The sequence below is a fragment of the Ascaphus truei genome, chromosome 4, assembly GCF_040206685.1.
Source record: "Ascaphus truei isolate aAscTru1 chromosome 4, aAscTru1.hap1, whole genome shotgun sequence".
Taxonomy (NCBI): Eukaryota; Metazoa; Chordata; class Amphibia; order Anura; family Ascaphidae; genus Ascaphus; species Ascaphus truei.
Genome location: NC_134486.1, coordinates 310,021,343 through 310,093,431, shown reverse-complemented (window position 1 = coordinate 310,093,431; position 72,089 = coordinate 310,021,343). Strand labels below are relative to the sequence as shown.

The window sequence follows — 72,089 nt, the reverse complement described above, 5'->3', positions numbered from 1 at the left end:
GTAACACAGTATGCACTCACAGAATAGTCACACAGGCTGCACTCACAGAACAGTCAACCAGTCTGCACTCACAGAACAGTGACACAGTCTGCACTCACAGAACAGTGACACAGTCTGCACTCACAGAACTGTCACACAGTCTGCACTCACAGAACAGTCAACCAGTCTGCACTCACAGAACAGTCAACCAGTCTGCACTCACAGAACAGTGACACAGTCTGCACTCACAGAACAGTGACACAGTCTGCACTCACAGAACAGTGACACAGTCTGCACTCACAGAACAGTGACACAGTCTGCACTCACAGAACAGTGACACAGTCTGCACTCACAGAACAGTCACACAGTCTGCACTCACAGAACAGTGACACAGTCTGCACTAACAGAACAGTGACACAGTCTGCACTCACAGAACAGTCACACAGTCTGCACTCACAGAACAGTCACACAGTCTGCACTCACAGAACAGTCACACAGTCTGCACTCACAGAACAGTGACACAGTTTGCAGTCACAGAACAGTCACACAGTCTGCAGTCACAGAACAGTGACACAGTCTGCACTCACAGAACTGTCACACAGTCTGCACTCACAGAACTGTCACACAGTCTGCACTCACAGAACAGTCAACCAGTCTGCACTCACAGAACAGTCAACCAGTCTGCACTCACAGAACAGTCAACCAGTCTGCACTCACAGAACAGTGACACAGTCTGCACTCACAGAACAGTGACACAGTCTGCACTCACAGAACAGTGACACAGTCTGCACTCACAGAACAGTGACACAGTCTGCACTCACAGAACAGTGACACAGTCTGCACTCACAGAACAGTGACACAATCTACACTCACAGAACAGTCACGCAGTCTGCACTCACAGAACAGTCACGCAGTCTGCACTCACAGAACAGTGACACAGTCTGCACTCACAGAACAGTGACACAGGCTGCACTCACAGAACAGTGACACAGGCTGCACTCACAGAACAGTGACACAGTCTGCATTCACAGAACAGTGACACAGTCTGCACTCACAGAACAGTGACACAGGCTGCACTCACAGAACAGTTACACAGTCTGCACTAACAGAACAGTTACACAGTCTGCACTCACAGAACAGTGACACGGGCTGCACTCACAGAACAGTTACACAGTCTGCACTAACAGAACAGTCACACAGTCTGCACTCACAGAACATTGACACTGTCTGCACTCACAGAACAGTAACACAGTCTGCACTCACAGAACAGTTACACAGGCTGCACTCACAGAACAGTCTGCATTCACAGAACAGTCTGCATTCAGGTTCGCAGCAACATCACCGTTTTCATCAACTTATTGGTGCAAGCCTGATGCATCGTTTCATCCAGCATATTGTCAGGATACTTATCTGTATGTGCAGGTTATTCTGTTCTGTAACTAAATATGACATTTTAAAGATGCAGTTACTATTCTCAGTTTTAAATACATATTTTGTTGAGACTTTTCAACAATAATACTTTATCTTGATGTTGCCCCTTTCCCTATGCCTAAGGGAAACCTTTGGCGACTACGTGTGCTGCTAACACCTGTACGCTCAAAGGAGGCCTGAGCCTCCGCTTCTGTGAGCCATGGGTGAGCTCTCTCTCTCTCTCTTAGTGCAGCGCCTCCACCTATGAGGGATCCCAGCGTTGGCGGGATAACCCCTAACAGGAACCAATACAACATTAGTAAGCAATAACACCACACAATGTATATACTGTAACTGATCTTCACTGTACAAAATACAAAATACATATACCACACTCTACTAGGTAAACACAGTACAGTGCAGTGACCCCAAACACTGAGTGGTTCACCCAAAGTACTGAGGGTGCCGTGGCACCAATAACCCCTGGTGTCCGTCCCAGCAATCCCACCCAAATGTGAGGTAGCGCTACCCCCTGTGAATGTTGGTGCACGTTGGGTACTTGCCTGGCTACTCCAGTACCCAGGTGCAGCTTGCACAGGTGTGTTGGAGAGGGTCCCATGCAGCGGGGCCTCCGACAACAATTCCCTGCTCTCATAATGGTCCAACTCCTCCTCGTGGTGGGAGCTCCAGCCAGAGGGTTGCACACAATGTCCCAGAATACTGCGGCCTGGTCCCATGTCGCAGATGGCCGTGTGGCCATACGCTCACCGGCGCAGCAATAATAGTAAGGGGGAAAAGTCCCTATCTGGGGCCTTCTCTGCAACACTGAACTCAAGTGGCTCAGGGCCTGAATTGGGCCTAAGGGGTAAGGACTATGCCAAGTTCAGGAAGCACTGCTCCCTGGACACTACCTTCTTCCTTTAATCCTCCGTCAGGACTGCCTCGCGTGCTCCCAGCACACAAAGGATATCCTGTCCTCACCGCCAGAATCCCATTGGCTGGGACAGTCGATGTGGTAGTCCCTCCCCCTGAGGATTCTGGGACATGTAATACCGCTGCTGTATATGCGGAGCCATTCCAAGATGGCCGCCACACTTCCGATACTGCACATGCACGCCTCGCCGCCTTGCAAACATGGCCGCCCCCACACTCCCGATCGCGCGGAGCTCCGACCGGACCACCCAACAGTTTCCCCCTCACCGGAGGTAAGGAAGGGGACTCTGCTACATTGAGAACTGATATACCTGATTGTAAAAGTGTATGGCAATAAGAAGTTCACTCACACAGAAGTTATAAGAATGAGACATGTGTGGTTAAACATTTGTTTATATTATTTTTAGGCCGCAGAAATGTACATATTTTTAGCAACACTTCAATATTCTTCCCAAAAATGTTGGGAGGGACTGCAACAAAGAGTCATTATGAAATCCCTTTTAGATTCTATTCTAGTGAACCTTTTATTCCATATATTTCGATTTATTTAGTAATCTAAGCGAACTCTTATTAAACCATGGGTCTCCGTTGCTTATTTAGACATTTATATTGCAAATAGATTTGAGCAAGATCTGAAAGGACATGCCTACTTACTTTAGCTTCTGAGAATTTTTTTGAGCACAGAAAATACATTTTAGTTTTTGGACATTTTGACATACAATAGACCCTTACTTAAACCTTTACAAGCAGCAAACACACTGTTCGCCAATGCAGTAAATGGTGTGTAAAAATATCCATCCAGGGTGCGTGTGTCAGGCACATTATGTGACGTCAAGTAGCATACACTAGCAACCAATTTGTGAATCAAAGATATGTTTATTGCATGGTAACCAGATGCTCTACTCTTCTGTGTTTGCGCTCCTCGCCCGGCACATACTATGACATCATATAACTTAGCAACCTTATACCAGTGTAGTCATAATGTACACACCATCCTCTTAGTAGTAATATGGCACTCTAAATACATTTAATAATCACGAGATAATTGTTGAAGCCGAGTCCTTACATAGAGAAAACATGGCTGACCATCAGCAACCCAGCAGAGCAAATACCAGTAAAGGGCTGCACATCAAAAATGATAAACACAGTAATCCTGGATATATACTGTAAGTGCCAGGTCAGTGTCTAAAAAGCATGGTTGTGGGTGACCAAAAGATATATTTTTACATTAATTTCACTGGAAGTCTGTATTGGGACCTTCATCTCAAATCCTTATCTGTCACTGAAGTCTTTAGATAAGTGGAATTGAGTCATAAATTCAATTCAGCCTATGGCAGGTGGAGGGGGCCATATTGTCCATTTGTTGGATCCAGTACGCCTCCCTATATTTGAGGCATTTAATTTGTTACCTCACCCCACGACGTTCTTTTGAACGGAGTCGATCACCTGGGACCTCAATGAAGTTATCACATGCTCAGTTTGAGTATAACGTGCAGCCACAGGAACCTCTGTAGATTTATGTTTATCACTATTATTACAGTATGCTGGCTTATTTTTTTAAAAATCTTTCTGGTTGACTCCCCGACATATGCTAAGCTACAAGGGCACTTAATTAGATATACTACATAATTACATGTCTAATAATTTCTAATTTGGAAAGTGTCTCCTATCTGGACTTTGTACCCTGGGCGCTGTTTAGGCATGGAAATGTCCCCATCTTGGCAGCGCTTATAGTTCCGGCTACGGCTACAGCTACAGCTACGGATGACGTCTCCCATCTCCGTAGCCAAGTGAAAGTTGTTATTTGAGTTTGGGAGACGTCTCTTGTTACAGGGGGAGTGACGGAAGGCAGAGGGGCGGGGACAAGAGCAAGGGGGAAGGCTGAAATGGAGAGGAGTTGTAATTTCTGTTTGTATGCTGAATTTACTTTACTTTTACTTTAAACTAGCTGATATACCCGGCGTTGCCCGGGATTTAATTTTCCCGCTCCCACTCTGTCTCCGCTCCCCTCCCCTGCTCACAGCTCCATTCCTTCCCCCCCATTCCCAGCTCCGTTCTCCGCCTCTCTGGCAACCCTGCATGCACTTTCTTTCATTGGGGAGTACATGCTGGCAATCCCAATCTTTGGGGTTCTATCATTTCAAGATGCCTCCCTGGTGATTCCACATGTATTCTGCTGATACCATGATTGTTAGATTACATCTCTGCAATTAGCAACAGTCTTTCGGTGGCGAGTAAACGCTGGTAGTTCCTTCTTGGGGTTTCTATCATTTGAAGACGCCTCCCTGGCAACTCAACATGTACTCTGCTGATACCATGATTGTCGCATCACATCTCAGCATATAACAACAGTTCAATATATTATGGCTCTGATACCATGATTGTCACATCACATCTCAGATATACTGTAGCAACATTCATTTGTAAAGTGGCTCTGATACCATGACTGGCAGGTCACATCTCAGATATAGCAATGTTCATTTTACTTGAGTAGGTTTTTGCAATCTTGAGCTTGATACTGCAACTGTACCACTCCAGTGTGCATCTCAATTGCGTTGCAAATGTTCTGTGGGTATACTGGCTCTGATACAGTGAATGTACAGTACATATCCAGTTACTTTTCAGTTTAGCAATAATCCCTTTGGTTGGCACTTCAAATGCAAAGTAGCTCATTCACTGTCCCTATTGCAAATCCTAACACAATCCTGTTTTACTGGCACTCCAAATGTAAGATTTTATTGTATTGTATGTCTTTATTTGTATAGCGCCATTAATGTACATAGCGCTTCACCATAGTAATACACGTGGTAATCATATAAATAACAAATAATATAAATAACAGGTCATGGAAATAAGTGCTTCAGACATAAATGTAACATTTAGGAAGAGGAGTCCCTGCTCCGAGGAGCTTACAATCTAATTGGTATGTATGTAGGAGGAACGTACGGAGACAGTAGGAGGGCATTTTTGTAAGTGCATTTTTATTCCATGTTTGACCATCTACACGTTGAGTACTCTATTGGATCTGCCAGTACCATCGATTCTGGTTGTATATATCCTTTATATATGTTTTGATATATGTGCCGAGTGCCAGGGATATAACACTCTTTCTACTGGGTGAATGATGGTACTTCCAACAGTAACGTGGAAGGAGGAAGTAAGGCCAGGTTTGGGAGGAAGTATGAGGAGCTCTGTTTTTGTCATGTTAAGTTTCAGTCGGCGGAGGGCCATCCACGATGATATCGCAGAGAGGCATTCTGAAACTTTGGTCTGTACAGCAGGTGTAAGGTCAGGGGTTGAAAGGTAAATTTGTGTGTCGTCAGCATAGAGGTGATATTTAAACCCAAGGGATGTGATTAGGTCACCTAGAGAAAGTGTGTACAGAGAAATGAGAAGAGGTCCCAGGACAGAACCCTGCGACACCCCCACAGAGAGATCTATAGAGGAGGAAAAGGTGTTAGCAGAAAAGACACTGAAAGAACGATGAGAGAGGTAAGAGGATATCCAGGATAAAGCTTTGTTACGAATACCAAGAGTATGGAGAATGTGAAGGAGAAGAGGGTGGTCCACTGTGTCAAATGCTGCAGAGAGGTTGAGTAATATGAGCAGAGTGTAATTACCTCTGTCTTTGGCAGCATGGAGGTCATTAGTTATTTTAGTTAGGGCTGTTTCAGTAGAGTGAGCAGTGCAGAAGCCAGATTGTAGAGGGTCTAGGAGAGAATGGGTGTTGAGAAAGTGGAGCAAGCGAGAGAATACAAGACGTTCAAGGAGTTTGGAGGCAAAAGGCAGGAGGGAGATAGGTCGATAGTTAGAAAGACAGGTAGGATCAAGCTTGCTGTTTTTGAGTAATGGTATAACGGTTGCATGTTTGAAGGAGGATGGAAAGGTACCAGATAGAGGGAGGTGTTAAATATGTGTGTGAGCATAGGGATCCACCTTTTCCTTGAAATAGTCAGCAAAGTCCTGAGGTGAGATGGAGGAAGAAGAGGCAGCTGGGGGTGATTTGCGTAGACAGTCAAAGAGAGAGAAGAGTCGGCATGGGTTCGATTTGTGTGTGTTGATTAGTGAAGAAAAGTAGGTTTGTTTAGCTTTAGAGAGGGCAGAGTTGAAACAGGATAGCATAAATTTGTAATGATTGAAGTCTGCGAGAGTGTGAGATTTCCTTAAGAGGCGTTCAGAGGAACGAGTGGGAATGCGTGTGTGGGAATTTAGCCAGGGTCTGGGGTTAGAACGGCGAGGACGGCAGAGAGAAAGCATGGGGGGCATGTAGATCAAGAGAGGAGGATAAGGCAGAGTTGTCGTTCCTGACCAGGTTGTCAGGGTCTGTAGCAGAACTGAGAGAGGAGAGGGAGGAGCGTAAAGCGGAATCAAAGGCTGGTAGGTTAATAGAGCGCAGGTTTCTGCAGAAGCGAGGGGTAGATGGAGATGGAGAAGGGGAGAAACGAGAGAGAGAAAATGACATGAGGTGATGGTCAGAGAGAGGAAAGGGGGAAATGGAGAAATCGGAAAGAGAAAAGTTTTTTGTGAAAACTAGGTTTAGGTAGTGGCCATCCTTGTGGGTGCTGGCTGCAGTCCACTGTTGAAGGCCAAAGGAAGATGTTAGAGAGAGAAAGCGAGAAGCCCAATGGAGAGAGGGGTCATCAATGTGGCAATTGAAGTCCCCAAGGAGAAGAACAGGGGTGTCTGAGGAGAGAAAGAAAGAGAGCCAGGATTCAAAGTGAGAGAGAAAGGCAGAAGGGAGATGAGTATAGGTAGGTGGGCGATAGATGACCGCCATATGGACAGGAAGAAGAGTGAAGATCTGGACAGTGTGAGCCTCAAACGAGGGAAAAGCAAGAGAAGGAGGAATAGGAAGGGTTCGGTAACGGCAGAGAGAGGAGAGCAGGAGCCCCACACCTCCACCCCTGCCATCAGGGCGTGGAGTGTGGGAGAAGGAAAGGCCACCATAAGAGAGGGCAGCTTCCAGAGCAGAGTCAGACTGAGTAAGCCATGTCTCAGTTATAGCAAAAAGAAGCCGGGAGTGAGAGAGAAAGAAGTCATGCGCACAGAGAGGCACTTGTTGTAAAGGGAGCGAGCATTCCAAAGAGCACAGGAGAAAGGGAGAGAGGAGGGAGGGTGGCAGGGGATGGGTATGAGGTTGGAGGGTTGACACCAGAGGGAGTAGAATTTGCATTTGGCAGGTGAGGGCGAGAGCAAGTAGAAATAAGGTAGGGACCGGGATTGGGAGAGATATCCCCAGAAGCAAGGAGGAGAAGCATGGAAAGAAAGAGAATGAGTGAGGAGGATTTGTAGGGGTGTGTTTTAGTGCAGGGGATATAGCTGTGTAGTGTCAGAAGGTGCAGGTAAGAAAGGAGTTCATGTGAACTGAGAAGCGGTGAAGAAGGAGAGATGGCGATATATGAATAGAATTGGAGACATGGGGCTGGTAGAAAGAAATGTGTATTTTGAAAAGAAGCGAGGTCAGAGCAAATATAAATAGTAGCAGCGGCATGGCAGCAATAGTTTAGTACTGAGATGTGTGGTCTGGGATAGAAAATGTCCACCTTTCCAGCGTAGTTCAAATCCAGGATTGAGGGCTAGTAGGTGTTCTGTAGTCCTCTTGTTTCCCTCCTGTTGAACTCCCTGTTAAACTCCACACTGCTTGCCACTTAGAAAGGACCACTTTGAATCTTGGGCTGCTTTCACAGCTAAGGCTGCGGTCCCAGTACAGTCTGTGCGCACAGCGCGGCGTGCACTGTGCGTGTAAGCACCGCCCCTCAATGGGGCTGGGCCCACTACGCACCGTCACGCAGAAGGTGCAGCCGCACCGTGCGGCAGGGTTTTTCACAACTCAATAAAATTGAATTTACTCCTAGCGACGGAGGCGTGGCCACGCCCCCACCGGCGGTTCACCCAATGAGGGCGAACCAGCCGCGTGATGTAATGGCCACGCCCCTGCAAATCCCCGACCACGCCCCCTCCCGTCGCAAGATTCTCCTCTCCTCACAGACCGCAGATCGCGGTTAGCGCTGTGACACGCGCCGCCCCCCCCCCGCCGGGCGCGCGTGTCACAGACATTACTGGGACCGCAGCCTAAGGCTGCTCTGCCTGCCCTTATAATGGCCTAATATGTCACCTGACAGAATTTAATTCAGCCCATCCACCTTAATTAGCACGTGAGGCATATTAACACAGATGGTTTTTTCACAGGATGTTGTCATGCTTAAGTATCAGAGCTGAATTTAATTAAGACTAAACTAAAGACTAAAGAGAGGGGCTGGTTTACAGACAGACAATTGAAATATTGTAATAAAGTCCCAGTACCTTCTTCTGTAATCCATGTGGCAGCCCAAATCTGATATTATAATGTCCAGATGTAATGTGGGGCTAAGGCTATAGCTGTCCCCAAATCGCCGTCTCGGCAGCGACTCCATATGTAACATCCCCACCCCCCCTAAGGGAGATTTGCAGGTATATAGGTGTTATGGTGTTGTGATGCTTACCTGGGTTCCCAGGAGGCTGAATCTCCACGATGTAGTAGAGAGCTTGGGGTACAGTATTCCTTAATGGTGCAGCACCCCCACCTGTAGGGCTCCTGCCATAGACAGGGGTTCATCCCCACAGAAACACTTTTAGTGTAAAGATTCTGGACTGCCATCCGTAGCACAACAGGTTAATTTGGGGTAACAGAATACATAGCACAGTTCCATCTCTGCATTGCTCCCAGCCCAGGGGTATTATGCCTTCCCTGGGCAGGACAGGACTAGTCATCCCAGGGGCTTGAGGCCCCAGGCTAGTCTAAGCATATTCCTCACCCCCTAAAGGCAAGGCAGGACTTACCTACCCCCTAAGGGGTAGGGCTGGAACAGCACTTACCCTCTCCCCTAAGGGATCAGGCAGAACACACCCTAGCCCATGGACTCTCTGAGGAGCAGAACTTGAATAGAACTAATTTGACGGACCCCACATCTTTATAGAGGGGAGGGACCATGCTACTCTGCACCATTGATTGAACAGAGCCAAAACTACAGCTAGGCTCTCATCCTTTCATGTGGTCCCAGGAGCTTACAAGCCTAGAAATGAGCCTGTAAGTTGCTACAATCATGTTGCACAGGCGGGATATGACTCCAACTGTTTTCAAGTAGGTGCCTGGAAACTGCAACAATATAACTTATGGGGGATGAAGCTCACATACTAGGCCGTGTGAGAGGGGATTAAGACTAGCACTGCCTGCCATTACCAGGACTTACAATACTGGGTAAGAGAAATATAACAAGGGGCTACAATTGTTACATGCTCATGGGCCCTGCATTAGGGACACAATAATACATAATGCGTCTCTAACTGCCGTGCGCTTGTAACACTCTCTCCCAATGCGCATGTGCAGTATATTTCTATACGTGTCTAAACTCTACGATAAGACCCATTCATCCAGGTAACGTTACGATGGTCGCTTTGTTATGACGTTATTTTCGTATTCCATTAGCTTTGAGGATACCCGTTGATAAGAAGAAAATTTACGTTCGTTCCCAATTTCAGGAACGAAGGTTATTAGGTACAAATTAACGGCCTTCTGAGGATCTGCCCTCATGGCTCCTATTTCGTATGTTGTGAAGGCATCTACCCTTTCCTTTCATAGTTGCCTACATTTTCTTGAGCAAGTGTAAGACAGCTTCATAGTACTGTACACTGGATAAGGGGCTAAAGTGTTTGGAAACCTTAAATATAATTTAAGGAGAGTCTTAAAAAAATTATGAGAGGGAGTCATATATACTGTAGATAGAAATAGTAAATATGACTACATACGGCAGCATATTCCTTTTTGTGGACTTTTCCATCCCTCATTTGCAAAAAGGATCCTGATATAGTGTAGCTAAATCTGAAGCATTATTCAATTGGTGGATAACCTTAGCTCTAGAACTTATTTTTTTCCTTTCCTGGGCTTATGTTTATTCATCCAGTCTTGATTTTTCTTTTCTGCTTTTGGTATTGAGCTCTCACAAATGCAGAACAGGCTATCAGCTGTTCATAAATTACCGTATATGTTCATGCTTGACAAGTTGGCCGCAAGATATTTGGAAAGCTGTTCAATTAAAACACACTAATTTCTGCAATTGCCTGAAATGTATGCCATCGTTATATCATTTGTGCATCTTAAGAGATGCACTTTGAAAACTGTAGATTCTACATCTGGGAAATAAGTTTATCTTGGTAAATACTGCAATTTACTTTTGCTTGATAAGAGGAAAATTAATTACGGATTTCAGTACCATTTTCAAGTAGTATTGTTTTTTGACTTCAAGGTCAAAATCATCTGTAATGATTCTATTTACTATTTAGTCTACAATTAGAGAAAAACTTAAAGTGTAAGTTTACAGAAACATGTCGCTGTGTTGGCGTGAGCGTAAATTGTGCTAAAGTTGGAGTACAGTACATTGCCTTTTTATGAGACATAAACAAATGTTGCTGAACATGACCTTTCTTGCTGATCGTATAAATGATTACACCCAGTACTTACAGATGCGGCTAACGTTATTGCAACCCGTGGCATTGCTGCAGTGGGACATGCATAACGCACCAGTAGGAGAAGCTGCCATGGTTTTAAATCAGCTGCACTGAAGAAGGGGGCAGAGCTATCACACTATTTTAGCCACGGGGCGTGTGCCACGGCATGCAATAACCTTGGCTACATCTGTAATTCAATTCCATCTGAAGAGCTGGGGCAAAATAAAAAGGGGCTACAGTATGTATACCCTGCATTTCAAATTATATGGCATTTGAAAGGAGTTGTTAATTTTGATTAAGTGTGAGCACTTTTACGGATATTTGGTTTTGGCAATAAAAAAAATTGTGTTTTTATTTTGCTGTAACTTTGTTATTTTTTTGATGTGGGTCTGAGGAAAATGATTGCTTTTATTGAGGTGTGTATTACTATTGGTTATCACCGGATAAGGTAAATCCCTAGTGGTGAAATCATAAACCTTTCAGAGGATGACCTTCTAAGTAACTTATAAGACTGTAAATAAATCCCTAATAAATTGAACTATTATGGGAATACATCCGAAAGAATGTTCTCTTGTTGAGCCACAAAGCGTCCGAAAACCAGTCCTGTTCGGTGTTAGAATACTGTCCATTTGGTGAAAGAGGAGGAGAGATATAAAGGGAAACTACAGAGACGCCTGTGAGGAAATGTATTTATTTATTTATAAAATATTTTACCAGGAAGTAATACATTGAGAGTTACCTCTCGTTTTCAAGTATGTCCTGGGCACAGTTAAGACAAATAATACATGGTTACAAATACAGTTACATAAATGAACAGGGTATACATTATATACAATACATTGCATGCACAGTACAAGTCAGTCAATCTGCGCTCATGCTTCCTAAAATGAAGATCTTGAAGTAGATCTACTCTCCCCTTTTGCTGCTGTTGTAACGTGAAGGCAACCCTCCTTCACCAAAATCCGCTGCGGAAGGACTCCATTGGCGGATGATCATGCAAGAAAAAAAGGCACAGAAGCGCACCAAGGGTAAAGATTTATGTATTAAACATAACAAAACAATTGTAAGTAGTAATTTACATGTAAGGTAAAATTAATCCAGTAGTTGGAGGTACAGGGATATCTGACACAGGTTGATGCGGAACCCAGGGGTAGACGCCGAGGCTCACAGATCAGTCCCGCGCGCTGGGACCAACTGGCTCTGCAATACTCAGATGTTACTTCCGGGTTGCGTCCTCTCGCGATGCCCGCAAGGAGTAGTCCACCGCAATCGCCGTATCTCTACAGCTACAACACTACCCCCGTTTGAAGTTAGCCAGATGAAGGCAGCTCAAAACTCCGTGGGAAGACTAGTGTCAGCTGAGCAACTGAGTGTCTGTCCTGTACAAGATTGACTCCGCAACGCGTTTCACACACTCTGGTGCTTCATCAGGCTGTCCATTCTGGTACTTCATCAAGCGCTTGATGAAGCACCAGAATGTGTGAAATGCGTTGCGGAGTCAATCTTGTACAGGACAGACACTCAGTAGCTGTAGAGATACGGCGATTGCGGTGGACTACTCCTTGCGGGCATCGCGAGAAGACGCAACCCGGAAGTAACATCTGAGTATTGCAGAGCCAGTTGGTCCCAGCGCACGGGACTGATCTGTGAGCCTCGGCGTCTACCCCTGGGTCCCGCATCAACCTGTGTCAGATGTCCCTGTACCTCTAACTACTGGATTAATTTTACCTTACATGTAAGTTACTACTTACAATTGTTTTATTATGTTTAATACATAAATCTTTACCCTTGGTGCGCTTCTGTGCCTTTTTTTCTTACATTGCATGCACAGTTAAAGAAAATATATGTTATGGGCGTATGAAACAGTTACAGACCAGATTAAAATGTGAGACATCCTAATTTGAAAGAACTTAAACTGCTGGTGGATGTGAGAGTCTCTGGTAGGTTGTTCCAGTTTTGGGGTGCACGGTAAGAGAAGGAGGAGCGGCCGGATACTATGTTGAGCCTTGGGACCATGAACAGTCTTTTGGAGTCTGATCTCAGATGATAAGTGCTGCATGTGGTAGGGGTGAGGAGCTTGTTCAGATAGCTGGGCAGCTTGCCCATAAAGAATTTGAAGACAAGACAGGAAAGGTGAACTTTGCACCAAGACTCGAGTGATGAGCAATCTAGTTCTTTGAGCATTTCACAGTGATGTGTGTTGTAGTTGCATTCGAGAACAAAACGACAAATTGAATTGTAGAGGGTGTCAAGTTTGCTAAGGTGGGTTTGAGGTGCTGAGCCATATACTATGTCTCCATAGTCAATAATTGGGATTAGCATCTGCTGTGCGATACGCTTTCTGACCAGGAGACTTAGGGAGGATTTGTTCCTGTAAAGTACCCCTAGTTTGGCATAGGTCTTGGTTGTCAGGGTATCAATGTGCATCCCAAATGTTAAGTGGGAGTCAAACCATACTGTATGCCCAGGTATTTTAAACTAGTGACAGGGGTTAGGGTGGTGTTAACGTTGGTTCTAATATGGAGCTCAGTCGCTGGAAGCTTACATTTTTAAAAAAAAATCCCCAGAGTCTCCCTATTCTGGTTAATCCATACACTTCATGCTAATGTATATATACATGTAGCCAGGTCACCTGATGGCTACTATTCTGCCCTTGTACAATCAGGTTGCCAGTCATTGGAATGGGGGTTTTCTCCTCCCATTTGGTACTGCACTTGAGTGACAGCAGGGGGTGGTACATCCTGTTGTTGCTGGGACAACAGGGTGCCCTCTTCCTGGCTGTACTTAAGGACAGGACTGCCCTAAATATAGTAGTGTTCTTCCCCTCTGAGGAAGGCAGGTCACACAACTGGGAGCTTGAGATTGGGGCCTTCCCATGGGCTTTTCCCTCTGGGGGAGAGTGAGTGTGGACATACCTCTGCCTCTACTAGGGAGGTGGGGAAGAGCTAAGATGGCTGCGAGTGCCCTTGGCCTGTAGTGACGTCCAGGGACCAACATTCAGTGAGAGCTGAGAGTACTGCATCAGGCAGAAGCCTGTCGTGTAACTATGCTGTACAGAGACAATAAACCGTTGCTGTTGTTATATACCTCCTGCCTGGTGCATGACCTTACTGGGGCGAGAGGTAATAAGTTCTGCCATGGGAGATCACCTTCAGTTCCTGGAACGGCAGATGGAGGCGCTGCACTGCTAAAGGGATATGTGGGGGTATGAACCCCAGAAGCCTAGTCCTGTGTCCCCACTACCATCGGCGGATGACTCAGTCCTCCTGTTGCCAGCCGGTATATGCACCCTGCACCGTAGTAATAGACAAATCTCCCACCGGGTGGGGGAATCACCGTTACATACATATAAATTCACAAGACACTATGGCCCTTGGGCAGCTGTAGAGAACGAGATAAGGGAATGTTCTAGGCTATAGCAAGCCTTCTCACGGTACCAGCAGTTCGGATCTCGGCGTGCTTCTGCCTGCACAGCAAACAAAAATAATAGGAAGGACGTAGGAGCACAGTGACAATGAAAAAAAGGGCTGGGTGCAAACGATAAAAATATTTTATTGGCACCGATGGCAATACACAAAGCTTTTTACCTTTGTGTATTGTCATTGGTGCCTATTAAATATGTGTATCATTTGCATCCAGTCCTTTATTCATTGTCACTGTGCTCCTCCATCCTTTCTATTTTTATCAGTGGATAAGTTGTAAAGGGGAATAGTAGCAGCTCATCGACGTTTAATTATAATTAATTATACTGTTGATAACAAATTACAAAGTTATTACTGTGTATCCTCTTTAGAGAGAGAGAGAGAGAGAGATTGTTACCGTGTCCGTGTTAACCGAGCTTTAATAATCAAAAATGAATAGACGATACCGTTCTGTGGCTAACAAAATGCTTTTATTTGTGCGAGCTTTCGAGATACAATGATCTTTTCTTCCGGCGATGGAATATTGAATGAAGCAGGCACGGCATTGTTGGAATGTTATCTGTGACTGAAACCATCACCGGAAGAAGAGATCAGTTTATCAGTTATATATATATATATATATATATATATATATATATATATATATATATATATATATATATATATATATATATAACTGATAAACTGATCTCTTCTTCCGGTGATGGTTTCAGTAATATATATATATTAACAGGAATAGATGGAATCAGATCTCCATTTACTGTATATCTGGTGATGCAATGCCAAAAAAACAAGACACATTGAATGGGAACTTAAATTATATGAGATCTGCAAAGTGTTTTATGGGTTCAGGTCAACTATTTTAGCAGTGTGGATATTAAAATCACTGTTTAAAAGCATTTGGCTACATTTAAAGAAAAGCTTTGGCCATTTTGTGGGATTAAAAGTAGAACCACAGAAAATTAGTGCTATTGAAAAGAGGTGACAGTGAATGAGTCAAAAAACAAGTTATAAACATATCATGTCTAAAGTCTATCTAGGCTGAGAATAGTCTATCAAATATTTAGGAAGGCAGTGTGGTAATGAATATGAATGAGGGAGTATGGTTATCCCATCACCTAACTCTTACTTACTGTATACCTGCATATATTGGTTCTGGATGAGGGAATGAGCACGAGAAGCTATCCCACAGAGAGGCAGGTGTCAGAACCCAAGAACAAGAGACAAACTAATAATAGGAATGCAGAATTAAACTTTATTAAAAGGGTGGAAAATACCTGGATGGGTGTCCAATGGAAAAGGGGAAGAGCAATAAAATGAAAATAATGAATGAAAGGCCCTAAAATAAAACAACTATACTAGGATTTCCATATACCTTCCGTGTAAATAAATATCCATGCATAAATACACTGGCGACACACTTTATTCGAGCTTGGCTAGTCCCACGAATTCGGGTATACCCGGGTGTATTGAGGTTTGTGACTGTTTTCTGCCCGAGTGCATTGAGTTATTTTCCAAGCAGGGATTGAAGCATTTTATTCCCTCTGGCTGCAATACTGCACAGTATATATATATAAACGGCATTACAATTCATGAATTTATGCCATCTGGTAGACACGCGAAGCATTGCAGCCTATTAAATCCTAATCATTATCATTTAACAGATCAGCCGCCCATCAGCCAGGCATGAACCCAGGCTGGGAAGGCAAATGCAACGGGGCTTGTCAGAGGTCAGGAGTGGCGCATTCCAGGTATCTGCCAGGTACATACCGGGTATTTGCTCGAATAAAGTGTGTCGGTGCAGTACTTAATGGTAAACCTCTAACTTCCTTAAAATACCTCTAATCTTGCTGTCCCCATCCCTCCTTCCCAAAACTCCACCCCCTACTGTGATATTACCAAAGTATATGTATCAATGTACCCCCCCCCCCTATTTCTTTTTTTATGTACTCTTTTCTTTCATTTTGGAAAAAAAGATCAATAAAAAATGCAAGTAATAATAAAAAAAATGGCCTCTAATCTAATTTGTTAATAAATTAGAACACAAATATTGCATGGAGTTTAACATTCTAATAACTATACCTATACTTTTTAAGGGGTTGCTGTCCCTCCCAGGATAATTCTTGAATTAGTGTGCACTGTATAAGAGATATTATGGTATTATGCTAGTATTAAAATTAGGGCCCTGCAAGGGGTGGGGGGAGAAGGTATGGGTGAGAGGGGAGGAAAAATAATGGGGGAGAGCTTGGAGGGGGTATAAGGAGGTATGGGTATGGAGGAGAGGTGGTAGGGGATATAAGAATGTATGGGCATGGTGGGAGGATGAGGCATGGGAGGGAGTATAATGATGTATGGGCATGGGAGCGAGGCAGGAGGTGGGAGGGGGAATAAGGAGGTATGGGCCTGGGAGGGGAGAGTATAAACCAGGGGGGGAGAGTATAAAAGGGTATGGGCCTCGAGGGGAGAATAAGGGTGCATGGGCCTTGGGAGGGAGTATAAGGGGGTAATGAACCTGGGGATTATTAAGGGGTAATGGGCCTGGGGAGTATAAGGGGGCAATAGGCTTACCTGGGGCCCTCAGATGAGTCTGCTGGAGGTTCGTGAAAGGTATACCCAGGCTGGAGGAAAAATGGCCGGTAAACGTAAGGGCCCTACAAGCTCGTGAATGAGGGGGGGTGGATGGGCAGCGGCCAGCGAAGCCGAAAGCCCTACAGGCCCAAGGAGTGCTGGGCCTAAAGGGGCCCCATTGGAGAAGAGGTGCAGGCCATACACTGAAGGGTCATCACTTACAACTGACCAGGCCCGGACAGAAGTCCTGGCTTTAACCCCATTGGTGGCCCGCCGATGTTTAAAAGGGAGGATCCACCAAAGGTTTAATTTTTCCTCTAGGTATAAAGCAGGGGTTCTCTGGAGCTGAATCACATTCATTTCAGTTTCAGGGACTCCCTGTTTCCTGAGATACTTATCTCAGAAAGTGCTGCCGGTAGCATCCCAAACTGGATGAACAAAATGGTGGTTCAAATTTCCCAATTTACCGTGGGAGAAACAAAACAAAGGAATCCCTCTGCGCAAGTCAGCTCTTAGTAAATTCCATTTTAAGATGTCAGAAAAAGGCTGTACTTCCTCTTCCTGCCCATTTCAGGTGAAGCGATCCACTCCACACGCTTGGAAACAAAAAATGGAAAAAGAAAGCAGGCGCACTGAGGTAAGTAAAATATCAAATTTTTATGTAGATGAAAAAAGTATATCCAAAATTACAATTTGGATAACATTGATGCATTCATAACAGCAGAGCCAGGTGTTGGCATCAGAACAGATGGAGAAGATTCCGGTTTGCAGAGACACCACACAGCTGAACTAAGTCCACTATGCTTGGCCCACAAACAGGAAATTATGTCATGGAAGGCTTGATCAATCCCTACACATTTTGCACGATGGTGCTTTGTCAGGGTTTGAGCCAAAGTGACGTCTCTCATACAATATACATTATACCCTGCCTCTCATATTCACTGGCTACTGGGCCAATCAATCAAGAAAATATATAGAAAATAATAAACATAAAACAAAAAACTCTCAGGACTCCCTGCTTCCTGATATACTTACTTTAGAAGATGCTGCCAGTAGCATCCCAGCTGGGTGAACAAAATGGTGATTTAAACCTCCCAATTTATCTTGGGAGATTTAAGAATCATGGAGCACCGACAGTATCTCAGAAAACAGGGGGTCCACGGAGTTGAAATTTATGCGGTTCAGCACCAGAGATTCCCTGCTTCATTCCTATATATTTTTTTCAATCTTGGAATGGTTACGTACAGCTCTATCCTCTTTATTTTTATGTGCACCTGCCTTCCTGCAACCTTATGGCTGCATGCAGCTTTTCCTCTTTATCAAAGCATTGGGTTGCCATAGCAATGCTCCATCAGCCTGGAACTACTAACTGCAGCTCCTTTCCCTGCCATATCAAAAGGGGATGGAGCAATACAATACCCTCATGGGCATTATAGATTTGCCATCAGAGACACAATGAGAATAAAACCTGTTCTACCAACTAGACAGTATCTTTCATATTAAACTGTTCGAGTAGTGACAGATTTATATTATATATTACATCTACATAGTATGTATATAGCAGTATATAATACTGTATGTGTCAAGGTCTTATAAGCAAAATGACAGTGACTTGCCACAGTTAATTTGAGAAAACAAACTCCAGAACCGTGATCAGGAAGAAGTTGTAGAACAATGACTTAGGGGCCTATGCAGAAAGGGCCGAAAAATGGCATTCGCTAGGGTTTCAATTCGCCAGGTTTTTGGCGTGTTAACCTCGCTGTATGCAGGAAGGGCCGAATTCCTGGCGAATGAATGCGCCACCACCATTTGATAAAATGGCTAGTAACTGGTGGCGAGACGGCTGTCTGGCAAGAAACTGCCGAGAAGCCGTCCCCTGGCGAGATGTGTTTGCAGCAGAGAGAGATCCGCTGCTCTCTCGGCGCAAACATCGGCACATTAAAAATTATTTAAAAACCATTTTTATTCATAGTGTACATGTGCAGGGGGTCTCCGGAGCTGAACCGCATTGGTTTCAGGTCTGGGGACCCCCTGCTTCCCGAGATACAGGCCCCTTTATGAGGTGCCGGTATCCCTCTGCATTTCAAGGTCCCGATCACGTGACCGCAGAATGTAAAGAAAGCAGAGGGATATGAGCAGGGGGTTTCTGAGCCACAAATCAATGCGGTTCAGCTCAGAGGGCCCCCGGCTCCCGCACAATATTATTAAAATACAGAAATGCTGCTTCATTACCATAGTGTATAGCCGCTAAGGCAATGAAGTGTTAAGGCAGAATAGCATGTTTATTGGGGACAATTGCCCCCAATAAATATTGCAATAAACAACATACACCCCCTGTGTATTTAAAATACATAAACAAGAATAAATACATAAAATACATATAGCACTTACCCATTACCGGTTGCCACGATGAAGGCCATCCTCATCTTCATCACCGTCCATACCCCCCTCCGCTGCTGCAAAACAGACACAAGAATGAAAACATCCAAAGTAATGTCCCCTAACCCCTTAATCACCATAACGGTTATTAACCGCTACAGTCATTAAGGGGTTAACCCACCCTCACCCACCACTCGGGATGCCTAAATACCCTCCCACACTAACCCCCCACCCCGTGAGGCCTAACCACCCTCACCCACTACCCACAAGGGAGGCCTACCTACACACTGTTGGGGAACCCTCCCCACACCCCCAGTACCCACAATAAAAACAATACAGTGACCCACAATAAACATCATTATATTTAATAAATACATTACCCACCCCCTGTGCCCCCCCATAAATACAAGATTTATCCTTTTACAAACAAGGTTCATAACACAGCCCCCCGTGCGAGTCCCCGGTGGGCTGGCGGGGCACCTGACAGACCTACAGGGTACCAGCAGCCCTTTTCAAACAGGTTCTGGAGGCCTGCTGGTGGGTCCCGCCAAGCACCATGGCCCCCAGGTGGTCTCCTTGGGTCACCGTGGGCCACAATTGGGTACCCACAGTAGGCCCAAGGATGTCTGGGAGCCCCGGGTCAGACCCACAGGTGTCTGCGGGACCTCGAGTGGTTCCCACGGGGGTCTGGGGAACTCACGAGTGCTCACTATGGGTCCGCGGTGCCCCCACAGATGTGGGACCACCACTTCATCCCCGCACCTATGGGTCGGCGGTGCCCCCACGGATATCAGACCACCGCTTCATCCCCGCAGACTACGGGTCCGCGGTGCCCCCACAGATGTGAGGCCACCGCTTCATCCCCGCATGTGTCACCCGTGGAACCACAAGCCTGATACCCGTGAGATACCCGAGGAGACCCGCAGGTGGTCTCCAGAGGTCTCACGCGGAACCACGGAACAAACCCTGAATGTAAAAAAAATAAACCTGGCCTATACATTCAATACATACACCCCCCCCCAACACCTACAGTACAATAATGTGCAAAATAACTATTATCCAGATAGGGATAATAGATTATTTGCCCATTATTAAAAACATTAACTAGCATATTCAAATAAATGAAGTACTACTGACCTTATCAATAAGAAGTCTCAGTCGCCAGCAACATCCTTATCTTGCCCACAAAAAACATAGCCAATACAAAGCCAATACATTGCAATTACATTCAGATATCAATTAACCCCTTAAATACCATATCGGATAATAACCGCAAAGGTAATTAAGGGGTTAAGCCACACTGGCCCGATACTCACCCTTCACCCATGAATTTGTACATTGGCTTCATCATGCAAATATATATATATATATATATATATATATATATATATATATATATATATATATATATATAAATATATATATGCAAATACATATATACATATATTTGCATATTTGCTTTCCTGTGGAGGGTTTTTGTCACTTTTTTTACTCACCATAACTTAACTATATATATATATATATATATATATATATATATATATATATATACAGTGTTCGACAAACCTATACATTTGCTCGCCCCGGGCGAGTGGATTTAACCCCCGGGCGAGTAAATATTGGCCCAAGCAGCACACATTTGGTACTAGGTGGCGAGTAGATTTTTTTGTGTGGCGAGTAGATTTTTTGGTGATTTGTCAACCACTGTATATATATATATATATATATATATATATATATATATATATACACACATGATGAACCAATATACAAATAAATGTAGAAGGGTTATGAAAAACATTCTGTACTCAAAATAACTGTTCTCCATAAATACACACTACAATACAATTAATTTCCTTTCATAATCCTAACTGATATTACAATCAAAAAGATCAAATGCCAATCAAAAACCTCAAATCACAAACATTGCATTTACATTGTATATATGATGCATACAATCTAAGCACCATATACATTCTGCAAATGAATGTTAACAATAACATTGTAAGCAAAATACAGATAACTCCAAACAAATATACTATTGTAACCAATCCGGTAAACATAAATCAATTACCATTCATTAATGACATCCCTAAACAATTTACATTCCATCCCTAAACAATTTACATTCCATCCCTAACAATTAAACAATTAACTAATTCAAACCTGCAACTGAACAATGTAGCCTGTGAAAATATATAAGTACCAACAAGCATAAAAAATTGACAACCAAGGCTAACCCTGACCTCTAGTACAACATACAATAGCAACGATTACATCTATCTAATTTTAAAATACTTTAAACACACATTTAAGCATAAATGCATAGTCAAATTAATTAAAAACACATCAAATCAAGCTTTTAAAACACTATAATTTCTTACCCTGTATGTATATATCTCTCTAGACATACATACAGTGGCAAGAAATGATATACCACATAAAATTAAATAAACATGTAAAGAAAACAATTAAAAAAAATTAACAAGTTCAATTAAATACATTTCTTTAGTTCACTTACCATTACTTGACCCCACCGACTCCCGTTGAACTGCTTACTCACGATCAAAACCACCACGCACAGGAACCCATAAAATAAAAAACCATAAAAAAATAAACATTAAACTAAAAATCCAAATCAATCCACGGGTCTTCTAATTGTAATCCATCTTCATCTGTATTCTTCTTTCTTCTATCTTCTTCCGGGGTCTTCTTCCCGCCTTCGGCCACGCCCTGGCCTTCTTCTTCTGTAGGAGTTCCTTCCTCCTCAGCGGCTGGCTTCAAAATGAGACGACATAGGCTTTTAAAGGCCTATGATGTCACATTTTCGTCATATGGTTCCCACGGCCCTGATTGGGCCGTGAAAACCATGTGTTTTGGCCGATAAAAAAAAATGATGACTTCACTTAAAGGCAATGAAAGCACAGCCAATCACAATGGCTTTGCTTCAATTGCCTTTAAGATGAGGTCATTAAAAGAAACATGGCCGTCCACACATGGTACGGTAGCCAATCAGAGCGTGGGAACCCAAAGGTGCGGGGATGAAGATGTGTGGTCCCACTTCTGTGGGGGCACCGCGGACCCATAGTGAGCACTCGTGGGAAACACCTGAGGCCCCGTAGACACCTGTGGGTCTGACCCGGGGCTCCCAGACATCCTTGGGCCTACCGTGGGGACCCAATTGTGGCCCACGGTGACCCAAGGAGACCACCTGGGGGCCATGGTGCTGGCGGGACCCACCAGCAGGCCTCCAGAACCTGTTTGAAAAGGGCTGCTGGTACCCTGTAGGTCTGTCAGGTGCCCCGCCAGCCCACCGGGGACTTGCGTGGGGCTGCATTATGAACCCTGTTTGTAAAAGGATAAATCTTGTATTTATGGGGGGGCACAGGGGGTGGGTAATGTATTTAATAAATATAATGATGCTTATTGTGGGTCACTGTATTGTTTTTATTGTGGGTACTGGGGGTGAGGGGGGGGGAGGTTCCCCAACGGTATGTGGGTAGGCCTCCCTTGTGGGTAGTGGGTGAGGGTGGTTAGGCCTCACGGGGTGGGGGGTTTGTGTGGGAGGGTATGTAGGCGTCCCGAGTGGTGGGTGAGGGTGGGTTAACCCCTTAATGACTGTAGCGGTTAATAACCGCTATGGTGATTAAGGGGTTAGGGGACATTACTTTGGATGTTTTAATTTTTGTCTCTGTTTTGCAGCAGCGGAGGGGCCATGGGCAGGATGGGGGGCGTGGAGGGGGGGCAATGGTATGTGGGTAGGCCTCCCTTGTGGGTAGTGGGTGAGGGTGGTTAGGCCTCACGGGGTGGGGGGTTTATGTGGGAGGGTATGTAGGCATCCCGAGGGTGGTTAGGCCTCACGGGGTGGGCCATTGGCAGTGAGGCGCTGCATTATACTGTATGGACATCGGGATCCCCCTCCCCCTCCCCACATTTACATAAACTGCACTCACAGGAACACAGGCAGGGAGATTTAACAGACACATTAGGGGGAGGAGGCCTTACACAGATTACAGTCAAGGCAGGGAAGTTTAACAGACACATTAGGGGGAGGGGGCCTTACACAGATTACAGTCAAGGCAGGGAAGTATAACAGACACATTAGGGGGAGGGGGCCTTACACAGATTACAGTCAAGGCAGGGAAGTATAAAAGACACATTAGGGGGAGGGGGCCTTACACAGATTACAGTCAAGGCAGGGAAGTTTAACAGACACATTAAAAATATGTATTTAATGTATTTATTGTTGTTTATGTATTTTAAATACACAGGGGGTGTACTGTATGTTGTTTATTGCAATGTTTATTGGGGGCAAATGTCCCCAATAAACATGCTATTCTGCCGTAACCCTTCATTGCCTTAGTGGCTATCAGCTATGGTAATGAAGCAGCATTTCTGTATTTTAATAATATTGTGCAGGAGCAGGGGGTCCCTTGAGCTTTGATTTGTGGCTCAGGGAACCCCCTGCTCACTGTACAATATTATTAAAAATACATTCATGCCTATAGTATCATTGATGTGCATATACAGTAGTGTATTATGTTAGGGGTTACAGGGGTTGTTGTTATATATATATATATATATATATATATATATACAGTGTTCGACAAACCTATACATTTGCTCGCCCCGGGCGAGTGGATTTAACCCCCGGGCGAGTAAATATTGGCCCAAGCAGCACACGTTTGGTACTAGGTGGCGAGTAGATTTTTTTTGTGTGGCGAGTAGATTTTTTGGTGATTTGTCAACCACTGTATATATATATATATATATATATATATATATATATATATATAGACCATACGATACCGGTTGCAACACGACATCAAGGGACAGCACGCAGGTAAGTAAATCAAAAATGTTCTATATTTGATAGAAGACACAAAAACCGATGTTTCGGTCCCCCAGTGGGACCTTTCTCCACTGGGGGACCGAAACGTCGGTTTTTGTGTCTTCTATCAAATATAGAACATTTTTGATTTACTTACCTGCGTGCTGTCCCTTGATGTCGTGTTGCAACCGGTATCGTATGGTCTGTTATTGCTTTATGGGATAAGCACCAAAACTTATTTACTTGCATATGGTGTGCCGGCTGTGCATTGGATTCTCTCTATATATATATATATATATAAATATATATATATATATATATAAATATATATATATATTTATATTCATGTATTTATTTATTTACATTTATTTATTTATTGTGGGGCTGCTGTGTGTGAATTTTTTTTATTGTGGGTAGCGGGGGTGAGTGAAGGGGGTATTAGCCCCAACGGTGGTTGTTTAGGGCTTGCGGGGGGGGGGTAGCGGGAGGGATTAACCCCTTCATGACCGTAGCGGTATTAACTGCTACGGTCGTGAAGGGGTTAAGTGCACCCGCAACCCCCCTGCAAGTCCTAAACTCACACCAAGGGCCAAATACCCCCTTCACCCACCCCCGCTACCCACAATAAAGCGGGCACAGTGGGTTAACCCCTTCATTGCCTTAGCGGCTATCAGCTATGGTAATTAAGCAGCATTTCTGTATTTTAATAATATTGTGCAGGAGCAGGGGGTCCCCTGAGCTTTGATTTGTGGCTCAGGGAACCCCCTGCTCACTGTACAATATTATTAAAAATACATTCATGCCTATAGTATCATTGATGTGCATATACAGTAGTGTATTATGTTAGAGGTTACAGGGGTTGTTGTTATATATATATAAATATATATATATATATAAATATATATATATATATATATATTTATATTCATGTATTTATTTATTTAGATTTATTTATTTATTGTGGGGCTGCTGTGTGTGAATTTTTTTTATTGTGGGTAGCGGGGGTGAGTGAAGGGGGTATTAGCCCCAACGGTGGTTGTTTAGGGCTTGCGGGGGGGGGGGTAGCGGGAGGGATTAACCCCTTCATGACCGTAGCGGTATTAACTGCTACGGTCATGAAGGGGTTAAGTGCACCCGCAACCCCCCTGCAAGTCCTAAACTCACACCAAGGGCCAAATACCCCCTTCACCCACCCCCGCTACCCACAATAAAGCGGGCACAGTGGGTTAACCCCTTCATTGCCTTAGCGGCTATCAGCTATGGTAATGAAGCAGCATTTCTGTATTTTAATAATATTGTGCAGGAGCAGGGGGTCCCCTGAGCTTTGATTTGTGGCTCAGGGAACCCCCTGCTCACTGTACAATATTATTAAAAATACATTCATGCTGCTTCGTTACCATAGCACATAGCCGCAAAGGTAATGAATGAGTGTTTATTGATATGGGTGTTTTATTCATACTGTAGATGTGCAGAGGTTCTCCGTTTTAGGTCCGGGGACCCCCTGTTTCCCGAGATACAGGCCCCTTTATGGGGTTCCAGTATCCCTCTGCTTTGTTTACATTCCGTGGTCACGTGATCGGGACCTTTAAATGCAGAGAGATACCGGCACCTCATAAAGGAGTCTGTATCTCGGGAAGCAGGGGGTCCCCGGACCTGAAACCAATGCGGTTCAGCTCCGGAGACCCCCTGCACATCTACACTATGAATAAAAATTTATTTGAAATAATTTTTAATGTGCCGATGTTTGCGCAGAGAGAGCAACGGATCTCTCTCTGCTGCAAACACATCTCGCCCCCGCCGGCCTATAGTATCATTGATGTGCATATACTGTACTGTATGTGTACAGTATGTTAGGGGTTATAGGGGTTGTTGTTATACAGTATATATATATATATTTATATATATATATATATATATATATATATATATATATACTGCATTACAATTCATGAATTTATGCCATCTGGCAGACACGCGAAACATTGCAGCCTATTAAATCCTGAACCATTATCAATTAACACATGAACCGCGCGTCAGCCGGGCATGACCCGTGGCTGGGAACGCGGCATGCTCCGGGTGAACAGCGTCGCATTCCAGGAACAAGCCAGGGAAAAAACGGTGATTTGTTAGAATAAAGTCTGCCGCAGCAGTATGTATTCGTAGGGCTTGTTTTTATTACATTTTAAGATTTTTTAGGCATTTAATTTATTTAATAGTTCTGTTGGTTAGGGGTTACATTTCTTTTACTGTTCTGTTGGTTAGGGGCTAGATTTATTTTATTGTTCTGTTGGTTAGGTGTTTGATTTATTTAATTATTCTGGTGTTTAGGTGTGAGATTAATTTTATTCTTCTGGTGTTGTGGCGTTTGATGTTTTGGCTTTTATTGATGTTTTGTTTAGGCTTTTTAGTTCTTTTATTCTTCTGGTGTTTAGGTGCTTGGGCATTTCTTTTATTATTGTGTATTTTGGTGATGTTGTTTTTTTTTTAGGTTGCCCATTTACTGCTATAATGTCATATCATGCCCATATTATATGGGCATGATGGACCTCTGTGCCACTCAATGGGTGGGGGGTGGGTTTAGTTGCCCTGGTCTGGGTGTTAGGCCGCCCAGGTGGGTAGCTGGGGAGGGGGGTTAACCCCTTAATTACTATAGCGGTTACTAATCGCTACGGTGATTAATGGGTTAGATTGTATTTTGTATTGTTGTGTTTCTGCAAACGGAGGACAACGACATGGAGATCGCTGATGAGGACGACCTTCATCCTGGCAGGGGTAAGTAGAAGTTTTATTTACTTTATGCTTGCTGGATAATGTTTTATTTTGACTGGGCAAATGCACTATTATCCATATGTAGATAATAGTAATTTTGCCCATTACTGTACTGTATGTGTTGAGGAGGGTTGTTGGGGGTAGAGGGGTTGCGCATTCCTTGCCATTGTAGTTATCTTTGCTCCCATTTAGGACATAGGTAATCACACTGGCAATGAATGGGTGTATTGTTTAGTATTGTATTTGTATTGTGTTGTAATGTTTATTGTGGGTAGCGGGGGGGGGGGGTGAAGGTGGCCTTTGGCTCTCAGTGGGTGTTTATGCCTACTGGGTAGGTAGCGGGAGGGGGTAACCCCTTCATTACCGTAGCGGTTTTAACTGCCAAGGCAATGAAGGGGTTAACTCCTCCTGCAACTCCCCGCAAGGCCTAAGCACCCACCACAGGCAAAATGCCACCTTGGCCCACCCCCGCTACCCACAATAAAGTGGGCACTGGCAGTTAACTCCTTATTGCCTTAGCGGTTAGCTGCTTTGGTAATGAAGTTGCCTGTAAATATATTTTTATAGCATCGAATTTATGCTGGGGGTCTCCGGAGCTGATATTTATATGTATCAGCTCCGGAGACTCCTCGCATCAATTTGATGCAGGAAAATTGCATTTTTTTTGTCTAAGTCCTGCTTTCAGATCCCTTCTCGCCAGCATGTCTAGAGCTCTGATTATCTCATCGTACAGTAGCTACTAGAATACAAGATGTTTATCAAAATGGCGCTATTTGGATTTTTGCAGCTCCCGCTCAATGTGTTTGAGCAGGAACCAGATATTGCCAAAAAATGCTTTCACCGCACAATTTAACAAACTCATCGAGGCTTTCTGAATAGCTACCTAGCAAAAGTTAGCGATAGCTGCTCAAAATCCTCGATGATTTGGTTATAGAAGCAACTAGAATGAGGCCCTAAAAGTGTAGCCTGAATGTTTTCATCTCTCCTGTTATGATGACTTTGAGTACAAGTTGTAGCTAAATCAACACCAGTACCAACAGCACCACTTTTAACTGATTTAACTTTATGTAATTCATCACAACCAATGCCACCACCACAACGACCTCCACCGAAAATATATCCACCTCTTCTTTTTCCCCAACCTCTACGTCTACTTTCCAAATATTTATTCACAAGACTATAACTGGTATTTCTACTATTAGACATGTTGTTGATGTAATTATTTTACTTCACTTTGTTATACAGTATATAGAGCTTTATTAATATGCAATGACAGCTAGTGATGGCTGCTGTTGTTGTTTTTCTTGCTGCCGGTGTGCATTGGACGGCACCCTATGTGCACGGCAGAGAGAGAATGATATAAAAACTCAATTTGGGACCAGTTTAGTTTATCACATTGATTATCCAAAAATGTACTGTACAAACTGCTCTGGAAGCTTAATAATTATTCTTGGTGTTATTTTTCCAAGTAATATCAATACTACTACTTCTACTAATAATAATAACTACTCTGCTGTATATATCAAGATAATATGCTACCATCACAAAAAAATGTGCAGCATGAGGGCCAGAGGCAGAGCACACTTTGCTGAAAGTCCAGTCAATCACAGCAGGTTAATTTATCGATGCCTGTCTGCCCAGTTGTTTAATGGTTGTTTACTCTTGAATGATTTTTATTTGTGTAAATAAGCATGACAGCCAATAGTTTACAAGTAGAGAATTATGATAGAAAGTCAAGCTGTAGTACAGTACTTGATATATTATCACTGACTGTTCTTTGCAAAGATTATCAGTGTTAGATGAATGAAACTGTTCTGGAAGTTTCATATTTATTCTTGGAATCCATTTTCCCAGTAATATCCATACTAATAATAACTGCTTTTATATATATAATACTACAATTAGAGAAAAATGTGCAGCATAAAGGCCAGAGGCAGAGTCCACTTTACTGAAAGACTAGTCAATCACAGCAGGTTAATGACTGTTTGTTGTTTAATGGTTCAGCTACGTCCCACTTTTCTTACATAAATAAGGTATACTTTTTTACACTAGAGTGATTTTTTTATTAGCATAACTTTGCATTAAAGAAGCACCCTTCATCACTCGCCAATAGTGTACTATTAAAGAATTGATACAAAATCAATCTGGAGTACAGCATTGGATATAATATCCCTGTCTGTCATTGCCAAACATTGTCAGAGTTACAATTAAACTGTTCTGGAAGCTTAATAATTGTTGTTGGGGTAATTTTTCCTAGTAATATCAATAATAATAATAACTGCTGCTGCATTATATATAGCAAGATAATATACTACAATCACAGTAACATGTGCAGCATGAGGGCCAGAGCCCACTTCACTGAAAGTCCATTAAATCACAGCAGGTTAATGTAAAAACTATTATTAAATAAATGCTTTTTAATTATAATAGTACAGCAGCAACGCACAGCTAAACACTGTAACAAACGGCTTCAGCTTGAAGTTGCATCTCTACTTACACGCCTCCTCAGCTTCTCCTCCTCCTCATCTACAGATCACGGATTATGCAGATTACGGATTTTGGTTCAAATTATTAAAACATCATGTGGATTGCTAGTGATAGAACAAAACCATCAAACTGGCATTTTTTTAGACTGATCTGCGTAAATCTCCAAGCCCAAGGAAACAGCCGATCCGAGGCGAATCAAAATCCGCAAATTCTTTTGCCCATCTCTACTTTTAATATAGAATATCTGTAAGTATTTACAGAAGCCATGCTTCTGGTTTATTATTTGTGTACTTTTTTCTAGTGAACTGGTTGGTACCTTACCCAGCATGGTTTGAGCACCAGCGTTTGTATATAATTTTCTTAAAATATTGTACATGTATTCTGAAACTTGGTAGCCTAACTGAGAATCTGGTATCAAAGATTTGGGCTTAATTTAGAAGAAAGATGTTTGGAAAAACTAACAACAAAATGTATTTAAGAAAGACTCTCTGGCAAAGGCTTTCTTATAAATTGGCTGGAATATTTCTTACTTAGATTAACAAAGTGATGCAATGTGCACATTTCTGGCCTGTACCAATTTTACGACGTGTACTGTAAACTGAACCACTCTGGGCTGAGAATCAATTGCAAAATAATGACAATGTTCACATCCATTAACTATTTTAAAGCAAGTTTTCTTACAGTACTTTGTCTAGGAATTATGGGCCTCATGCAGAGAGCATAGAATTTTAAAATTGGCGAATTTCATAAAAAGTAGCTTTTTTGGAGAGTTTTATTCTCCATATGCAGAAAAGTGCGAATTCTGCTATGTTTAACATGGATGCGTGTGGCGAGTTTAAATTGGCGAGATGCGCGCTTCAGAAACGTGTAAAAACAAATTCGCGCCTTTTTTTCCCCTTTACTATAGGCGGCGAGCGCCATCTTGCCATCTTTTCCTGGCGCGGCAAAAATGCGAGAATCGCGCCATTTTTTGGCGCGAACAGCCGCTATATGCCATTCGCACCTCTCTGCATTCGGAGAGTTTTAAAAATGGCGAGATGGAGGTTCTCGCCAGCCGCGAGGCGAGTTTTAGCAATTGAAAAAACAAAATGGCGCGTTTTTCGGAACTCGCCATTTTCTGCCGTTTTCTGCGCGAAATTGAACAAAAAATGGCGAGTTTTGAAATAACGATGCTCTCTGCATGAGGCCCTAATTTTCATTGAGTAAACATGCACACAGGTATAATTCATGTATTCATATTTGTGGTGTTATGATCAATTTTAACATACATTCAAAGACATAATATCATAACAAAAATATTAGTATGACTGTAAAATGCCACCTACTAACCTTTTTGTGTGCAGAAACTGTATACTGTACATGTATTTTAACTTTTGCTTAATTAATTTATCTTGAGACATCCAGCCTGGTTGAAGGAACCATAAATATATTACATGAAACAAGTTCAATAGTCATCATATTAATATCTGCTGCTTGGTTGCAAAATTCCTTAAAAAAAATTAAATTCTATATTTTACAGTTCAGCCTTATGAAAGTGAAATATTATGTTATAAAAGGCAGGTAGCCAGCTGAGTCGGATGATATATTGGCACAGTATGCAAAACAGTAGATCTAATTTAGGTAAGTGCACTGTTATAGTCTTGGCAAATATACCATCTGTATGGTCAGTTGCCAAAACATTCATTATTCGATCAAATCTAAATACTCAAGAGACAATTTGTACTTTTAGCAAGTACCCAGACATAGACAACTAAACAGTGTTCTTTAACATGCAGTACAGTAGCCAGAAGACCAAAACAATTACATAATAAACAGAGGTCATTGTAAAGGAATTAAACAAATGTACTATTCTCCCTAAGCCCACCTCTGGCAGTGAAGTGGTTAAAACCATGTAGTATTTTGGTGTTTCATTGGACTGTAACCAACCTGGATTTTTTTTTTATGGCTCGGCATCAAAATAGCAGCATTTTTTTTATTGCAATTGAAAACTTCCACTACAGTACAGGCATACCCCGCTTTAAGTACACTCACTTTAAGTACACTCGCGAGTAAGTACATATCGCCCAATAGGCAAACGGCAGCTCACGCATGCGCCTGTCAGCACGTCCTGAACAGCAATACTGGCTCCCTACCTGTTCCAAAGTTGTGCGCAAGCGGGGAGACTATAGAGCCTGTTACAAATGCGTTATTTATATCAGTTATGCACATATATGATGATTACAGTACAGTACATGCATCGATAAGTGGAAAAAGGTAGTGCTTCACTTTAAGTACATTTTCGCTTTACATACATGCTCCGGTCCCATTGCGTACGTTAATGCGGGGTATGCCTGTATATATTTGCAATTGTGTGCTTACATGTGCTATCCCATAGCTGAGCTAGAAACAACTTTTTGTAAATAATTATCTTCTCTAAACAAATGCAACCATGTTTAAAGCAAAAACAAAAACGGCAACCTTGGTTTCTTTGGAAATTAGCCATGGTATGGTTTTCTTCATGGCCTCTGAGTGGGGAACAGTTCGTCAATCAGGTATATCCTCTGACCCTACTGTATACCACACTGTTAATCCGAAAGCCAATAAAAATAAGGGAATGGTGTGAGAGGGAACATCAGACACACCCTTTTCAAATCTTTGCTCAACATGTTTACATGTTCAAAAATACTAATAGGTGTGAGATATTTATAAAAGGCATCAATCACCAAGATGTAACCTCTTAAACATGCCCCTGCTATCAATACACTTTTGGTCCTTACAGGGCTGCTTGTATAACAGTTGTGCAAATGAGGTGGTTCAAGTTAAAGCCACTTGTAAACCTATAACAGACACTCAATTCCTATTGGTTCTGGAAGTGAAGTTAAGACATTATATTTATTTACAGATAATCTATTCTAAAAGCAACAAATCAGTTTAAATATATTGGGCTTTGGAACTCCCATAACATAGACTGAGTATAACCAGGTGTGTAACTGGTATGTTGCATTCCTGCAGAAAAAGAGATACAGTTCAGAATGAGACTAGAACATAAGGCTGTAGAAAAACAACACAATTGAAGTAAGTCTCCAGAGATGCAAAACTTCTCTCAACGGTCCCTACTTAGACATTAAATACATGTTTTAAGTACTAGCTTACTAGCTGCAGACACTGGATACAAAGGACAGAAGAATTCAATTTCTACATGTTAACCAAATACCCCCACACACACACACTCACACACTGAGGCAAGGCTATACTATTAACCCTAATTGTGTGCTGTGCTTAAAGAAAACAATTTGTTCTTTGACAAACGTCTCCATGTCAGACTCGCTTTCCTTCAACATATACATAGCTGGTTAAGATACAATGATTATGCTCTACAACCAATCATTCCAGTAAGCAATAAAGTTCTAAAATGGCTAATAAGAATGATATTATATAAATATTTTGTTGGGGAAATAAATTAAATAAAGGCTTCATTTTATTTGACATTCAGTTTGTGTCTTTTCATTATATTATGATTTGAAATTTTACATATTTTCGTATGCCATTCTAATACCATTTTGTAGTTCCACGTTTTAGTAGCCATATTGATCCTGTGGAATTGTAGATTAATTGTAGTTAGTGATACTGTACAGTACCTTACAGAGGACCAACACGAGAGATCTTCACAGGTGAAATTATAATGTATAGAGCTTTGGTAATCTCACGTGGCTATTGTTTTTTGTAACTTATTATTTTCTTTAGATGCAAAAACAGAGAAGGTAGCGCTAACTATATATAGTAATATACCCTAATAGGAGGATTAACCTCACATAGGGGGCTGCCTAAATACTAAAACTGACCCCCTGGTCAGATCAAAAAACAGAAAAGGAATATAGTATTAAAATGGCGCCGACGTGAAAAGGATATATTCACCAAGGAGAAACCGATATGGATTCCAGACAGTAGAGTTGTGCTTAAAGAAAATACAAAAAAACACAAAACATAGTGTAATACTGCAGATACAGAACAACATACAATGTAACACAAATATTCAAGAAATATATATCAGCTGAGATCAAGGGTGATGGGATAGGAAAACATTTAATAAAATGGATTTAAAACACTGGACATAAAAACATATACAAATAATATAAACACAATAAGAATAAAACTATTGATTGGACAATAAGTATGGGACAAAAAATCAGCTACACCAGGTGGAATGCCCACTCACCGGACGAAGAATATAAACAGGCGGTGGATAAATCTGAGAGTATCCCCTCTCTTTCAGGTCACACAGCTACTGCACCGAGATCTGCAACGGGAAGGTAGCTGCACACATCAGACCGCATACGTTCGCGGCTACCCGTTGCAGATCTCGGTGCAGTAGCTGTGTGACCTGAAAGAGAGGGGATACTCTCAGATTTATCCACCGCCTGTTTATATTCTTCGTCCGGTGAGTGGGCATTCCACCTGGTGTAGCTGATTTTTTGTCCCATACTTATTGTCCAATCAATAGTTTTATTCTTATTGTGTTTATATTATTTGTATATGTTTTTATGTCCAGTGTTTTAAATCCATTTTATTAAATGTTTTCCTATCCCATCACCCTTGATCTCAGCTGATATATATTTCTTGAATATTTGTGTTACATTGTATGTTGTTCTGTATCTGCAGTATTACACTATGTTTTGTGTTTTTTTGTATTTTCTTTAAGCACAACTCTACTGTCTGGAATCCATATCGGTTTCTCCTTGGTGAATATATCCTTTTCACGTCGGCGCCATTTTAATACTATATTCCTTTTCTTATTATTTTCTTTAGATTTTGATAAACAGGGAAAGGGATACAGAAAGAGAAAAAAAAAAGGTTGGGGGGAGTGGGTACCACCACTTTAACACCTGGATACAAAATTACAAAACAGCAATGGCGCCATACATCTTAACTCCACAAATTACACAGAAATACCAGCTGTCAGAGAGAGAATACAATCCACATTCCGCAGTGAGCTCATGGGTCTATTGTTAAAGTGCATTGTTACAGCACAGTGAGAATAAAATATATATACCGAATGGCAATAAAAAGGGTTGCAGATGAAGTGGACTGGTGAGAGTATTAACATAAAAAAGTAGGCACGAAAAAGAGCTCCCCATTTGGTGCACCAAAGTCAAAAAAGTTGTGTAATGTAGTTGATTTAAAATATAAAATGTAGTCCATATAAATTAAAAGGAATTGGCGCTTAGAATAAAGCAAGTGAAATAAAATAACTCAGTGATCGGTGTAGTTACCAATAGATCTGACTGGTCATAAATTCAAAGTATGGGGTACAATACCTAATAAGTCAGCATTTTGACACTAATAGGTTGATGGTGATATATAATCAGCGCAATATATCATTCATAATCATGATTTTATATAGTGTGTGTAAACTGTTGAAATGTATTGGGATACAAGATCTGTCAGATATTGACTCTATGGAGCACCTCACTTCAAAAAGGGTTTGAACAACTGTAACTATTTTCATGGTGGTAACAATAAGATGTTTCAATTATTGTAGCAAGGACAGTGCCTCATTTAAGGCATATCACATTTATGTATGTGAGCTATAGCAAGCAAAATAATATGATGTATCAATGTGGCAATACTGTAGTGGTTGATCTAATAATTTGTTAAACCCACAGAACAAACCCCTAGAGGGAAATTCAGTGATAGATCTCTGAATATTCAGCACATATACACGTAGCACACTGGGAGACAAGGAACATATATTATTAAACCTGTTCCACTAGTTAATGTGTACAAATCCTGTTTTGCAATCAGTATGCTGAATTAATACACTTTAGTACATGAAACTGGTAAGTCTAGCTGAATAGTATGGTACATATAACCACAGTGGACACTCCTCTATGGTAGTTTGTGATAGCTAACACTCCAAATAATCGGTAAACTGCCTAACTTCAATGCCACGTTTAAGGCATATCATAATGAAAACCTCATTAGGCTGCCAGAGCACCTGATGTTGTAATGATATATTACATGGTAGTTGGACATACTGTAAAGGTTGATCCTGCAGTCTATTAGGTCCACAGATAGAACCCTAGAGAATAATATAGTAATGAACTCCTGGATTTTCAACATATATCTAAGTAGCACACTGGGAGACAAGGAATGTATGTGCTTAAACCTTTTCCCCATTTGATACCTTCTCCTGCCTCATTGGTCGCCTTTTCCTTTATATGCTCAGCTGTGCCACTGGCACATTGGCTGAGCATAATCCTATCTTCCCTTGTGTTCATTGTTTCCTAGCCTTCGCAGTCTTATCTCTCTGTTCGCAGCTCTCTGTTATTGACCCGGCTTGAATTGGACTACACTTTTCTGTACTCCTGACCCCAGCTATCTACGACAAACTGCACCTCTCCAACCCTGACCTCAGCACCCGTACAATGACTATTCTCCCCTCTCCAAACCTGACCCCGGCTAATAGTACCTGCAACAATCCGTACCTCTCTAATCTCAGACCAAGGCAAGTATATCGACTATCTGTACCTCTCCAACCCAGACCCGGCTACCTCGACCAACCTATACTCCAGGCGCACCCACGCGGCTGTGGGTGGTGTTTATATCCTTCCCCACGTCAGCCCCATGGTCACACCTTTTTTGGGGTGAGCACATCGTGACAAACAGCGTATTAACTGCTCGAGGGATTGATTGGTCCGTTCGGTTTGACCATAGATTTGAGGGTGGTATCCGGAAGAAAAGTGGAGAGCAGTGCCCAGTTGTTGACAGAATGCCCCCCAGAATTTAGAAATTAACCATGAACCTTGATCCGAGACAATGACAAGGGGGTTCTATGAAAACGAAAAATCTCCCTGATGAAAACTTCCGATAATCTGAGAGCATTGGCTTGTGCTTTTGTGATGTCCCTTAAAGCGTCGAAGGTGTTGACTGAGAGTATACAAGATGAGGGAAGTATAGTCTCCTGATGATCCTCCATCTTGTCCTCTACCAAGAATTGTCAGGAGAGAGCGTCTGCTTTCCCATTCTTAGAACCGGGAAGATTAGAAATGATAAAGTTGAATCTAGAGAAAAAAAAAGACCAACGTGCCTGTCGTGACCCCAGGTGACGCGCACCTTCAATATACAATAGGTTTTTATGATCAGTCAGAATGGTGACAGGGTTCTCTGTACCTTCAAGTAGATGTCTCCACTCTTCTAAGGCCATATTAATGGCCAGGATTTCACAGTTTCCCACGTCATAATTCTGTTCCGCGGAAGAATAAAAAAAATAAAAAAAGCACAAGGGTGAAGTCTGGCCTGAGAGGTTTTTCTCTGGGACAACACTGCTCCGGCTCCAACATCAGTGGCATCTACCTCGAGCGTGAAGGGCAGTCCATGGTCCGGATGCACAAGCACAGGCGCTGAGACAAATGCTTTCTTCAATTTTTGGAAATCCATAGTAGCTTCGGGAGACCAAATCGCTGGATCAGCTCCTTTAGGAGTCAAGGCTGTATTTGGCGCTATGTTACGCCGGTGCTGCCCGCAGACCAGACCCGTTCCTTTCACTGAGATGAGGAACGTATAGAAGCACGCACCCGCAGCAAAGGGAGCGTGTCCGGAGTGTGGTGATTTTGGCGTTGCCAGGCCAGGTGTATTTCGCTAGCAATACTTGCCGGTACCGGTGTAGAAATGCCGTTGTCGTTGCCGTTAGCCAAGGTCTGGGATTGGAGAATACTGGAAGGTCGTTTGTCCAAGCAGGGGTCTAGAGCCAGAGAGAGACGTCCGCCAAGCCAAGTCGTAACCTGAGTGAATGAGAGAGAAAACGCCAGAGTAGTAATCCAAGTGAAAACTATGTCGAGCAATGAATGATAGGAAGGACTGGCATTATAAAGTGTGGCTGACCAATCAGAAGTGAAGGCAGACCTGGAGGACTGCGTGGAGCCATCCTGGATAGGTTCCCTTGATTGGCAGACAGGTGAGGACTCTTGTCTTGACAGGAGATCATATTCCTGTATTGGGGGCGGGTCTTCACTGCCAGAGCAGTGAATAAATTAACTTCGCCCGGCGCGCGCTGTTCAGGCGCGCGCCCGAGCAACATGGCGGCCGCGTGAGGTACTGCTGGAAACCGGGGACGCCGAGGACGCCGGGGAACCCCCAGAACCGACGGAGGTGAGTGGCGCTGGCGAGGTGTGCGCGCCACGGCAGCAGGAGGGAATATATCAGCAGAGGAACCAGGGCGCGGGCGCCATGATCCCTGATTCCTCACAGTACCCCCCCCTTCAGGATCGGCCTCAGGACGATCCTTCCATGGTTTTGATGGAAACTTCTTACGAAAGCGTTTGAGGAGTCCTGGAGCATGAATATCTTTCAGGGGTACCCATGACCTCTCTTCAGGTCCAAAACCTCTCCAGTGGACCAAGAAGTGGACTTTACCTCTTGAAAGACGGGAATCCAGTAGAGCCTGTATTTCATACTCTTCGTTACCCTGTACCATCACAGGATCTGGTTTCGAAGTGTGATCCGGAAAGAGGCTACTGGAGATAAAAGGTTTGAGAAGTGAGGTGTGAAAGACATTCGGAATTCTCATGCTTTGAGGAAGTTGGAGTCGAAAAGAAACCGGATTAACCTGCTCCAAAATGGAAAAGGGACCCAGGAACCTAGGAGCCAATTTGAGGGAAGGCGTTTTGAGACGGATGTTCTTGGATGATAGCCAAACCTTGTCCCCGGGTTTGTATTCGGGTGCCGGACGACGGTGACGATCAGCCTGATTTTTAGATGTCAAGGATGCTTTTTGTAATGCAGATTGTATTCTGGACCAAGAGTCTTGTAGGAGAGCAATATGTTCGTCCACGGCTGGTACCCCAGAGGATTCTTTAGTAATAGGTAGGCGAGCCGGATGGAATCCGTAGTTGATAAAGAAGGGAGTCTCGTGGGTAGACTCATTCCTGGAAGAATTGAATGCGTACTCAGCCCAGATAAGTAATTCTGCCCAGTCATCCTGAGAATTAGAGACGAAGCACCTTAAGTATTTCTCGAGGGATTGATTAACCCTCTCGGTCTGTCCGTTGGATTGAGGGTGATATCCAGAAGAAAAGGAAGACGAGATACCTAGTCTCTTGGTGAAATTTCTCCAGAACTTGGAGACGAACTGGGAACCCCGATCGGACACGATGGATGTAGGAATCCCATGGATCCGGAAAATCTCTTTGGCAAAAATATCCGCAAGGGCGGGTGAGGAGGGTAATCCTTTGAGAGGGATAAAGTGTGCCATCTTGGAAAACCGATCTACTACCACAAGAATGGTATTCATGCCATTCGACCTAGGCAACTCCACAATAAAATCCATCGAAATGTGGGACCAGGGACGCTCCGGAATAGGTAAAGGTAAGAGAAGACCCTGAGGTTTCTGACGAGGAATCTTGTTACGCGCACATACCGGACAGGACCGTGTAAATTCCAGAATGGTTTTAGCCATATTGGGCCACCAAAAGGTACGACGGATGAGGTCCAAGGTTTTCTTGAATCCAGGATGCCCTGCCGAACGGACGGCGTGTCCCCAGTCCAGTATTTCAGGGATAAATTTGGGTTCCACATACAAAGAGTCTTTAGGAACCACAAGACCGGACGGGATGTTCTCTTGAGACTTGATGATCCTCTCCAGATTCTTGAATGCCACAGCTGCTAAGATTCTTTGTTTAGGGAGGATGGACTCAGTGGTTTTCTCTGATCTCTCTTCAGAAGAGTATTGCCGGGAGAGAGCATCCGCCTTGACGTTCTTAGTGCCGGGAATGTATGAGAGAACAAAATTGAATCTAGAGAAAAATAACGACCAGCGAGCTTGGCGAGGACCTAAGCGACGGGCATTCTCAATGTACAATAAGTTCTTATGGTCCGTAAGGATGGTGAATGGCTCTTTTGACCCCTCCAGAAGATGTCTCCATTCTTGAAGAGCCATTTTGACGGCCAAAAGTTCCCTATTGCCCACGTCATAATTCCTCTCTGCCGATGAAAATCTTTTGGAGAAAAACCCGCAAGGATGAAGTTTATCCTGAGAAGAAAATTTCTGCGACAGAACCGCCCCAGCCCCACAGTCCGAAGCGTCAACCTCTAAGGTGAAGGGGAAATTCGTGTTAGGGTGTCGAAGGATGGGAGCAGAGACAAAAGTTTGTTTCAGTGTCTCGAATGCCGTGACAGCTTCTGGAGACCAAGATGAAGGGTCTGCACCTTTTTTGGTCAGTGCCGTGATAGGAGCGACAATGGTGGAAAAGTTGCGGATAAACTTCCGGTAATAATTAGAAAAACCCAAAAACCGTTGAACAGATTTGAGGGAATTGGGTTGTGGCCAATCCATGACGGCCTTTAGCTTCTCTGGGTCCATGGCCAAACCTTTGTTGGAGATGATGTATCCGAGAAAAGAAGTGGTAGACTGATGAAAAATGCATTTCTCCATTTTAGCAAACAACCGGTTCTCGCGGAGGCGTGAAAGCACAAACTTCGTATGGATGATATGATCCTGTAAGTTTTGAGAAAAAATAAGGATGTCATCCAGGTATACAATGACAAATATATTAAGAACGTCTCGGAAGATGTCATTGATGAAGTCCTGAAAAACTGCCGGTGCGTTGCATAACCCGAAGGGCATCACTAGATATTCGTAGTGTCCGCTACGGGTGTTGAAGGCAGTCTTCCATTCATCGCCCTCCCGGATGCGGATGAGGTTGTATGCCCCACGGAGATCCAGTTTAGTAAAGAGATTGGCCCCCTGAAGTCTATCAAAGAGTTCGGAGATGAGTGGGAGTGGATAACGATTCTTCACCGTGATATGGTTCAGACCCCGGTAATCAATACATGGTCTGAGAGTACCATCTTTCTTTTTGACAAAGAAGAATCCAGCCCCCGCAGGAGAATTGGAATGACGTATGAAGCCCCGCTTAAGATTCTCACGAATATATTCGTCCATAGCTTTGGTCTCGGGCAACGAGAGAGGATAAGATTTGGCTTTCGGCAAGGTATAACCAGGTACCAGATCAATCGGACAATCGTAGGAACGATGAGGAGGTAGAAGTTCAGACTGAGCCTTGCTGAAAACGTCCAAGAATTCGGCGTATGGAGAAGGCAACTCCCTCAGAGAACTTGATGTATTGGCTAATAGAAAGGATGGTTGCTTGATAGAGGAAAAGGGTTTCTCTGACCTTGACCTCCAGTTAATAGGGTTAGGAGACACCCAATCGATGAGTGGATTATGCTTCTGTAACCAGGGCAAGCCAAGCGTGATAGGTGTTCCTGGGGCATGAATAACATCAAAACCCAGAGTCTCTTTGTGAGAATGAGTAGAAAGGGTGATAGGTCCGGTCTCTAAGGAGATATAAGCTGGGGTGAGAGGTCGATTATCAATCCCGACCAAGGCAACGGGAGAGTCCTTCCTGGAAAGCGGAATTTGATTTTGCTCAGAAAAGGTTTGATCTATGAAATTCCCTCCTGCGCCGGAATCGATAAATGCGGCAGTGGAGGTGCGGAAAGTCGGTCCTGAAAGGGAGACGGGAATAGTCAATCTTTTGGGAAGTTCCCTTCTGGGAGGGGGACAAGGAGATTCAGTACCCAGAGAGCGCCCCTTCGTACTCACTGGGCTTAGTCGTTTCCCGGAGATGGAGGATGGTTACGGGTACGCTGCTCAGAAGCTCCGCAATGATGGCACGATTCCCCAGTAGAGCGAAGTTGTCGTGACGGTACCCGAGGTTGCTGAACTCCAAGTTGCATCGGCTCTGGAGCCTCCAGCGCCGGTAACAGGGATACGACGGGTCTCTGGTTAGTAGAGAACCTGGAAAAGGAAGCACGGAAAGGCGTAGCCCGGGGAAGCTGACGCTGAGCGCGGCGTACCTGAAGGCGCTGATCCATACGAGAAGCCAGGGTGATGAGATCCTCCAGTAACTCTGGCCTGGTGTGGGAAGCAAGTTCATCCTTCAGAGACTCCGATAGACCTTTCCAGAAGGCGGCGACTAAAGCCTCCTGACCCCAATGAGTCTCAGCTGCTACGGTTCTGAATTCCAAGGCGTATTGACCCACAGGCCGACGTCCCTGTGTAAGCTCTAGCAGGGTATCAGAAGCAGTCTCTTGACGTGCGGGGATATCAAAAACCTGTCGAAAGTCCCGTCTGAAGGCCGCGTAATCGCGGGTAATATCAGGGCGTAGTTCCCAGATCGGAGAGGCCCATGCCAGTGCATTACCTGTGAGCAGACTATATACGTAGGCTACCTTTTTCCGGCCAGTAGCATACAGCTGGGGAGCCATCTCGAACTGGATCTCGCACTGGTTGAGAAAGCCACGACAGGTGTGTGGATCCCCTGCGTAGGGCCTTGGAGCCGGAATCTTCGGAACTGAAAATGAAGTGGAAGATAAGTCAGGCTGCGCCGGGGGTGCAGCCGCAGGCGGAGCCTGTAAAGGGCGGTCCGATACCTGTTGGGAGAGGAGAGCCACTTGATCCGTTAAGGCCTGTATTTGTTGGTACATGGCCGTCATCATAGAGTCCACAGTCTGGTCTGCGTCTTGTGGGCTCGACATAATGTTACGCCGGTGCTGCCCGCAGACCAGACCCGTTCCTTTCACTGAGGTGAGGAACGTATAGAAGCACGCACCCGCAGCAAAGGGAGCGTGTCCGGAGTGTGGTGATTTTGGCGTTGCCAGGCCAGGTGTATTTCGCTAGCAATACTTGCCGGTACCGGTGTAGAAATGCCGTTGTCGTTGCCGTTAGCCAAGGTCTGGGATTGGAGAATACTGGAAGGTCGTTTGTCCAAGCAGGGGTCTAGAGCCAGAGAGAGACGTCCGCCAAGCCAAGTCGTAACCTGAGTGAATGAGAGAGAAAACGCCAGAGTAGTAATCCAAGTGAAAACTATGTCGAGCAATGAATGATAGGAAGGACTGGCATTATAAAGTGTGGCTGACCAATCAGAAGTGAAGGCAGACCTGGAGGACTGCGTGGAGCCATCCTGGATAGGTTCCCTTGATTGGCAGACAGGTGAGGACTCTTGTCTTGACAGGAGATCATATTCCTGTATTGGGGGCGGGTCTTCACTGCCAGAGCAGTGAATAAATTAACTTCGCCCGGCGCGCGCTGTTCAGGCGCGCGCCCGAGCAACATGGCGGCCGCGTGAGGTACTGCTGGAAACCGGGGACGCCGAGGACGCCGGGGAACCCCCAGAACCGACGGAGGTGAGTGGCGCTGGCGAGGTGTGCGCGCCACGGCAGCAGGAGGGAATATATCAGCAGAGGAACCAGGGCGCGGGCGCCGCGATCCCTGATTCCTCACACGCTACCACGGAGGGGAAATTTTTAATAAATCTCCGATAGTAGTTAGCAAAACCCAGGAACCTCTGTTCGACTTTGATAGTCATGCGACAAGGCCAATCTACCACTGCCTTCACCTTGGCTGGGTGCAAAAAAAGCACAAGGGTGAAGTCTGGCCTGAGAGGTTTTTCTCTGGGACAACACTGCTCCGGCTCCAACATCAGTGGCATCTACCTCGAGCGTGAAGGGCAGTCCATGGTCCGGATGCACAAGCACAGGCGCTGAGACAAATGCTTTCTTCAATTTTTGGAAATCCATAGTAGCTTCGGGAGACCAAATCGCTGGATCAGCTCCTTTAGGAGTCAAGGCTGTATTTGGCGCTACCACGGAGGGGAAATTTTTAATAAATCTCCGATAGTAGTTAGCAAAACCCAGGAACCTCTGTTCGACTTTGATAGTCATGCGACAAGGCCAATCTACCACTGCCTTCACTTTGGCTGGGTCCATGGCGAGTCCAGTGTCGGAAATGATGAATCCCAAGAAGGAAGTTGTGGTCTGATGAAATTGGCATTTTTCCAATTTGGCAAAAATGTGATTCTCTCGTAATCTTTGAAGAGCCTGTTTAACGTGTCCCGAATGTTCCTGTACAGTCTTAGAAAAAAATCAAAGATGTCATCCAAGTAAACAGTCACGTATAGGTTGAGCAGATCCCTGAAGATCTCATTTACAAATCTTGAAACACCGCGGGTGCATTACAGAGTTCGATGGGCATTACCAGGTACCCACAGTGTCCATCCCGTGTGTTAAAGGCCGTCTTCCACACATCTCCTTGCCAAATTCTTACCAAATTGTAGGCTCTTTGCAGATCCAACTTGGTTAAGATTGTGGCGCCCTGTGTTCTGTCGAAAAGCTCCGAAATCAGCGGTAGTGGATATCGATTCTTTATCGTCACTTTATTGAGAACCCGGTAGTCGATGCAGGGTCTGAGTGAACCGTCCTTCTTTACGGAAAAAAAACCTGCATCCGCAGGTGATGACGATTTACGGATGAATCCCCTCTGGAGGTTTTTCTGGATATATTCCTTCATAGCCTTGGTTTCGGGAGGAGACAGCGGATAGGAGCATCCTCGCGGAGGGATGACGCCTGGCAGGAGGTCAATGGGACAATCGAAAAGTCTTGTCAAGGACATCCTGAAATTATTTTGTAATTGTGGTTTAACCTGTTCTAGTAGGGATACCCCAGCTAGACCTTTGGAAGAGATCAGACAATTATCCTGGCAATGAAGGCTCCACTGGAGAGGCAGTGACTCCATCCAGTCAATGCAAGGATTGTGTAACTGAAGCCAAGGAAGACCCAGAATGATGTCAACTGAGGGCATAAGAATGGCATCCAGTTGAATTTTCTCGAGATGGTTCTCGCTGATCTGTAAGGAGATAGGTATGGTTTGCAGGGATATAAAGGCGGGTTGTAGAGGATTGCTATCTATGGCTTCGAGCCCTATGGCTGATCCTTGAAAATTAAGGGAATCTTGTTCTTCTCAGCGAACTGCTGGTCAATGAAACCCTCCAGACCCGGAATCTAGGAAGGCTCGTGTGGTGGTCCTGAAGGTGTCTCCAGAAAGGATGATGGGGACAAAAATCCTGATTGATAATTTGGGAGGAGAAGAAGATAAGGTTCCCAGCGTTTCTTGCCGGCAGATAATTGGGTACCTCCCAACTGCATAGGTTCCTCTTAGGCTGGGGAAGGAGAATCCAAGGTTCCTGTAGGGCTAGTAAAGAATGGTTGTGTACCTCGTTGGTGTCTCTCTCTCTCTCTCTCTCTCTCTCTCGGTTCTTTTCTCTAGAAGTCATTGGTCTATCCGTATGCATAGGGCCACAAGATCCTCTAATCCAGCGGGGCGTTCGTGAGCAGCCAGTTGATCCTTGAGGTTTTCAGACAACCCTTGCCAAAACGCTGCAGTGAAAGCCTCGTCATTACAGCTGGTCTCGGCGGCTATGGTGCGAAAATTCACCGTGTAGCGGACAAAAGAACGGTTACTCTGAGAAATGTTTACGAGAGATGAGGCAGCGGTTACCTTTCGTCCTGGGGTATCGAATACTCTCCGGAATTCCTTGGTGAAGCGGTTGATGTCGCAGGTAAGATCCGACCTCTGTTCCCAAATGGATGAGCCCCATGCCAGAGCGTCATCCGTCAGTAGTGATATGATGTATGCCACCTTAGAGCATTGAGAGATAAAACGAGAAGGCAACAGTTCAAAGTGAATGGATCACTGATTCAAAAACCCTCGACAGCCCAAGGGGTCACCTCCATAATGGTTGGGGGTGGGTAGTCATGACTCAGAAGCCAGGTTTGATGGAACGGATGTAGGGATGGAAGCCACTGGTGGGGTAGTGTGAGGGTGCTCACGTTTGATCTGGTCACTAATGTTTTGCACTGAGCGTTGGAGCAGTTCCATTCGCTGGTCATTTTGAGCCAAGTATTTTTCCACTTTGTTGAACATACTGGCGTGTGTATTCAATAGTCGACCCACCTCAGTGGGGTCCATGTTTGTTGGGCTGAGCATACTGTCATGTGTGCTCACCACAAACCGGACAGAACCGCGAGCTGAGGTGGGGATGTAGATAACCACCGACCTACAACCGCGAGATCGAGTCCGGATTGCAGAGTCAGGGTTGTGTAGCCGGTTCAGGGTAGGAGAGTTCAGGTAGGTAAAGGTACTTTCCGTAGTCAGGGGTTGGAGAGAGGAGAGTAGTCATAATCCGTAGCCGAGGTCGAGGAGAGGAGAGATCGGGAATCCTGAAGCGAGCCGAGGTCCAAGGGTCAGAGAAGGCAGAAGTCCAGGTACAAGCTGAGTTCACAACGAATAGACAGGGCAAGGCACAGCAACAGCAAGGAACTACTATTAGCAAGCACAGGTACATAAACAGGAGTTTATGCACAGCCAATTGTCTAGGGGATGACTGGGCATATAAAGGGCCAGGGTCCAATAGGAAGGCTGCAGGGAGTTTGGTCATTAGACATAAGCTGTGTGCTGATAGGAGGAAACAGGATGTATGGCAGGTGAGTAGCAGCTGAGATTAATGTTAAGATCATTACTTACAGTGCGGTGTGCACTTGCAGGTAGCATGCGGCGTGTGCCGCCTGCATCACCACTGAGCTCGTCCCCCAAGACTGCATCACCAGAGTGGAGCGCAAAGTCCATCCCTGTAGCGTTCTTCCTCCTGGCAGTATGGTGCAATCACCTAGACAGAGCCCTGCGCATCCGCCATGATGCAGCGTGACACGTCCCGGGGCGGAATTTAGCCCCAATCCTGACAGGAACATCCATGCGGAGGAATAGTGCCAGGCAGTAGAGCGATAGGACAGTTGAATGCCTGTTGAGGTGGCAGTTGTTTGGCTCGGGCCTTGTTGAATACATCTTGAAATTCTGCGTAGATGTCAGGCAACTGAAGGTCTACCTGTTCCGGTACTGATATCCCAGCTAGACTTTTAGAAGCGCAATTCTCAAGGCAATGAGGACTCCATTGGAGAGGCAGCGACTCTGTTCAGTCTATGCGGGGGTTATGTAGTTGGAGCCAAGGTAATCCCAAAATGACGTTGACTGAAGGCGTATGAATGGCATCCAGTTGAATTTTCTCGGTGTGACATTCTCCAGCCTGTAGATATAAAGGCGGGTTATAGGGGACGACCATCGATGGCTTCCAGCTCTATGGGACAGTCCTTGTATATCAAAGGGATTTTGTTTTTCTCGGCGAACCCTTGATCAATGAAGTTCCCATCTGACCCAGAGTCCAGAAAGACACGTGTGGTGGCCCTGAAGTTGTCCCTGAGTAGTGTGATGGGAATGAAGATTCTAGTTGAAAGTTTGGGAGGAGAAGAAGATATGGTTCCCAGTGTGACCCTCCAGGCTCTCACTGAGATTTTGGCGTTTCCCGATTTGAGAGGACAAGCAATTACCAGGTGTCCAGAGTTAGAGTAGAGGCAGAGGCCAGCATTACGTCTGCACTGTTTCTCGCCAGCTGACAGTCTGCTAACTCCAAGCTGCATAGGTTCCTCCAAAGCCAGGGGAGGAAGGTTAACGACTCCTGTGGATTGCGTAAGAAGAGGCTGCATACCTTGTTGGCGCCAGTTTCTCTCTGTTCTCCTCTCCTGGAGCCGTTGGTCCATCCGGATTCAAAGTGCGATGATGTCCTCTAGTTCAGTGGGACGTTCCTGTGCCGCAAGTTCGTCCTTGAGTCTTTCGGACAAGCCTTGCCAGAAGGCCCGCGGTCAAGGCCTCATTGTTCCAGCCAGTCTCAGCGGCTATGGTCCGGAATTCGACCGTGTATCGAGCCATAGGACGGTTACCTTGAGAAATATTCAAAAGGGAATAGGAGGCAGTTACCTTGCGTCCAGGTGTATCAAATACCCTGCGAAATTCATTAGTGAAGCGTGTGATGTCACCGATGAGGTCCAGTCTCTGCTCCCAGATGGAAGAAGCCCATGCCCAGGCGTCATCCATTAGCAAGGATACAATGTACGCCACTTTAGATCGCTGAGACGAAAGCGAGGTGCAATAGTTCGAAGTGAATAGAACATTGGTTCAAAAAGCCGCAAAAGCGCAGAGGATCGCTGCCGTAGCAGTTGGGAGTAGGTAGTCATGGTTCAGAGGCTGTGGTCATTGGAATGGGTGCTGGGACAGGAGTTGCTGGGGTGCAGAGAGAGAGGGGCCACCTTGGGTCTGGTCAGTAATGGCTTGAACCGAGCGGTGGAGTTGCTCCATACGTTGGTCATTTTGTGCCAAGTTTTTTTCCAGCTTATCAAACATGGTGGCATGGGCGTGCAAAAGTCACCTCAGCGGGTCTATGTTTGTGTGGCTGAGCATACTCTAACGAGTGCTCACCACAAACAAGGCAGGACCACAAGGCTGAGGTGGGGATGTTGGTAGCCACCAGCCTACAACCGAGCAGCCACATCCGTAGTGCAGAGTGGTAGTCGTGTAGCTGGGCCAGGGTAGGAGAAGTCGGATTGGTCGAGGTACTTGCTGTTGTCTAGGAGTGGAGAGATCAGATTGTCGTTGTGCGGTGCCAGGGTCCAGAGGTATAGAATATAGAATAGTCGTATCCGTAGCCGTGGTCCAGGGGTCAGAGAAGGTAGGAGTCCGGGTGTAAGCTGATTGTATAGTGATGTAGAGACTGACGCTCAATATAAGTGTAGACTCATAGCATAACTGTAGGAATAAAGGTAGATGGGAACTTGTCATAAATCCATAACATCATGTATGTGATAAGGAATTAAGGGGGGGCAAAAATAAAGAACCTAGCGGTCAGTCAGCCAGACTGCCGCAGATGTGGTCCCACCGCACACCCCACTTAAGAAACACACTTCCCCATATACACTACCGACCAACTTTATTCTTACTTGGCTAGCTCCGCGAATTTCGGAATATCCCGGTGATGTGCGGTTTTGTATCGTTTTCTCCCGGGGTATATAGCGTTATATCGCGCCCGTGATTTAAGCATTTTATTCCCGCTGGCTGCAATACTGCAATGCCATGTAAAAACCAATGGGGGCGTTTGCGAGCTGTTGTCTTTGAAGCTGAGAAATTCATGAATTGTAATGCAGTATATACTGTATATATACAGTATATACTGTATAACAACAACCCCTATAACCCCTAACATACACATACAGTACTGTATATGCACATCAATGATACTATAGGCCGTCCCCTGGCGATATGTGTTTGCAGCAGAGAGAGAACCGCTGCTCTCTCTGCGCAAACATCTGCACATTAAAAATTATTTAAAATACATTTTTATTCATAGTGTAGATGTGCAGGGGGTCTCCGGAGCTGAACCGCGTTGGTTTCAGGTCCGGGGACCCCCTGCTTCCCGAGATACAGCCCCGTTTATGAGGTGCCGGTATCCCTCTGCATTTAAAGGTCCCGATCACGTGACCGTGACATGTAAACCAAGCAGAGGGATACCGGCACCCCCTAAAGGGGCCTGTATCTCGGGAAGCAGGGGGTCCCCGGACCTAAAACAAAAACGTTTCTGCTCCGGAGACCCTCTGCACATGTACAGTATAAATAAAACACATATTTAAATAAACACTCGTTCCTTACATTAGCAGCTATGTGCTATGGTAACGAAGCAGCATTTCTGTATTTTAATAATATTGTACAGTGAGCAGGGGGTTCCTTGAGCCAGAAATTAATGCTCAGGGGACCCCCTGCTCCTGCACAATATTATTAAAAATACAGAAATGCTGCTTCATTACCATAGCTGATAGCCGCTAAGGCAATGAAGGGGTTAACCCACCGTGCCACCTTTATTGTGGGTAGCGGGGGTGGGTGAAGGGGGTATTTCGCCTTGGTGTGAGTTTAGGACTTGCGGGGGGGTAGCGGGGGGGTTGCGGGTGCACGTAACCCCTTCACGACCGTAGCAGTTTATTTTTACATTCAGGGTTTGTTCCGTGGTTCTGCGTGGGACCTCTGGAGACCACCTGTGGTTTCCTCGGGTATCCCACGGGTACCAGGCTGGTGGTTCCACGGGTGACACATGTGGGGATGAAGATGTGTGGTCTCACTTCTGTGGGGGCACCGCCGACCCGTAGTCTCCGGGGATGAAGCTGTGTGGTCCCACTTCTGTGGGGGCACCGCCGACCCGTAGGTGCGGGGATGATGATGTGTGGTCCCACTTCTGTGGGGGCACCGTGGACCCATATTGAGCACCCGTGAGTTCCCCAGACCCCCGTGGGAATCACCTGAGGCCCCACAGACACCCGTGGGTCTGACCCGGGGTCCCAGACATCCTTGGGCCTAACGTGGGGACCCAATTGTGGCCCACGGTGACCCAAGGAGACCACCTGGGGGCCATGGTGCTGACGGCACCCACCAGCAGGCCTCCAGAACCTGTTTAAATAGGGCTGCTGGTACCCTGTAGGTCTGTCCAGGTGCCCCGCCAGCCCACCGGGGACTCGCGTGGGGCTGCGTTATGAACCCTGTATGTAAAAGGATAAATCTTGTATTTATGGGGGGGCACAGGGGGTGGGTAATGTATTTAATAAATAGAATGATGTTTATTGTGGGTCCCTGTGTTGTTTTTATTGTGGGTACTGGGGGTGGGGGGGGGGGGTGTTTCCCCAACGGTATGTGGGTAGGCCTCCCTTGTGGGTACTGGGTGAGGGTGGTTAGGCCTCACGGGGGGGGGGGTTAGTGTGGGAGGGTATGTAGGCATCCCGAGTGGTGTGTGAGGGTGGGTTAACCCCTTAATGACTGTAGCGGTTAATAACCGCTATGGTGATTAAGGGGTTAGGGGACATTACTTTGGATGATTTAATTTTTGTGTCTGTTTTGCAGAAGCAGAGGGGCCATGGCCAGGATGGGGGGGTGGTAACGGTATGTGGGTAGGGGGTGAGGGTGGTTAGACCTCACAGTATGCACATCGGGTCCCCCCCCTCCCCACATTTACATACACTGCACTCACAGCAATACAGGCAGGGAGATTTAACAGAAACATTAGGGGGAGGGGGCTTTATACAAATCACAGTCAAGGAGGTGGGGTTATAACCCACTCCCACTCCCCACATTTACATAAACTGCACTCACAGCAACACAGGCAGAGAGATTTAACAGAAACATTAGGGGGGAGGGGGCTTTAAACAGATTACACTCAAGGCAGAGAGATTTAACAGAAACATTAGGGGGGAGGGGGCTTTACACAGATTACACTCAAGGCAGGGAGATACAGGGGATGTACTGTACTGTATGTTGTTTATTGCAATGCTTCAATGTGTGTACAGTATAATGTTTTTTACAATTAGATAGATGTAATCCTTGGTATAGTAAGGGTTAGCGTTGGTTTTAAATGTTGTATTCTGGTTGGTACTTATATATTGATTTTTGTTTACTTGATTGGTTAAAATAGTTGACTTGTTTGGAGTTATCTGTATTTTGCTTGCAATGATATTGTTCACATTCATTTGCAGAATGTATATGGTGCATAGATTTTATGCATCATAAATACAATGTAAATGCAATGTATTGATTGGAATGTGAGGTTTTTCTTTGTCATTTGATGATTTAGATTGTAAGATCAGTTAGGATTATTAAAGGAAATTCATTGTAATGTAGTGTGTCTGTATGGCGAAGTGTTATTTGTAGGACAGTATGGTTTTGATAACCCTTCTACATTTATTTGTATATTGGTTCATCATGTGTGTGTATATACTGTATATATATATATACAGTATATATATACAGTATAATTATGTGTAGGGATTGTTATTGTATATATACTGTGTGTATATATATATATATATATATATATATATATATATATATATATATATATATATATATATATATATATATACTGTATATATATATATTTATTTATATTCATGTATTTATTTATTTAGATTTATTTATTAATTGTGGGGCTGCTGAGCGTGAATTTTTTTTATTGTGGGTAGAGGGGGTGGGTGAAGGGGGTGTTTGGCCCTTGGTGTGAGTTTAGGACTTGCGGGGGGGTTGCGGGTGCACTTAACCCCTTCACGACCGTAGCAGTTAATACCGCTACGGTCGTGAAGGGATTAAGTGCACCCGCTACCCCCCGCAAGCCCTAAACAACCACCGTTGGGGCTAATACCCCCTTCACCCACCTCCACCACCCACAATAAAAAAAATTCACACACAGCAGCAGCACAATTAATAAATAAATCTAAATAAATAAATAAATACATGAATAGAAATAAATACATTTAAAATACATTGTGTAGATGTGCAGGGGGTCTCCGGAGCTGAACCGCTGTGGTTTTAGGTCCGGGGACCCCCTGCTTCCCGAGATACAGGCCCCTTTAGGGGGTGCCGGTATCCCTCTGCTTGGTTTACATGCCGCGGTCACGTGTTCGGGACCTTTAAATGCAGAGGGCCTGTATCTCGGGGAGCAGGGGGTCCCCGGACCTGAAACCAACACGGTTCAGCTCCGGAGACCCCCTGCACATCAACACTATGAATAAAAATGTATTTTAAATGTATTTATTTATATTCATGTATTTATTTATTTATTTAGATTTATTTATTTATTTTTTGTGCTGCTGCTGTGTGTGAATTTTTTTATTGTGGGTAGCGGGGGTGGGTGAAGGGGGTATTAGCCCCAACAATGGTTGTTTAGGGCTTGTGGGGGGGGGTAGCGGGAGGGGTTAACCCCTTCATGACCGTAGCGGTATTAACTGCTATGGCCGTGAAGGGGTTAAGTGCACCCGCAACCCCCTCGCAAGTCCTAAATTCACACCAAGGGCCAAAAAACCCCTTCACCCACCCCCGCTACCCACAATAAAGCGGGCACGGTGGGTTAACCCCTTCATTGCCTTAGCGGCTATCAGCTATGGTAATGAAGCAGCATTTCTGTATTTTTAATAATATTGTGCAGGAGCAGGGGGTCCCCTGAGCATTAATTTCTGGCTCAGGGATCCCCCTGCTCACTGTACAATATTATTAAAATACAGAAATGCTGCTTCGTTACCATAGCACATAGCCGCTAAGGTAAGGAACAAGTGTTTATTTATATATGTGTTTTATTTATACTGTACATGTGCAGAGGGTCTCCGGAGCAGAAACGTTTTTGTTTTAGGTCCGGGGACCCCCTGCTTCCCGAGATACAGGCCCCTTTAGGGGGTGCCGGTATCCCTCTGCTTGGTTTACATGTCGCGGTCACGTGATCGGGACCTTTAAATGCAGAGGGACACCGGCACTTCATAAAGGGGGCTGTATCTCGGGGAGCAGGGGGTCCCCGGACCTGAAACCAACGCGGTTCAGCTCCGGAGACCCCCTGCACATCTACACTATGAATAAAAATGTATTTTAAATCATTTTTAATGTGCCGATGTTTGCACAGAGAGAGCAGCGGATCTCTCTCTGCTGCAAACACATCTCACCCCCGCCGGCCTATAGTATCATTGATGTGCATATACAGTACTGTATGTGTACAGTACTGTATGTTAGGGGTTATAGGGGTTGTTGTTATACAGTATATATATATATATATATATATAAATATATATATATATACATATATATACTGCATTACAATTCATGAATTTATGCCATCTGGCGGACACGCGAAACATTGCAGCCTAGTAAATCCTGAACCATTATCAATTAACACATCAACCGCGCGTCAGCCGGGCATGCGCCTGGCTGGGAAGGCAAAAGGAGCCCGGCATGCTCCAGGTGAGCAGCGTGGCATTCCAGGAACATGCTAGGTAAAAGCCGGTGATTTGTAAGAATAAAAGCTGCCGCAGCAGTAGGGTCCAAGGTAAAAGTATAAAGGCTATTGTTTTTTTTGACACCACATCATTACTAACCAATCGGCTAAATCCCTGAGGTGACGTCACTCGTGTGCGCCAGCTTCCAGCCTGAAACGCATGGCATTGATACTCCCACCGGGCTAGAGGCGGAAGGGAATTAAAAAATGTTTTTTTCTTCAACAACTTTATTAATACTCTAAAAAACGAACAAACTCACATATCTAACAAAAAAAATCAATAAAATACACAAAAAAACTTTAAACTAAGAATTCAACAATATAAAAACACAAAAGATTGAAAAAAAACTACTGATAAATCAGATACATAATGATGCAAAAAGATGTTAAAGCAATCACAAACCCAAAACTGACTATAGTGTTCAATTAATTAAATAACATAATATTCACTATATGATAAAAATATATATACACATATAATACATATTAATTAAGTAATGAATAACCTTAAACTATATTCATAAATAGAAGCACAGACTTGGTATATGTGATTGTCATGGACATAATTGATTATATGGAGAGAAATAGATAAATGTTAACTATCATATATATTATTAAACCAATATTAACCTCCATATATAGATGAAACAGACAGACACCATTGAATAGAATATGTCAATTACAAAAGATCATAAACAATGTAATTGAATTAGTGTAAGCATAGAACATTACGATAATACAGAACCCTTAACCACTACAGAAAGTGGGAAAGGTCCCAATCAATATTCATACCGTGAGGCACCCTGGTTCTTAAAGTAAAGATCCAGTGTGTCTTCACAAACTTTTTGGCGTGAAATGGGGCTTATAAATGCGAGAAGGTATGTATACATGTTACACCTTGATAAAGTCCCACGGGACGAAACGCGTTGGTGCGTGGGCTGTGTCTCTGTCCCTGTGTACTTATGGAATAAATTACCCTCAGTTTTAGTCTGGAGTTGTACCCTTCATTTTTCCTATAGGATTTTTTCTTTGGATCCTCTTGCCAGCAGTGCTCCTTTGCTCTCTCTGTTTTCGGGTGTAAGCTGAGGTCAAAAATACAAGACATAAACAAGACAATGCAGGGCCGCAGGAAGCTTGAGGTAAGCACAAGTCACAAGAGTTTATGCTCAGCCAGTTTGTAGGAGGGCTGGCTGAGTATTTAACGGACAGGCAGCCAATGGTAAGGCAGCACATAGGTGCAAGGTAACTAATAGCAGGACAGCCCACAGCTGCAGGGTAATGAACAATCAGACATAGGCTGTCCACTGATAGGCAGGGGCAGAGTGCATAGCAGCTGAGGAATAATTGAGGTAATTAACCCCTTGTTTGCCTGTGTCCGCGTGCCATTGGCGAGTAGCTAGCATGTGTGGTAGGTTGCCCGTGTCATCGCAGAGCCTGGAGACGGTCCCTGCAGTGTTTTCCTTCCTGCTAGCATGGAGCCAGTGCACAGGTTTCGGCTGACGCGCGTCACTCGTGACGTCGCGAGATGTATCACAGGGGGCGGGGCCTAAGCCTAATCCTGACAATAGTGCATGAACTCTTCTAAAGTAGAGGGAACCCAGTAGTAAGAAAGTGATGCTGCTGCTCCAGGGAAAGTCACCTCTTTGGCAGCAGAGATAATAGAAAGAACCATAAAAGGGAGCAATTTAATACTACTGTATCTTATTTCTATGATATTACATACTATGATTAGTTATTGATATGATATTATAATTAATATTGTACATTTGTAAAGTGCCCACATATTCTGCAGCACTGTACAATGGGGGTACAGAGTTATGTATATTACATAAACAGAACGACATACCAAATAAGGATGAACATGCACAAACAGATACAAAAGGTAATGATGACATTACATGTGAGAGTTTACAATATAGAGGGAATAAGGGCAATGTTAAAACGAAAAGTAAAGTGGCTGCTCACAGAGTATGCCTCAGTATGCTCCAGCCACACAGCTGATCCCATTTAGGTTTGGGGGTGTGAATGTTAGGGGGAGTTAGCATTGAGTTTGGTTCAGTTTGGTCCAACCTTGAAAAGGTGAGTTTTTAGGGAGTTTTTAATTGTCTGAATTTGTGGGAGAGTCTGACGGTAGGGAATTCCAGGGAGAGGGGGCAGCACGAGAGAAGTCTTGTAGGTAGGCGTGACAGGAGGTAATAATGCTAGAGAAAAGGCTGATGTCATGGGAAGAACGTAGGGAGCATTTAGGGATATGTTTTGGCATTATGGCTTAGATGTAAGGAGGAGCTGCTTTGCAAGTTAAAACTAGGGTTCAAATTTCATTCTAAAAGATATGAGAAGCTATTATAGGGATTTGCATAGTGGCACAGCAGAAGTGGAACGTAAGTGAGGTAAACGAGTTTGGCGGCAGCATTTTTTATGGATTGGAGTTGAGACAGGCAGACAAGGGGAATACCAGCTAGGAGAAGGATGCAGTAGTCAAGGCAGGAGAAGATGAGTGAGTGAGATAGGATTATAGATGCGCCATGAGTGAAAAAAGGGGGTATCCTGGTGATATTTCAGAAATGGAGTTGGCATAAACTTAAAGTTGTAGTTAACTTTACTGTTTTGAGAGCCATGATCACGTCACTGCGCCGATTGCGGCCCGGGAGGATTAAAGCTGTGGGGGTCCCATTTAAAGAAATGGACAACCCGCAGCAATGTCATGGCTGCCACCTCCCCAAGCTCCACGTTTTTCAGGGAGTTTTGGTTGCGGCACTGAAAACAGTGAGGCTAGCTGTATCTGTAGTGAGGGAGTGATTATGAGGAATGAAGGAGAGGACAGAGTCAACTATGACCCCTGGGCAGAAGGTTTGGGGTGTTCATGGCAGGGGGAGAGATCAATGCAGAAGAGGTCAATTTGGGCATCATCAGTATAGAGATACTGCCGCATAGAGATACTGAAAGCCATAGGATTGTATTTGTTAACCAAGAGAGTAAGTGTAGTGAGATAGCAGAGGGCCAAGGACAGAGCCTTGTAGGATCCCAAAAGAAAGAGGGAGTAAAGAGTAGGAGATCCCATAGAAGGAAACACTGAAAGAGCTGTTGGAACGATAGGACATGAACCAGGAGAGAGCTGCATCACAGAGGCCAATGGAGTGGAGAGTGTGCAGGAGAAGGGGGTGATCAACTGTGTCGAAAGCAGCAGAGAGATTCAGGAGAATTAGTAAGAAGTGACCCTTAGACTTAGCTGTGAGTAGGTTGTTGGCTACTTTTGTTAGTGCTGTCTCTGTGGAGTGTAGAAGACAAAAACCAGATAGCAAAGAGACAAACAGGGAGTTGGAAGAGAGAAAGTATGTAAAGTGGTTGTATACAAGCCACTCAAGTAGCTTGGAGGCAAAGGGAGAAGAGAGATAGGGCGCTAGTTAAAGAGGGAGGTTGGGTCAAGAGAGGCTATCTTTAGAATGGGCGTGATGAGTGTGCCGGAAATGAGAGAGAGGTTAAAAAGTTGAATTAGGGTAGGAATTAGTGTGCTTAAAAGGGAGCGGAGGAAATGTGAGGAAATAGGATCAAGGGGGCAAGTTGTAGGGTGAGATGGTGAGAGGAGCACAGAGGCCTCAGACACAGGGGAAATTTACCGAGGGTGAATATACAGTAGGTGTGTGACGTGCGATAGATGGTTGGTATGGAGCCTGGCATGAAGAAATGTCATGTATGGTGGACTCAATCTTATCTGTAAAGTAGGTGGCAAGATTTCAATGTTTGATGTTGTTTTAAGAAATTGTTCACTTATTTTGAATTTCTGTATACTGTATGCAATTGCACAATCAATGCAATCATATTGAATGTATTCAACATCGTCCAAGTACTAGATATTTACATTTACATATTAATACCATTATTTTCACAATAAAATATATTTAATACCGGTTATGAATATTAATGTTTAATTAAGAATATTATTTCCAAGACACAGTGATTTCCAGTAAAACGGCCCTAATGTGTATGGAACAGGGACTTATTCTTGTTCAAATAAAGCAGCATCAGAGCTCTGAGAATCCAGCAGAGAGATAGTTAATTGCAGCCACTCAATTAACTAGTCTCCACCGGGACTAATTAGAGCTCTGTAAAAAGCCTCATATGAGACATAGGAGAGATTTCCTTAGCTCACATTTGGGCTGACAGGAGGAGAACAGAGAAGCCTGCATACCGACACTGTCTTGACATCAAGACATCCAGACACCCAGAGACCTAGATTTCCTGGACACAGAGGACACAGGAACCTGCCAGAAACTGACATAGAGGGCCATCTGCTTAAGGTACCTCCTAAGACTTTGGGGTGATAGGCTGGTAATGGAAATATCCCTCCAGTCCTGCAGATAGGGTCTGCGGAAGTAAGTTAGCCCTTACAAAGGGACAGGGGTTTGTTATTTTGTTGTTGTTGTATGTTTTGCCTGAATAAAGGAACAGGTTCAATAAAGCCAAGATATAATTGCACCCAACTCGGTCTCCATTATATGTACCTCTGCTCACAACTCTTACAGCGTATCGCTAAATATGGCTCATTTTCTGAAGTTCCTGATAAATACCTTGTTGATGTACTTACATTTTGGCCATTATGAAGAATATATCCTGTTTGGTCTCTAGTTACAAGCTCCCATTTTAAACAGTTTAAGTGGAGTGGTTTACATTCTGACAATAGAGCCATAGTCCAGATTACCTTTTAATGTTTTCTTTCAATTTATAAACTGGTCAGCCGGGACCATAGATGCACAGGGAAATATATTTATTTCAGTGTTGTATTTCAAAGCATCATTTAAAATAAAAATGGATAGACTTTTTATTAATTGGGTTATATCATATAAAGTTACATCTCTGAATATTGGAACTTATCACCAACTATTTGTTTTAAAAACGAATGTCTGTGATTTTCTTAGCTTTTATATTGTAGGTTTATTTTTTGCTTTTAGTAACCTTTTAATAAAAAAAAATTAGAGTTTGGTTTTCTATTAATATCTAGGATTATATTTTGCACACCAAACAAATTAGATCGAACTGGGTATGTCAAGTGAAAGGATAATGGCGTAAAAGTTATGTGTTTCCATTAACTAAGTTTATTGCTAATTTTAAATCCTTTTGCAGAAAATAAAGTAATGCATTTCTTTAAACTGACAGTGCTTGCTAAATCTTGCAATAATTACATTAGCCAGAATTCCCTGGGGAAAATGTTAAGTGAGAAATATGAAATTAGATTCTGACATTTATTCTTGTTTGAGATGGATTTAAACAAGCCTTAATAAAATATGCATGGGAACATTTGCGTTGGTGTAAATATATACAAGAAATATTTATGTTTGTGTTGCTGGTATTGGAGAAAAAAGGATGCAATTTTTTAAGGAGCTTGATGATGGAAATGTTGAACACAGCTGTTTTTGGGCTGCGGGAAATTTGGTGATAGTAATCGTGCTACATTGTAAATGTCAATTATTATTTGTTTCTTCATTAAGCATAACTTCATCTAATCTCCTGCTTTTGTGACACTTAAAAAAAATGTTGTCAAAGTTTCCATAATGGACCACGGCAGAAGACAGTTTGGAATGCATGGTGTTAGAAGCCCTTAAAGCTGTTATTGAGCAAGTCGAGAGAACACACAGTACATCTTTAGACATCTCATTTAAGGATTTCTTTTTACTAAAGAAAAATTATTGACTTTCATTGGTCTTTCATTTTTGTGATATGGAAGTTGATGTACTTTCTTTCCTTCTGGCGTATTTTTTTGGGTACCATATGCATTTTCTAAAAGTATACATTGCTTTGATATTGCAGAGACCCTACTGTAACACAACTACTGGATAATACAGTTACTGAGTATGGATTTACTAACCTGAGTACCTGCCCCAATACCATTACCAGTACGAACCAACCAACTCCAAAAACGAGATGAACATACATCCAAACTACATGATCGACTTGAACAGCTACATACAGCACAACCCTTGCATCAACAATGGGTCGCTGCCACCCAATTTCCAGCCTGTGTCTAATCAAGGTCAATATAAGTTTAGATAAGCTTACATACATACAGTAGCGTACAGTAGAACTGCCATTCCCAAATGACCAACATATGAGTTCCATATACCACACATGCGTCTACCTTAAATGACCTTGATGTGCGTTCCATTGACCAAGCATGTGAATACTGTACTTTAAGCATTTATTATTTCTTATTTATTAATAGGGTACAGTAAATAATCTCACAATTATTTTAAAGAATTCCTGCTCCCTAGTCTCAGTTCCTGCTCCCCTGCCCTGTTCCTGCCTTCCTGTTGCCGACCCTGCCTGTGACCATGACGATCCTGCTTGCTGCCTGCCACTGAACCCTGCTTGTGACCATGATGATCTTGCTTGCTGCCTGCCACCGAACCCTGTTTTTGACCCCAACAATCCTTGCCTGCTGTTCCGGCCACCAAAGTCCTACCTACTCCAGGAGTCTCCCCGTTGACAGTGTGTATTGAGGCTGGTGGATTCATAGAAGGGTCAAGAATCCAGGGTACAAGGGCCATGATCTAAAGAAAGAAGGATGTAGATATGTAGATTAAGGGCAATTTCAGGATCATTTACTCACTAAAATAGACAGCAGTACGAGCAAACAGAGACCTTGCCAGAGACGTTTGCCTGCTTTGATGCTGCTGGCACGGTGAAGTGTTAAACACCTTACCTCTTCTTTCTGAGTTGGAATCTCACATAGAATAGGGAGGAAGAGCAACAGACCTGATACTTGCAGACTTCTATCATACAATGCCAAAAAATGAATGAGCACTCATAAGCACTATTAGTATGCCTTCAAATCAGACAAAGGGTAGGCATTAAGGATAAGAGCAAAGGCATAAATTAACTGCATTTTCAGTCTATAACATAAGAAGTTTTGTAGGAGGGTGGGATGGCAGTGGAGATAGTCCTGTAAATTGATAATTCAGTCTGGAAGGGGCAGTGGAATGTTGGAAATCATAACAATTAAAACAGATGTTCTACATTTTCATGGCTACATGATATTACAGAAAAAATAAGCAAAGCTTTCATAGACATTGGGCAGTTATTAAAAGGTATCCGTTTTACCCTACATTTGTTCCTTTTTTAAGAGAAAAAGGTTTTATTCTAAAGAGTAAAAGGGTTCTTATCTAAGCTTAATACACATCACAAAAAAAATCCTCCTGGCCTGGCTTTGAGTAATTTATCTGCAATTCTCTGTTGTGGTAGACTTCCAAGTGTCCCCACTGCAGTTTAGCGGGCCAGTTTCATTTTACAGGTTACTCATGGATTGGTGACTAACCCCTTTTAAAAACAACTGGACAACTATAAATAGATTTGAATGTATTTTTTTTTTTTTTTTATAACTTGTGTTTTATTGGTAAAAGCATACATAATTGTACAATACAAAATATGAACTTAGAATGGCTACTTGTGTACATTGGACATAGATATAGTATTGTAGATCATTCAGGAATATTGGTGTATATGATAGAATCATATGGCTTTTCGGTCCCTACTCGGCCATATGGTGTATAAGCAAATCATATAGTAAGAGCAATAATAAAAATAATAATCAGGGTTAAATTACAATAGAGATATGTATATATATATATATACAATAATAAATAAAAAAATAAAAAAAAAACCTCTTGAAGGGAAAGGGAGGGAGGGTGTGGGGAGGGGTTGTGAGGGGGAGGGGGGGGAAAGGAAAGGAGAATCGGTCTTTGAGTTGGTCTTGAGGGCATATAAAAGTTTTATTCCTTCTCCGGCAGTTGTGAATCTGTTTGTCTATGTTGACTCCCCCAGAAGAGAACGCATTTGCTGATATTAATGCCAGATTGTGGTGCTCTCAATCCCCGGGATATCTGTCTGTGCCAACCATGGCGTCCAGACTTTTAGAAAATTGTCGCCAGTGTCGTTAACTAGACTGGTTAACTTATCCATCTGGCAGATGAACCAAATGCGATTTCGAATCTTTGGGATGTTTGGTATATCAGGGCTTTTCCACAATGCTGCGATCTCGCATCTCGTTGCGAGTGCAAAATGTGCTATTAGCTTGGAATTTGCTTTTGATAGGCCCGGCAGTGGTCTGTTTAGCAAGAACAGCCACGGGTCAGGGGGGATTGTGAGGTCAAAAACCCTCTGGATCCAATTTCTGATTTCGTCCCAGATCGGGAGTAATTTTGGGCAAGACCACAGCATGTGCAACAAATCTGCTGATCCTCCACACTGCTTGGGGCATAGTGGGGAGGATCCCTGTATGTATTTAGATAAATTCAGTGGGGTGAGGTACCACCTCATGAGGACCTTATATGCATTCTCTTTTAGGGTGGTACATATGGAGCTTTTGGCGGAGGCCAAATAGATGGCGCTCCATTCCTCATCTTCTAGGGTTTCCCCTAGGTCTGTTTCCCATTTAGTCCTATATGTAGGGATTTGTTGTTTGGGGTCAGCAGAACCGATTACCTCTCCGTAAATTGTTGATATAAGTCCCTTTGTGTCGGCGTCATTCCGACAGAGCTTTTCGAATTTCGTCAAAGTGGGATATGGGGCAAATTTGTTATAAAATGCTCTGACCTGGAGGTATTTAAAGAATTCAGAGTGAGGTATTTCGTTTTCTAATCTTAATTGATCGAAGGTCTTGATTTTCTGGTTGTCTCCCTCCAGGTCTTTTATTCGTGAATAGCCTTTTTGTTTCCAGATCGGGATACTAGTCCCTGCCATACCGGGTGCGAACGCTGGGTTATACCAAATGGGGGACATCATTGAGTACTTTGATGTCAGGGTGTTCTTAAATTTTGTCGCCTCCCAAATCGATAAAGAGTTGGTCATTGAGGTGAGCGGCATCTCTCTGTGGTTAAACGCTAATTTTGGTAACCAAATCAGGTCGCTAAGTTCCTTTGGAGAACATGCGGCGTTTTCCAACTCTACCCATCGTTTCAATTGGGGGTTAGAGTGCCATTGAACAATTTGGCTTAATTGGGCCGCTTTATAGTATGTTAATAAACAGGGTACCGCTAAACCACCGGCAGCAACAGGTCTTTTCATATTGGAGCGATTAACTCTCGGTTTTTTCCTACCCCAGATAAATTTATAGATTTCTGTTTGGAGCGAGAGTATATCTTTTGTTTTGAGTGGCACAGGGAGTGTCTGAAAGAGATAAAGGATACGTGGCAATAGGTTCATTTTGACACTATCTATCCTACCGATCCATGATATCCTCTTAGAGGACCATCTGTATAGATCTTTTTTAAGAGTCCGAATTAGATGGGGATAATTTGCACTGTATATGAGGTTGACCCCTCTGGTGATGTGGATTCCTAAATATTTTATGTGTTTCTGTTGCCAGCTGAACTGGAAGTTTAACCTCAACAGCTTTTCCGTGTGACTGGGGAGATTAATGTTGAGTGCTTCCGATTTAGATTGGTTAATTTTAAATCCAGATATCTTTGAGAATCTGCTCAGGAGGTCAAATAGGTTGGGTAATGTGGTAAGGGGTTTTGTTATGATTAATAGGATATCGTCTGCATACAGGGCCGCTTTATGTGATTGTGAGTAAGCGTTTAACCCTGCGATATCTGGATTAGCTCGTATTTTAGCAGCTAGTGGTTCAATACACAGGGCGAATAGAAGGGGAGATAACGGGCATCCTTGTCGGGTGCCACTTTTGATTTCGAATGAAGGTGACGGGAAGCCCTGGTGTATCACCCCAGCTGTTGGGTTTGAGTATAACGACATGATCGCCCTACTCATCTGATCCCCGAAGCCAAATGCTGTGAGCGTTTCTTGTAGGTATGGCCAGTCTATCCTATCAAATGCTTTTTCAGCGTCCAGACTTAACAACATGCTTTGGGTGTTATTTTTATTAGCCAATTCTATCAGATCAATAATACGTCGGGTGTTGTCCGCTGCTTGTCTCCCTGTGATAAACCCGACCTGATCTGGGTGTATAAGTCTGGGTAGGATAAGACCTAATCTGTTGGCTAATAATTTAGCATACAACTTAATATCTGTGTTGATTAGGGAGATCGGTCTGTAACTTTTGCAGTCCAGCGGGTCTTTGCCAGGTTTATGTATTAATGATATGGACGCTCGCAGCATATCTCCGGGGATGGGAGCTCCTGCTAAAATTGCATTAAACATGTGGAGCAACCTTGGGGCTAAATATTTCATATATTTCTTGTAATAAAGCCCTGAGAAACCGTCAGGTCCAGGTGCCTTTGAAGGTTTAAGTTCTTTAATAGCCTGTTCTACCTCTTCTAATGTGAAGTCAGTACTCAGGGCTTGTCGGTCGCACTCTGTTAATCTACCTATGTTCGAGGTAGCTAAGAAATCTCTTAAGGCTGTGCTCGTATATTGATTATGTGCCACTTTTTTCCCATCATAAAGGGATCTATAGAATTCTCCAAATTCTTCTACTATTTTTTGTGGGTTGGCCGTACAATTATTAGATTTTAAGCGTATAGCTTGGATGTTAAACTTAGATTGCCTGTTTTGTAGCGCTCGGGCTAGCATCGTATCCGGTCTATTAGCCTTTTCATAAAACTTCCTCTTGGACCAACTCAGTGAGTTATCGGCTTTGGAGGTTAATAGCATATTCAATTCTATCTTAATGTCCTTGATTGCCTGTAGTAGTTGTATATCGGGGTTAGCTTTATGTTTGGATGTTAGGGTGTGTAGTTTGGATTGTAAAGCAATGATTTTGGCCTCTCTTTCTCTTTTCCGCCTTGCTGTGATACTAATTATAACGCCACGTAGTGTAGCTTTATGAGCCTCCCATAATACAGTATGGGATTCCACGGAGCCTGTGTTGATACGGAAGAACTGCTCTATTTCGTTCCCGATTGTTGAGCACGTTTCAGGGATCTTAAGGATGGATTCATTAAGTTTCCAGTTCGCCCCCGGTCGGCTGAGCCGAATATCTTTGCACCTTAGCTCGATTGGTGCATGGTCCGACCATGAAATATCATGAATCGCCGTATGGGAGACCATTGGAACCATTCGACATGAAACCAGGAAGTAATCGATTCTGCTATATGTGTGGTGTGGATGGGAAAAGAACGTATAGTCCCTGTCTATTGGATGCATCTCCCGCCATATATCTGCCAACTGGTTGTTTTTGCAACCTTGGATCAGGGATGCCCTTGTTTTCTTGTTATCTGACTGCCCTCCTCCTGATCTATCGAGGCCCGGATGTATTGTCATGTTGAAATCCCCTGCCAGTATGACGCATCCCTTTGCTATTGCTTGAAGGGTTTGAAAGAATTTGCTAAAGAACGTTGCGTCCTGTATGCATGGGGCGTATATGGTAGCTATTGTAATCCATTGTTCGTATATTGTTCCAATTAATATGAGGAATCTGCCGTCTTTATCTTTTTTAACTTTCTGGGCCACAAATGGGGTATTATTGTTGAAAAGGATGGCAACTCCTCGTTTTTTAATTGGGGCTGAGGATGTATAGAAATGAGAAAAACCCTTGTCCAGGAATTTGGGTGTGTTTGTGTTGCTAAAGTGTGTTTCTTGCAATAACAGTATGTCTGCTTTTTTTCTCTTGTAGTCAGCGAAAGCTATCCGCCTTTTGATTGGGCTATTAAAGCCTTTAACATTGTGCGAGAATATTGTTAATGCCATATTACATACCCTGAGTATTGGCTCTCTGTGATATATGTATGTACTCACCCATCCTGGTGTGTCTAAGAGTTTTCATTTGTGCTTCTACATCCATATTGCTTCTATTGGGATTCTTACCTCGACCATGATCAGTCTCTCGTCTCCTAGGGGTTGGGAGGGGTCGGGGAGAAGGGTGAGGAGGGGGTGGGTTTACTGAACAGGGAAAGTCACATGAGGAACAAAATAAGAAAAACAAATTAAAACAGAGAAAAAAGAGAATACAATATAAAAAATCAAATAGAGCAAGAGCTCGCCTCGGGAGCCCCCGAGTTCGGCTCTTGTGCCCAGAGGGTAGGTCAGTTAGCTCCCTAAATACTTTGGGTCGGTTCCCCATAGTGGGGACTGACCTCCCTGGGACTTGAGTACAGCTCCGGAGCATTTGGAGCTGTACAATAGTACGCATGTCCGGCGTTAGTGGGAGCCCCCACCGGCACAATGATACATAGAGATATGTTTTAATCCATAAATATAACGTATTTTACATCTTATTCCGCTAGTGATAACTTTTTTTTTTTTTTTTATATAAACTAGTTTCCCCCGTATTTTAGTGCTAAATTCCCAGCATAAACATTAACTTTGTAACATATAACATATAAGAATATATAACATATACCATATAAAGTATATAACATATATATATAACATACATATATATATATATATATATATATATATATATATACATAACACATATATACACATATATATACATATAACACATAACATATAAAAATATAAAAAATAAAACATATAAAAATAACCGTGGTTTGCATAATGTTAATTGGAATTGAAATAGAGCTGTATGTGACACTTTGTCTTTATAAACCCATCTTTCCCAAACTGGAGGTAAGCACCTCCAGCTCATTATGTATTATCTGAGTCCTGTATCCCTTATTCTCAAGTGCCCACCTCTCCCAATCTTCCTCTTCAACCTCGCTTCACTTTCATATCTCTTCTTCTTTACTCACCATTCCCAATTCTCCTCCTTCAATTTCTTATATCTCCCACTACCTTCTCTACTTTCCTCCCCTCTATCCCCTCCTCCTTCTCCTTTATCCCCCCTTCATCTATCACCCCCTCCTCTCTCTCTCTTTTCTCTCTTAATTCTCTGTTTGCCTTCTGTATATTTTTCTCTTACTTATTCTCCTTCCTGTTTTCTTCCCTTTTCTTTCCCCTTTCTTTCTCTCTTTCCCCCTCTCCTTATCCTCTATCTTCTTCTCTTTTTTCCCTTACTCCTCTTTTCTTCGGCCTCGTCTTCCTCTCTATCTCTTCCCTATCTCTTCCCCACTTGTTCTTCTTCTCCCCCTCTTGCTTTAATGTTAAGAGTGCATGTGTTGAATAAAGAACATTTTATTTTAAGTCATTGATGGTTTCATGTAAAGGGAACTGTATTTGGAGCCCTGCCGCCATATGACAGGCCACTTCTTCTTTTCGGTCTGTGTGCGACCTTCTACATCGTCAGGGAGTTTCTGCCCGGGTAGTGCCAGTTCAGGCCGGCATCGCCTTGGACAGCTATCGTGAGGGCCTGGTCGACGCTCCGTCATCTTATAGGGCTGCGTGCTTCTTGATCCGCCGTCAGCCGTGATCTCGCGATGTCGTGACGTCACCGGACCTCGTCATCAATGAAAGGCGCGAACTCCGTCAGTGTTCCCGCGGCCATCGGGGAGGAAGGAGCTGTAGAAGATGGCCGTTCTGTCAAAGTCGCAGGTGGATCTACTCCGTGGATCTTCAGTGTCGCCATTGAAGGTGAGTCCATAGCCCGGGTGAGAGCTAGAAAGCGGGGCATATCCGTTGGATTTTAGTTCAATGGGTGTTGGGACTGGGCACCAAAATAGGAATTCTTTAGAATAGGCAGGGTGTTTTATGCAGAATCTCTGCCAGAGCCCGACGCTGCTGGTGATAGTTCAGAGGTTCCAGCCTGATCAGCATTGGGGATAGGTGTAGAACGTGGGACTCTGTGTGAGGGGCTGGGGGGCATCTCCTTTACCCCAACTTTAACCAGGAATCTTGCACCCTCTTCCGGAGATTTCAGAGTGTGGGCTACCCCGTTTCGTAGGACCATGATAGCACAAGGGAATAGCCATCTATATCTGATATTGTGGTCCCGGAGTGTTTTTGTTATGTGAGTAAAGGATCTTCTCCTCAAAAGGGTTGCGGGGGCCAGGTCTTGATATACCTGGAAGGTTATATTATCAAATTCCAGGATTTTAGCTTCTCTGGCAATCCTACATATTTCCTCTTTTAATCGGTAGTGATGCAGGCGGATCACAATATCCCTGGGGGGGTCTCCTTTCTGTGGTCTCCCCCTGAGAGCTCTATGGCATCTGTCTATTGCCAGCTCTCTGTCGGATTTCTCAGGGAATAAGTGCTCTAGCCATTTTGCAGTAAATTCCTCTGGGTCAGTAACCTCTTCTGGGACCCCCCTCACTCGAATGTTGCTGCGCCTATCGCGGTTTTCTGTGTCCTCAGCCTTCTCCTCTAAGGCTCTGACCTTCTCCCGCAGGCTGGATACTTCATTTTGTGTGAGGGTTAAGGCAGCTGATGTGTCTTCAGATTTATTTTCAATGGCGGCAGTGCGTTCCCCTATAGCGTCTAAGTCTTTTCTCATTGCCCATAATTCAGTCTGAAAGAACTGCTTCATCTGGGAGCAAAAAGCTTTGAGGTCTTTCCTTCGGACTATATCCTCGTCCCCTGCCTCATCAGTGAGGGGGTCCGCTGCTGAGTCCATGTTAGTGGGCCGCCTTGGGCTCGTGGGGTTATCTGGGGGGGGGTCTGTCTTTTTTCTGAAAAATGTGGACACCGGCTGACTTTTATTGCGGGATGTTCGGCCCGATGCCATCACTGGGTGTTTATGGATGAATTGCTGTATTTGAAAGTCGCGGGGTTGCGGAGCTGCTGTGGATTAATTATTTATTTGTGCCGGTGGAAGCGGAGCACTGAATTCAAGCGTCCATTCTTCCCGCCACCGCGCATGCGCCTCTGAATGTATTTTTTAACTGTAACTCTTTCCATGGTGAACAAATGCTTCATAGGGTTCTTACACTCTCTATCTAAACTCTTTCGGCTATAAGACTGTTTGTTAATCTGCAAATGTAAAAATGACTAAACTTGCTCTTGTTCTATATAGAAATTGTGATGCCATCATTAGTCAAACAAATCATTTTAAACAAGTGATAAGCATCAATTCGGAGGAACCCCGAGAAAGTGAAAACATTAATTTTTCACAGAGATACAGATAAGTAATAATATTACTTTGAAGTGGATTGAATCCTTCTAAAATGTAAAAGACTACATTAATACAGTAAGTTGTCTAATTTTTTGACCCGCTATATGGAATTGCCCCATTGTAGTTTAATACATAATATTTGGGGCTGCATTCTGTCCTCAATCACATGCATATATTCACTCTCCCATTGTCTTAGCCCACGTTTATAGTGCCGGCGATGACGACACGACCGATGACGTCACCCGTCGCCGTCGCCACTGGCGAAAGTTGCACTTTAGTTTGGAGCGACGTCGCTGGCGACAAGGCCAGTGACGTCACGAAGTGGGCGGGCAGAGTGCAGTAGGCACTCTGTGATTGGTGTAGAGACAGTCACATGTGGCGACTGCCTCTCCCAAAATCAAATTTCAATGGCTTCCAATTTTTTTGTAGCTCTGTCGCCTTCACGCTTACTATAAGCACTTGCGACAGATTCAATGTATTTGTTTTGGCGCAACGTCGCGTCGCCGGGCACTATAAGCGCAGCCTTACTTACCTGATATTGTGTCATTACATTGTTCCTTTACGCTCTACCCCTTTTGGACAATACTATGTACACCAGAATCACAAATATTTGTAAATGAATCTTCCCCAGAGGTAAATAAATGAATCCCTCTGAGGAAGAACTTTACAGTCATTTGAATATTAAAGTCCTACATCAATAGACTGTAATAATATTACTTATAGACCTCTGACGTTGTAATAACAACATTGTTTAGCAACCATAAAGCAGTGGCATACGATTGCTGCATAAGGACTTTTGTGACCCATCTCTAAGGTTGTATTAGGCCCTTTTTTTTTTATGTACTTGGTCTTTCTATTAAATCACGGATATAAAAACTACATCTCTTACTGCAGAGCAATAAACGGCAGCCTTTAAAGGTTCAGATTCAATATAAAATGTGGCCTTTCATACTTGACAAAAAACACAGCAAGAGTAATGTGATTTGCCGATGAAATATCTGGAATATGTATGAGGCCAATTAACCCATGATAAGAGCTGGACATGGATAATGACACTGCACTCTAAACTTGTTGGTGTCCTTTGTTCTTAGAGTTTAGTATCACAGACTCTGAGCCTCTCTGCAGGGACAGGATTTACTTCAGCAAATCTCTGATCTGAAGATCCTTAAGCAACCTTCTTTCTTCTTCGTCTACAACTTCCCGGCCAGCCAATGAATCCCTTCATTTTGCCAACTATTAGTCCTGCATCCATTATTTGCTCTGTTTAAAGAAATCCCAATAGGACAATTAGTATGAAATACCCTCTCCGTTCCCAAAGCTTCTCGTTATTATGTTTCTTTAAGGGATTCTATTGTATTGCGTGCAAAAAAAAAAAAAGACATGGTTGAAAGAGGGAGACACCAAATATAGAACACTAGAAAATTGCAGACTTCAACTTTTTCTAGGAATAAAAATAGCTGCAACACGACTCATTATTTAACCAGGAAGAAATAGACCTTGATAACCTATACAATGCGAGCTTCATGCTTTTTGGTCATTTGGATTTCATGCATACATTTTCAAATTATTAAATGTTGTCATGATGCGCACCAAGTGCACAACCAAGTAGATTATATTTTGTTTCTAAGCTTTCACAGGTTTTCCAGCTGGGTGAGCACAAGCCACCAAAAGAGTGGCGTGTAGAATCCAATTAGTTACATTAAGCAGCTGTTATTGTGAACAGCAGAATAGCCTGCAGTTACACACTTAAACTACATGCATCACCAAATTAAATGCACCCAATGCACTGCCCAGAAGCCCACACTAATAAAAAAAATTGCTAATTATTTGAAGATATGAACCCTGATTTAGGAAAGGACTGTAAGTTCCGCAGTCTGGGAAACCATAGGATATTTTTCTCTCTCCTTCTCTGCTATGATGATATGGACAGATGAAGTGACTGAGACAAAACAACAGCATATAACTTAGGATATAAAGCAAGATGTTCTGGTTAGGGGTCACAGCATAGGGCACCTTTAATAACACAGCACAGTTTTCTTGCTAGATGTTGTTGATATCAATGGTTTAGAAAATGTGTTTGAAATCTTGGCTTATCACTGTTACACTTTGATTTTTATACGGGGATCAGCGAAATGATGCTTCTTCTTATCTCTGGAATCCCCAGTCGTGGCCATCTATTTACTTAATCTAAATATTCCATTTGACTAATTAGAAGATCCAATTTCAAGTTCATAACACCACAAAAGAGCACTTTCTGTCTCCTACTTTATCCGTAGTTAAAGAAATCAAAGGCAAATCCCTTTTTTCCCTGTACCTATGCATTAATATACTGGGTGAAAATAAAATGCCCACTGATCTTAGAACCAACAATCACATTAAATCTCAGGTCACCCTTTTTCTCACCACTTTTACTTTGGGGACAAGAGGTCCTCTCTTCAACGGGATTATAAAGTAATGATACAGATGAAGAAACAAACTCTACTTTCCCATTCCCCAACCATTCTTTGTGGATTAAAGCAAGAATGTGGGTGTCGGGTACAAGATTGTCACCAGCCTAGGAATTTCTCAAGGACATGAAGCAAAATGGGGATATACAGTAGCAATATGTAAATATATTACCTTTCAGAGGTAATACATACCACTCATGCCAGTCCCTTTCCCTTCTGTTGCTCCTTTAAACATCTTCTCTCTTCCCCTTTTCTTCTGTGGTGCTAACTCTTGAATGTATGTTGTCAGCCCCAGCTGTCAACGTCACATTGTGTTTGCAAAGCCTAGGCATTTTTATACACTGCCATTTACTACCATTTTGTTTTGTTGAATTCTGGCATAAAGCGGTGAAATGGCTATTACATTTGCAATAATCTGGTAAAAATGTTGAACCTAAGAGGAATTCAGCAAAAAAATTGTGAATTCCATTTAATCACATTTTCCCATCTCTAATATTGTGCACTCACATCATACAGTAGATATTCACCCACTATGTCCCACCTGTAAAAGCATGTTAGGCCACCTAGGATAATGCCAGGATTATGATTTGGTTGGTGATGACATTAGATGTGTGATTTTGGAGGTTATCACGACATCAATACAACAAAATAATAATGGGTGATTTGTGGACAAACCAAAAATACCCTAATAATTACCAATCACTAAATGGAAATACTGTATGCGCCAGATTCTAACATCTATTGTATGTTACCCAAGTGTTCATTTGTATTGCAGAATTTGTAGGTTAGTTCACATGTGAATCAGGTTTTAAAGCAGTAAAATGAGAAATGTATTATAATGCATATTTCTGCAGACACTATAACTGTAATCACAAGGGAAAATGCTCCTTGCTCTATACACACAGTTCTAATTTTATTTTTGAAAGGGCAAAGTAGCAGAATACAAATTGGCTTTCACTTGCTTTTTAAGGGAACCAATGGCCTGATACATTGATTATGTTTTATTAGCAGGGGCTTGAAGGGAAAACTTGAAAGAAAATAAGTACTTTTTTTTTCTCTGTAGTCTGGTTATCTTTTGAAAATGCACTGAATTTCCATGTTTTCAGTGTGGATACAATTTTATGGAACACAGACCATACACAATATACTGTGAAAAGCAAACCTAAAAGCCATTCAGTCCTTTGAATACAGGAAAGTGCACGGTGAAGTGCTTCCCTTTCACCTTTTTACTGCATAAAATTGGAGTTAATACAATGGGAACGATAAGGACAGGGACTTGACCATCAAAGAAGAACTAGATTTACAGCTAACCACGGAGGATACAATGGGATGTACAGAAAGTCCTGAGCAATTCTCCCACTTTTTGTGTACTGCATTGTTTGGTTCTAATGTTATTATAGTACCTTGAATGCCTGAAAGATCAACTGTATGGCAGGCCTTTTTAACTCTGGAATAGAGACAGGTACAGAGAACAACTACATTGCAAAGATACAGAAAGTGTGTTGTATCCTAGCAATGAACTTACAACCTACTCACATTCCATATAACACATTGGGCACTGAAAGCGCTAAACATAAATTTTTCTATAGTGGCAAAAAATATTAAAGGAAAAAAGGGAGTCTAGCAAAGATCAACTACCTTTCCTCCCTAAAAAAATCAAAAAAATTTTTTTTAACCAAAAGTGTTTTCCTTTATTCCAAAGTAAAACAATTGTTAAAAATAAGTTCAACATTTAACACTTAACTTTCCCCTTATGAATTTCCCCTTATTAATTGTGTGCTGCTAATTGTCCAACTTGTAACCGGCAGATGTATTGGGGGGAGGGTCATGTGACTGCTTAGATGTATAAATGTAACACTAGTTTAAGGGAAAGCATTGATAGGGTTAGCATTTGCATCTAAAATGATGACCTTTACGTGATCATCTTTAAGTGAGAATATATAGTTACACTATAGTTTGACTAGAGGTGACTGGGGACTACATCTT

General features: G+C 43.5%; 1 long non-coding RNA gene across 1 annotated transcript; it reads left to right on the top strand.

The window, feature by feature from the left end:
* The first annotated feature begins 17,370 nt into the window (after window positions 1-17,370).
* Window positions 17,371-59,763, top strand: LOC142492114 (uncharacterized). The gene is made up of 4 exons (XR_012800750.1): window positions 17,371-17,433; window positions 29,308-29,508; window positions 58,557-58,779; window positions 59,002-59,763. It is a non-coding gene; the product is annotated as an uncharacterized LOC142492114 (long non-coding RNA).
* Window positions 59,764-72,089: the final 12,326 nt, after the last annotated feature.